The 67,321-nt window shown below is 41.3% G+C and overlaps 1 protein-coding gene and 2 long non-coding RNA genes across 3 annotated transcripts; 2 read left to right on the top strand and 1 right to left on the bottom strand.

Annotated features, from left to right (window-relative positions):
• Positions 1-7,281: 7,281 nt before the first annotated feature.
• Positions 7,282-15,762, top strand: LOC121903577 (noelin-like). Its single transcript, XM_042420736.1, has 5 exons — positions 7,282-7,565; positions 10,781-10,936; positions 11,768-11,987; positions 13,108-13,214; positions 14,195-15,762. Exons 1-5 carry the CDS (start codon positions 7,380-7,382, stop codon positions 14,855-14,857), a joined length of 1,332 nt encoding a protein of 443 aa, XP_042276670.1. The 5' UTR covers positions 7,282-7,379; the 3' UTR covers positions 14,858-15,762.
• Positions 15,763-20,852: 5,090 nt separating this feature from the next.
• LOC121903584 lies at positions 20,853-26,682 on the top strand. Its single transcript, XR_006098070.1, has 5 exons — positions 20,853-21,004; positions 21,170-21,309; positions 21,406-21,494; positions 21,894-21,958; positions 26,607-26,682. It is a non-coding gene; the product is annotated as an uncharacterized LOC121903584 (long non-coding RNA).
• Positions 26,683-38,171: 11,489 nt separating this feature from the next.
• On the bottom strand, positions 38,172-38,902 carry LOC121903586. Its single transcript, XR_006098072.1, has 3 exons — positions 38,877-38,902; positions 38,501-38,782; positions 38,172-38,317 (listed from the first exon to the last, which is right to left on the bottom strand). It is a non-coding gene; the product is annotated as an uncharacterized LOC121903586 (long non-coding RNA).
• Positions 38,903-67,321: the final 28,419 nt, after the last annotated feature.

The following is a 67,321-nucleotide window of genomic DNA, read 5'->3' as shown; positions in this document are numbered from 1 at the left end:
AAATGTTCATTTGAAGATGTTCTAATTGGATCTGATGTCAATAAACCTCCAGATTTGTAATAATCCAGATGATATCAAAGGGATTATAGCAGATTAGGATTAATGACAGAAAAAGGTTTAGTGACACCACGACTGCACAATGACAGACAAACACATCACTATTTATAATAAATAATAATAATAATGATAATATCAACACCTCCTCTTAAACTTGTTTGGAATATTTAAATTTTCTTGACAAGGCTGAAAACATCAGTCTTCATCCTCCGAGCATCCAACCTCAGTCTTCCTCGGCTGTGAAGCTACAGAGAAGGGGGTTATGGGTAACTCACAAACCTCCCATATCTCAACAACGTGTGACTTGTGCATCGCATGTGACATGTGACCATGAAAGAAACAGCCACACCAGGGTCTCAGAATGACCAGCATGAACTTCGACCTCTGAGCGTAATTCGAACCATCTCTCTCCATTATCTGTACCACCATCATGTTCAAACACACCCAGGAACTCCCCGTTCTCATCAACTTGCTGGAAACCTCCAAACTCCTGGAGAACCTCTGTTCGATCTGCAGAGTCCCTCTCAATCTTTAAGAAAAGACTAAAGACCTAGCTCTTTCACGAACACCTCTGCACTTGATAGACTGAAGGTAGAGTAAGAAAAACAAAAAAACCTGCTTCTAAGCAATATATGCATTGCCTTGGTGCACTGCCTGTTGGCATCTACATCCTATTGGACTCTATCTTAAGCTTTATGGCATTTACTCGTGTCTTACTTGTCTGCTGACTAGATCCCTGCTTGTGTTGTATCAGTTTCAGATGTACGTTGCTTTGGATAAAAGCATCTGCTAAATGAAAAATGTAAATGTATAACATTGTTCTCTTTTAACTGATTCCATACTCAAGTATCAACAATTTTTTTGATAAATGTCAGTCTGACTTTGGTGTTTTCGACAGCACAGAGTTAGTCGACTGGACGTAGATGGCCGCATATTCTTCAAGACCTTCTGGACCACTGCAATGTTTGACACAATAGTTTCTTCTGCACTTCAGTCTCCTTCAGGATGGAGTTTGTAGTAACTGTACAGCTCCAGACTGTTTTGCAGGTGTTTCTCTGTCACTTTAGATATGTTCTCCTCATGTACAGCTGGGTTAGCTAACCCTACGGAGTTCCACAGGTATCAAACCTCAATCCCCTTCTCCTTTCACTTCCCTGGTTGACCTGACCTACAGATACAGAGTAGAAATACTTCTGTTAATGACAGCCTTGACTGACTTACTCACACATTATCTGGCTGAGGCTGCTAGTTCTATAAAGAAAAGCTTTGGATGTAATGAAAAGAAATAAACTTATTTAACTACAGCTTATATGCTTTATTTAATAAGTGCAACAACTAACAGCAGTGAACAGTAAAAATTATTAAAGGTTACAATTTCAGTAAAACAGAAATGCTCCACTTCTATCTTATACTCCTTTCCTTGTTCTACTCACAATCTCTGAAGGATTTGAAGAATGGCTGGTAACAGGAACAGTCCAAAATCTGGGAGACTGGGCGTAGTATTGTTCTCAGTTGTTAGATGGTGCAGATAAAAAACAGCAGCAGGTGCTTCAGTCCCACGTTCAAAAGGCCTTCTTATCTTTACTTATCTTATTACCTTGTGCTGAATTCAGCTCAGTCTGCAATTTTTCAAAATAAATTTCTTCTTGGTCTTCAAGATGTGTTGGTTCCATCTAAGTGATGCATTCTCCCCCAGCAACTGAGACTGACTCTTTTAATTCTCTAAAATCTCACATTTTAATACTCTTTTAAAAATCCCTATTGGAACATCCTTTCAGGGATGACTTGCAACCGTTAGGTAAGCTGGATGGAGCAACAGATGGTGTGATTACTGTGTGAAATGATTTAAATGACTACGTGACACAAACAATCCCAATTCTCATAAGTCCTATTACTTAATTTAGCATCATTGTTGTTCCTTCCTCCTTTGGGCCTGGCAGGATCCTCCCAGATCCCTCATCCATTCCTCTGTTTCATTAGCTGGATCCCTTGTTGTAGAATGGGCCTGTAGTGGTTTGTCTGAGCAGCTCTGACCTTGGAGTCGCCTTTGGCCCAGTCTCTGGACCTAACAGGGTGGTGGTCTGGCCTTCTCCCGTTTGGAGGGATTTAACATCCTGGATTTAACATTGACGTCTGTTTTTCTGGCTTCTGTGTCACCTCTTCAACAAATTGTTCAGAAATATCACATCTCCCTTCATTACTATGCAGATGATACTCACATCTATTTACCAATACACTCAACTCACATAATCAGGCTGTTGATTAACTAGATTCCAACAGTCACTACCCTCAGCTGCCTTGCTCAGGAGGTCCTGGGCAGTGTAACTTTAACCTCTTGCACTCCACCCCTATTTTGGAGCCAAAACTCAAATTTGATACCAAAATTAAAATGGCTGTAGCTCCTGGACCACATTGACTAGCTTCCCTTCCAATGTCCCGTCAGATTTCCAAAAAGAGCAATTGGAGACTCCTAATTTTTGTGCAGATTACGAGAAATTGACAAGAAAGGGAGAGAGGGATGACTAACATAGTTATCGAGGTTAAAGCAAACAGTCATTTAAAAAGGTTGATAAAAGTTTGATTTCTATGTCAAATGGAGACTCGCCCTATACGGTCAGCACAGAGGGACAAAACACATGTTCCTCTTCTAGCACGTCTTGTATTTTAATGCATCTGTAACACATTTTCTGATTTTCACAAGTCTGTGAACATATTTGGTAAATTTAACACATTTGTAACACATTTAGTGACTTTATCCCTCCCTCTAGTGCCCCCAGGCCTCATGGGATATATAAATCCCTCCACTTTGTTGTGAGTCTGACTCACTTCCTCTTCACATTACCTAATATCTTACATATATATATATATATATATATATATATATATATATATATATATATATATATATATTCAATTCAATTCAATTTTATTTGTAAAGCACCAAATCATAACAAAAGTTATTTTGGGGCACTTGTCACATAGAGCAGGTCTAGACTAAACTCTTTAATCTACAGAGACCCAACATTCCTCCATGAGCAGCAGCAGCAGGAAAAACTCCCCTTTAACGGGAAGAAACCTCAAGCAGAACTGGACTCTAGGTGGCGCCATCTGCCTTGACCGGTTGGGTTGAGAGAGAAAGAAGGAGGGAGAGACACAGAGAAGCATAATAACAACAATAATAACAATAACAATGATATTCATAATAGCAATAATGGCCAGAGAAGGTATCAAGGCAGGACACACACAGGACACTACACCACCATCCCCTCGGATTCTGAATTTTTCTGTGACACGAGAAAGCATAAAAATGCCACAGAAGAAGCCAAGTTAGTGACATGCATTGATGTTACATGAATGCATACAGATGGAGAGGAGGAGGAGGAGAGAGGAGCTCAGTGCATCATGGGAAGTCCCCCAGCAGTCTAGGCCTATAGCAGCATAACTAAGGGCTGATCCAAGGCGAGCCTGGTCGGCTCTAACTATAAGCTTTATCAAAAAGGAAAGTTTGAAGCCTACTCTTAAACATAGAGAGGGTGTCTGCACCCTGGACTGAATCTGGTAGATGGTTCCACAGGAGAGGAGCCTGATAGCTGAAGGCTCTGCCTCCCATTCTACTTTTAAAGACTGTAGGAACCTCCAGTAAGCTGCATACTGGGAGCGCAGTGTTCTAGTGGGATAATTCGGTACTATGAGCTCTTTAAGATATGATGGTGCCTGACCATTAAGGGCTTTGTAAGTTAGGAGAAGGATTTTAAATTCTATTCTAGATTTTACAGGAAGCCAATGCAGCGAAGCTAAAATGGGAGAAATGTGATCTCTTTTTCTAGTTTTAGTCAGAACACGTGCAGCTGCGTTCTGGACCAGCTGGAGAGTCTTTAGAGACTTGTTAGGGCAGCCTGATAATAAGGAATTGCAATAATCCAGCCTAGAAGTAACAAATGCGTGAACTAGTTTTTCTGCATCTTTTAGGGACAGGATGTGCCTGATTTTTGTGATATTACGTAAGTGAAAAAAGGCAGTCCTTGAGATTTGATTTATGTGGGAGTTAAAGGACATATCCTGATCAAAGATAACTCCCAGATTCCTTACGGTGGTGCTGGAGGCCAGGGTAATGCCATCCAGAGTAGCTTTATCATTAGATAATGTGTTTCTAAGGTGTTTAGGGCCAAGCACAATAACTTCAGTTTATTCTGAGTTTAGTAGCAGAAAATTGCAGGTCATCCAGGTCTTTATGTCGTTAAGGCATGTTTGGAGTTTGTTTAACTGATTGGGTTCATCAGGCTTCATTGATAAATATAATTGGGTGTCATCTGCATAACAATTAACATTTATGGAGTGTTTCCAAATAATATTACCTAAAGGAAGCATATACAAGGTGAATAGAATTGGTCCAAGTACAGAACCTTGTGGAACTCCGTGTCTAACTTTTGCCTTCATGGAGGATTCATCATTAACATGTACAAACTGAAATCGGTCTGATAAATAGGACTTAAACCAGCTTAATGCAGTTCCTTTAATGCCAATTAAATGTTCCAGTCTCTGCAAAAGGATTTGATGGTCAATTGTGTCGAATGCAGCACTAAGATCTAACAGGACAAGTATAGAGACAAATCCTTTGTCCGATGCAGTTAGGAGGTCATTAGTGACTTTCACCAGTGCTGTCTCTGTGCTATGATGCCTCTAAATCCTGACTGAAAATCCTCAAATAAACTATTGTTATGTAGAAAGTCACATAACTGATTAGAGACTGCTTTCTCAAGGATCTTAGAGAGAAATGGAAGGTTAGATATAGGTCTATAATTGGCTAAAACACCTGAATCAAGAGTAGGCTTCTTAAGAAGAGGTTTAATTACAGCTACTTTAAAGGACTGTGGTACATAGCCTGTTACTAAAGACAGATTGATCATATCTAGTAAAGAAGTGCTAACTAAGGGTAAGACTTCCTTAAGCAGCCTAGTTGGGATGGGATCTAAGAGACAGGTTGATGGTTTAAATGAAGAAATCGTTGAAGTTAGTTCAGGAAAGCCAATTGGAGAAGAACAATCTAAATATATATCAGGATTGATTTGATTTGATTTATTGAACAGGACAGTGTGCAGTATTAAGCATAAATGATGCACTGCACCGGAGTTAGCTTGAAGATAATTTGCATCCGTAGTCCATTATAATGAAAACATACAACAGCACAACAACAAACAGTACAAAGCAAAAACAACAACAAAAACAAACAAATAAGCAAACAAACAAAAAACCCCACAAAGAACACACCATACAAAGCCACACACAACAGCACATCACATACACCTACAATGTCAATTAAAAATTAATAATGTAAACTAGGCTCAGTGGTCACACAGTTGATTCGTCTTTAGTTGATTTTTTAAAAATTTGGCCTTGAATGCATTGATAGAACTACAGTTCTTCATATAATCAGGTAGGACGTTTCACTGAGTTGTGGCTTTCACGCAGAAAGCTGACTGCCCAAATGCAGTGTGATGAAATGGTACAATCTTGTATAGAGGATATTCTGGAGGATCTAATAGAACTTACTAAGCAAGTGTACACAAAGTCACATAGAGGAGGAGGGGCCAAACCATTTAAAATTTGATAAACTAGGCACAAATTTGAGAATAATCTAAAATTGTCAAAGCTCAGTAAATTGTATTTCTCCAGAACCCTACAGTGATGGAAATGCATTGGCTTTTTGTCCAGAGTTGTTAGAGTTTGTTTGTATAAAGACTCAAGAGGTTTTATGGCTGTTTCTCCAGCCTGCCCCCAACATGTGATGCAATAAGACATGTGGGAAAGAATCATAGCTGCATAAATATCTGCTGCGTCCAAAGAGAGACAGTTTCTAATATGTCTAAAATTGAATTTTTATAGCTGTTTCTAAGGTTCCTGTGTTTGGGGAGAGAACGGTGCCTGTTGAGGGCAGGAGGTGGTTAATTTTGTCTCTAATAGTTAGAATTTTATCATTAAAGAAGCTCATAAAGTCGTTACTACTGAGAGCTATAGGAATACATGGATCAGTAGAGTTATGACTCTTTGTCAGCCAAAGTGCTGAAAAGGAACCTAGGGCAGTTTTTATTCTCTTCTATTAATGCTGAGTAATAGGCGGCTCTGGCATTACAGAGGGCCTTCCTATATGTTTTAACACTATCTTGCCAGACTAAGCGAGATTCTTCTACTTTGGTGGAACGCCAAATCCTTTCAAGTTTTCGTGGTTTGCCTTAATTTGCCGGTTTGAGAGTTAAACCATGGAGCTAACCTCTTATGTTTTATTAACTTCCTTTTTTAAAGGGGTGATGGAGTCGAGTGTTATTCGTAATGAGCCTGCAGCACTATCAACAAGATTATTTTGGGAGGAACTAAAATTAGCATAAGAGTCCTCTGTAGTATTGAGACATGGCACTGAGTTCAATACTGATGGAACTGGTTGGTGGTGAACCGTTGACTTCTGCTTAGGGCTATGCTTCCTTCAGACAGTCACCCAGCCACCCTGGCTTTCCAGCTGCTTGGGTACTACCAGCAGAGTAGGAGCTATGCTATTTCAGCCCGCACTGGCTACTGAGGGCTGGCTAACTACATTAGCTAATGATTGTTTTTCCATGGTGTGGAGCTGTGCTTCCAATTCACTGAGCCTCGCCTCCAACACTGCAAATAAACTACATTTATTACACGTACCATTGTCACTAAAGGAGGCAGAGGAATAGCTAAACATATGACACACTGAGCAAGAGAGCGAGAGACGCCATTGTTAACTGTTTAGCTGAAGTTAGCTGTTAAGGTAAATGCTGAGCTAAAATAACATAACTGTGGGATTAGCGAGAAAAGGCGCTAAAAGAAGGAGAGAGCTAAGAGTGCTTGAGTAGAACCAGTGTAAGTTTAAATATACAGTGGGTATTTATCCACAGTAATGAAGAATATACATTCATTCAGGAACACATTAGGGTACCATTGGGGTACAAGAAACTCAAAACAAGAGTCAATAGCAACAGCAAAATAAGCTGTTTAGCATTGGCAGAGAGGATTTGGCAAATTTTTCATGGGCGCAACCCACATACTCATCTCTGCTGCTCATCCCACAAATGCATGTTCTTTACAAATGTGGCACCATTTAAAAGGGAAATAAACAGGCTTTCCAACGATTTATTGACAAGAAGCATTGTTACAACAAAGAAATAATCTACCAAACACAAATCTCCTTACTTTTTATAAGGAGATTACAAAAAGTAAAGGACTGACTGTGGGGGGGTTTGATGTATTGATGTATTGATAGATTTTACTGGATGAGTGTAAATACACTATAACCCTGTGGTCTGATGTTTTCTTTCTATCTAATATCCTGTGTGGTACAGGTGGGTCCTTCAGCCCCAGAGGAGGGCTGGCAGGTATACAGCTCAGCTCAGGACACTGATGGTCGATGTGTTTGTACAGTGGTCGCTCCTCAACAGACCGTCTGTTCCAGAGACGCTCGAACCAAACAGCTAAGACAGCTGCTGGAAAAGGTACGAATGTAGCGTGTCTTTTTTCATTTATTTATTTATAAGGACAACACACATTAACTGACATTTCTGTGAATGTGCCAGTGTTAGCCTACTCTTTCGTTTTCAACTGCAGTCCTTTGGCAAGATCTTTTGAAACCTATAAAGTGATCAACTTTACAGAACAAAGACAACAAGACACCATAAAGACAGCAACAGCAACAAAACAAGAATTCTCAAGACAGAACACAAGCCATGCAGGGCAACAGGAAACATCAAAATATCAATACAGTAACAACAAACACCATTTCAGCATAAATAGCTATGAAAACAACACAAAGCAACAAAACACAGCCAAGTAATACTGACCACAGCCGTTAACAGTAAACATAAGTAAACTAGAATAATCATTATGTTAAAAGATACAGTTGCTTGTTAGTGAAATGGTAATATACACCGGAACACAGAATTGTAAGACACAACTATAGAAAAACATACTAGATTTTTAATAAAATACTAGCAGATATTCCATGCATACCCAGGTCATGCAAAGTTGGCTTGGATATGTACGGACATGGGACAAGTTAGCAGCTGGTTAGCCAGTGATAATTATGATAATGATAAAATGAGCAATGTACTATGTAGGTTAGAAATGTTTACATCTGACTTTTCAAAAGCCAGGCCTTTTGTCTTGGTATGAAGATGTGGTAGGTGGTACAGTTTCTTATTTCATTTGGTAGGGTGTTCCATAATTCAGAGGGTCTTACAGAAAAGCATATTTGGCTGAAGGAGCTGGACCTGAAAGCACTGGCGCTGGAAGTAGGGAGGCCAAGGGGCAGAAGTAGGAAGGTGAATTTGAATCCACAGGATCTCTAGTCTTTTCACATATTGATCATCCTGCACATTGAATAGCAGATGCTCTTGAATATATAGGATAACACCTCCTCTTTTGTTCCTGTCCTTCTTTATAATATTGTATCCTTTGAAATCAATTTGTCCATTTGTCATGGTTTGGTCAAGATGAGTCACAGTAATAGCAAGCACATGCAGATTATTCTCCTAGACAACATTTAGTATCTCATCCAACTTATTTACCAAACTGCTCACATTCACATGAGCCATATGTAAACCTTCCTTTGAAGTGTAAATTAATAGTCAGTTTGACTTGGTCATGTTGGGTTAAATTGCTGTTGTATATCATTTCATTCTTAAAGATAAAACAGACAGAAAGGCAGTCAAATGTTAAAAAAGCCACAGAGTGATCTCTGAATCTTTGTTCAATTGCCCATCAATGTATAATTTGTCCACAAAAGGAAACTTTGTTGTTTGTGGTTCCTCAGATCATCAATTTGAGCTTGGCTGAATTCCAAACTTAGCCCCAGGTTGTGGAGATCTTTCTGCAGCTTGACCAGCGTATCTAACTTGTCAATTCTCTATTGATTGCATCAGGGATATCTCCACTTCAATGATTTATTCCCTCGCACTTATGGAAGATGTCAACCGAATGTGAGACTTTTTGGGTCAGGAAGTTCCATGTCTCAAAGACGGCTTCCACTTCACTTTGACTCTGATGAATCTGATGAATCCAGTTTAGTGGATAATCAGAATTTATAATTTGTTGGCCAAGCATGAAGTTAGTAACTGTATCCAGAACAAAAACACCAGAACAACATGGTATGGGTGCAAACACATGCCGGATGTCCTGCCAACATTTGTTTGAACAACATCAGCTTGTATTCTTCTGACTAACTGAATCAAACCTCATTTGGGAACATTTCGTCGATTGCTCGTCTATGGCATCATTTTTGTTGGCAGGTGAGATTCTTCCATCTTCCAGCTGAATGCGCCTGAATCCTTGCTGAATTCTGCGATGAAGTCAGTTACCACCACACCAAATGCCACGATTGGTCCAAATCACAAGTGTCTGTTGATTTGGACATCTCATATGGAAAAGTTGTGGTATATTAGCAAAATTGCAAACTCTTGCAAATATTGAGGACATTTCTTGAATTTGCGTTAAATATTATGATTGCAAAATTGCAATTTCCTGGAGGGACAATAAAAAAACAACCCCTTGGCTTGAGTGGCTTTCTGGGTAATATTAACCCAGTGTGTTGTTGCTATATTGACCCAAACTGGGTAAAATTGTAACCCAGTGAGTACGGGTAATGGCATTACTGAGAGTAATGCTGAAGAGTGTATGAGTTACTACTAGTTTATCATGTATCATGCATGTATCTGTTGTTGTTGTTGTTGTTGTTGCTTCTTCTAGATGCGGCTTCTCAGATGCTGCTCATGGGGGAATTGTTGGTTCTCTCTTTCTGTAAATTAAAGAGTATGGTCTAGACCTGCTCCATGTGAAAAGTGCCCTGAGATTACATTTGTTGTGATTTGACACTATATAAATAAAATTGAATTAAATTGAATTGAAGTGAACATACACACACAAGTAAAGTAAGCATGAAAACAATAAAGTAATGTTAGCATATAATTCCTGCTGTTTGCTGTACAGGACAGATACTTGTAACATTCATAATGTTAGCTTTCTGAACATCTGAAAATTTGCCTGCACACATCTCACTAATGGCCTTGCAAAAACCTGTGTGTCTATAGGCTACCAGTAAAAATGGGCCTGTCTGGGGTGCGGTGAGCTGCATTCTGTGGAAAATCTGAAGCAAGCAATTACAGTGTAACCTCAGGTCACCTGCTTGCCAAAAGTTGAAGGACCTACATACACACTCATTTGGCCGGCAGCCCTTACACAGGAAGTGAACGTATTCACACCAAATCAACCAAATACAATTTGAAAACACAACTGCTGGCAGGACTATGAGACACAGAGTACAAATAAACATTTTCATTTCATAGTTATTTCATAATATATAATGAATTTGTGTTTAACATGATAGTGTTTCCTTTTTGGATAACTGTAATGGGGACAGCACCCCGCATTAACTAGCTGCTACTGATACTACATACAAGTATAAAATAAACAGCAGCGTGAATGTCTGTGAATAAGCTCCAGGCATGTTCACCTTCATGCAGCCTGGAGGAGAATAATTCCTTCTTCACCTGGTAAATGTTGTGATATTGTGTCATTCAGGAGCAGAATGTGAGCCAAAACTAACTGTAACACTGATTCTGGTAAGATATTTAATAGAAACGTACTTTTTGTAGTACAGCTGTAGCAGTACTACTATTGTAATATTAGTTGGTAAATGTGGTGTTCTATCATCCAGGTGCAGAATATGAGTCAGTCTATCGAAGTTCTCGACCAGCGCACTCAGAGAGATTTGCAGTTTGTGGAGAAGATGGAAGTTCAGCTGAAAGGACTGGAGAACAAATTCAAACAGGTGGAGGAAGGACATGAGAGTAACATCGCCAGGCAGTACAAGGTATCGCCCACACCATGACATCATGCCTTAAACTACCAATCAACAAGTCAGCTTACACATGACATCATGTCTCTGATCAACCAATCAACAAGTCAGCTAACAAATCAATGTATGAGCTGTTTTGGGAAATGCATCTTCAGTGCTGACAACTTTTAAAACGTTTCAAGAAACGTGCCAAAGCAATTTAGAAAAACTGTAATATGACTCAGGCAGGTCTGAATCTTACAGTAATGTTGTTCTGGTGTCACCGAATGTAATCCGGGATTTTGTAGAAAAATCAGTTCTGATGTTTGCTGCTCACAGATGCTTTGTGTCAGATTCTTTCCTTTGACTTTATGACACACATAATAGTATATAATATTTCTACAGCTACAAAAACTTTTTACACGTGCAAATTATTTCTGTATGCACAAAACTTTTACACATGCACAAAATTTTTCTACAGCTTCAAAACATTATTACACTTTCACAAACTATTTCACAAGCTCAAAATATTTATGACCTTTATTTGATTCCATAAATGTTCTGTGTTCTGCTACGCATCTACACCTGTCCCCTGTTACACACAGATTCAGGTTTATACGGTGGAATTGTGATAAAGCAGCCATTATGGATAAATACTGAGCTCCAGAGTCCAAGATAAACCTCACAATGCATTAAATTAAATTGCAGTGTTTTAATTGTGTTCTGAGACATCAGTGGTTCTGCAAGTGGATGATGACAGTTGAACAGGAAATGAAGTCACTGTCTGATGTCCCTCCTCCTCAGTGTTTGAACACTTTACAATAAAATCCTTTAGTCTTCTGAGTGTCTCTGATGTCTGTCTTTCAGTCCATCAAGGCAAAGATGGAGGAGTTACGTCCTCTGATCCCGGTGCTGGAGGCCTACAAGGCAGATGCTCTGCTGGTGCGACAGTTTAAAGAGGAGGCAGCAAATGTGACTGAGCTGCTGAGCTCCCTGCAGGAGCAGTTGGGAGGTCTGGACTATCAGGAGCTCCACAGCAGAGTGACAAGCCTGGAGGACCGTCTGAGGGCCTGCATGCAGAGGCTGGGTGAGTCAACAAACAAATACACAACAGTGTCCCACTGAAAACCATCTCTCACTTCACCTCACTTTGCCTTCAATCATTTTCACAGTAACTTTAGTTTCAGTAAAAAGTAGTTCCAGTAAAAAGTGTTACCAGTGGATGATCCAGAGTAACTAGGACCTGGTTTCTCAAACAGATGCTGTGATTAACATTTTAAATGTCATCTTTCAAAACTGGCAGCAGCACAGATTTCACCTCCATCATGTTATGGTGAAGCAACAGCTGTAGTTTGTGTAATGTTTGTGCTGTTTCAATGCAATATATTCTTCCATCCAGGAAATAATTAACTCAAATTCATGAAATTTCCACAATGTTTGCAACAGCTTGCAATTTAACTAAATTACAGCAACTTTTTCCGCATAAAATGTCCAAATCAACAGCCGTTTGTGGTTTGGACCAATCGTGGCGTTTGGTGTGGCGGTAACTGATGTCATTCAGGTGGAAGATGGACAAATCTCACCTGCCGACAAACATGATGCCATAGACGAGCAAAACAATTCCCAGATGTTCCCAAATAAGGTTTGATTCAGTGAGTCAGGAGAATACAAGCTGATGTTGTTCAGATAGCAAAGATGGACATAATCTGCCTCAAACATAAACATCAAACTATATTTTTATGTTGATGGATTTATTTTGGAATAACATTATTGATGATTTTATCTGCTGCTAATGTTGAGCTGAAAGTTTATTTAATAAAGGCTATCAATGGAACTCAAGTACAGTATTTTCTGTTTTATAGAACTTTGAGTCCTCATGGTTCTCATGTTCAGAAAATACATAAACATTAGAGCTGAAATATAGTTTTTTCTGTGATCTGCGGGATGCTTTTTATCCAAGGAAGTCATTACATAGGACTATTCATTGGTAGCAGTTTAAAAAAACAAAAACATTCCTGCAATTTTAACGCAAAAAGAGCACATAAAACATTGCAAACTTATCACAATTCATGAGAAAATCTGCTGCAAAATTAAGCATTTTTGGCTGCATTAATCACAAAAAACTGTAAAATCCTGGGGGGAGTGAATCTATCTGGAAGTATATTTTGTCTACTCTGTACCTTTATGTGTTCCTGTTTGTGTTTCAGCCTGTGGGAAGCTGACAGGAATATCTGAACCAATCACCATCAAGACGTCTGGGTCAAGGTTTGGATCATGGATGACTGACCCGCTCGCTCCAGCCGGAGACAACAGAGTGAGCATCATCAACAACAATAACCACAAAACACAACAATGATACAACAGCAAGACATGACGCCAGCAGTTATATCTTAGCTAGGAAACTACACATTTCTGGAGTTTCAAAGATGTGGCTGTTTAACAGGCAGGGAGACGCCAACCAGTGGCATCATGGGAAGTGTAGGATCCAGTGTTTTTGGTGTCGAGATATCTTGCACAGATTTTGAGCATTATATTTTTGATCTGTTTGTCATATGGCCAACTGTTGTATGAAAGAGGACTGATTTGGCATTTGCAAACATCATAATCAGCTACCCAGATTTTGGAGTAAAAGCTATTTAAGTAAATTTTTACTCAGTACTGAAACAAGATCCAAGTTGAGACTGATGGGATTGCAATGAGTCATGGTTTTCACTCTGTGTAGGATCATGGAGAGATGAACCAGAACCAGAAAGGACATGAAGGAAAATTTGAAATTGCAGTTAGGATGTAGAAAGAGCATATTAGTAGAGTACGTACTCTGGGAAGAGGAAGGTGTTCAAATCATTTTTGAAGACAGGGTGAAGTTTGGTAAGTCAATCCAACACCAAGACAGCACACAGGAGAAGTGACAGTAAGACTAGTAATGATTTATTGGCAGACAGGAAAAAGAAGACTCTTAAACCAGAATGAGGGAGTTCAGGTATGTGGGTGCTGAGCTAGTGGCCACACTGTAAGTGAAAATTAGTGACTTGAACTTAATGTGAGCAGCAAAAGGGAGCCAGTGGAGAGTAATGAAAAGTGAAGTGACATAAGCTCTTTTTGAAGACCAGGTGTGCTGTTGATGACATAATGATCAAACTGTAGGCATCAGGGTCAATAAAATATAACACGTTTTCCTGAACATATTCGTACATCACATTAGTACCAAAAAGAAGAAAAAAAAAACATGATTTATTTCTGGATTCTTTGACATCATTGTAGTCTTTAAATTACTTTTGGTTTCATCCCTTACAGGTGTGGTACATGGATGGTTACCATAACAACCGCTTTGTTAGGGAGTACCAGTCAATGTATGACTTCATGACAACAGATAACTTCACCTCTCACCGCCTGCCTCATCCCTGGTCTGGTACTGGTCAGGTGGTTTATAATGGCTCCATTTACTTCAACAAATTCCAGAGTCACACCATCATCAAGTTTGACTTCAGCACATCGCTCATCAGCCGGTCTCGCCAACTCGACTTTGCTGGCTACAACAACATGTACCACTATTCCTGGGGGGGACATTCAGACATTGACCTCATGGTGGACGAGGGTGGGCTCTGGGCGGTCTACGCTACCAATCAGAATGCTGGAAACATAGTTCTCAGCCAGTTAAATCCAAATAATCTGCAAATAATCCGCAGCTGGACCACCAACCACCCAAAACGCAGTGCAGGTGAGGCATTCATGATCTGTGGAACTCTGTATGTTACAAATGGGTACTCAGGTGGAACTAAAGTGTACTATGCCTACTCCACTAACTCTTCCACCTACGAGTACATCGACATTCCTCTGACCAATAAATACAGCCACCTGTCCATGCTCGACTACAACCCCCGAGAGAGAGCACTGTATGCCTGGAACAATGGCCACCAAGTCCTATACAATGTAACACTTTATCACATCATACAGTAACAATAAAGAACAAACACTAAGAATAAAGAACAAACACAGTAACACTGAGGAACAAACACTAAGAATAAAGAACAAACACAGTAACACTGAGGAACAAACACTAAGAATAAAGAACAAACAGTAACACTAGAGAACAAATACAAGTCCTTGATAACTTAACTGCACTGCATCATATATTAATATTAAGAGTAAATATGCTAAGACACATTGTCATATTCTCAGTGTTCTATAGTCAGAAGACAGGATTGTCAGGTTTCCCTGTGTGTGTCCAGGATAGAAGCTGCATTAGCTTAGCTAGCTTAGCACAAATAAGAGAAACAGGTGGATATTCCAAGTGTGTCTGATTGAAATGTTGTATCTTGTTAGCTAACAAGTCAGCAGCCCATGTTGTTGTGTGCTGACTTTAGTTGTAATTAGAGTTCAGACAGAGGAGGTGAAACCTGACAATTTTGAGATCCTATGTTCAGTTACTGCACCCAGTTGCTCAACAAAAAGCTCCAGTACTGACTGCTGCTAAAACCACAATGTTTGTTTTTTACTTTTGTATTTCTACACCTGTTCAGGTGTAGAAACAGCATAATTTGTGCTAAGCTAGGCCAAACACATCCTGGGGGATCTCTGTACAGGAACATAAATACCCAAATGTTGGACTGTTACCTTATACATTTGAGTTTTTTCATTAAATGAGTATGAAGTTAAATGTTGAGCCCGTTTTTCAGATAATGATCCCATTAACTGACACAAATGCACTTGAAATGTAAACACACTGAAACAATTATTCCAACTAAAGTTTGTCTTTCACAATAAGAAAACACAGAAATGTATGTTTGATGGTTGACACTAAAGAATGCTACACATCTTTTATGAATAGATATTTTTATGGGACACTTTCTGACTTTATGAAATCAGACCCACTGGTGTGAATCTGAACAATGTTATTATTAATAATAAAAATAATAAAATAATAAGTCCTTTCCTTACTGTCATGTATTATACAGCAATACAAAATCTTTTTTACACTCTTTTCCAAGAATTCTCTCAATTTTGAGGGGGCCTCCAGTGTCTGCTGGCAGGTTGGTGTCCGCCAGTAAGTTGGTGTTGCGGGTTCAGGACTACATGAGATGTCCAGCATGAATTCTGTTAGACACATGCAATGTATTCAAAATATGGATGAAACTGCGATGTGTCACATTCGGAGGATTCCATGTTTTCTGGTCCTCCTTTGCCTGGTTTTGTTGTGTTTTTTAATGTTCAGCTGGTCTGTGTGTAAGTTGAATCAGTTTGCGTGTGGGATGAAGTTTAGACAGGAAAAATATTATTTACTACAGTACTGAAGTACATTTTTAACAATTAACAGAGTAATTTTGTTGTTACTTCTTACTGCTTTGTGTTTTGTATTTCAACACACTTGTACTGTATTTGATGTTTTTATGAACCTTAAGACTTTGGCCTCCAGTTTTACAGTGCTGTTATTTGGTGTCATGAACTGGTGGAAATGGCAATGATGGCATAAAACCTGCAGAGGGAAAACGGCTGGTGATATTTAATTACTTAGCAGAACATTGTAAGAGAGAACTCAGTTTTGGTAACCAGTAGCCTTAACAGCTGGTGTGTTCTGGATTGCATTATCTATCCATGATGTAAAGAAGAAAAAAAAATGAAATAAAAAGACTGGACTTGATAAATAGACTTCATGACCTGCTGGTTCTGTTTGTTTGTTTGAGATGAGAGGGATGTTGGTGGGAAAGAGCATTCAATCAATATAAAAAAATATCTTCCCAAGGACAATGTCATGATTTAAAGCCCCCCTCCAGTGGATTTTGGCATTATTAAGATATTTCATATTTTTCTCAGTGCAACACCATTTTTTTTCTACCACACTTTTGACCAAGTACTTTTTGACAAATAACTTAATTTTGCACTTAAAGTTTAAAAAAAGCAAGCTGTTGCTAAAACAGAATGATGACATATGGCTATAGTAGAATATAGCAGCTATATGTCATTGTAAAATCCCTTTGTTTTTGTGAGCATCACTGACACAGTAACAGATGACTGTGTTTCAAACTAAATACTTTCTGCAGACATGCTGCAACAATGGATTAAATGATTTATTTCAATGAAACACTCTCCAAACAAGATTGGCACAGAAAATAATATTTAATGTGATTAAAGCAGGATAGGGTTAGGGTTAGGGTTAGAATGGGGGAACTGAACCCCAACCCCAACTGAATGGGGGAAGGGAGGCTCGCGGTCCTTCCCCCAGAAGGCCCCCCGTCCTCGGTCCCAAGAGGACTGGGCCCAGTCTCCCCCATGCTGGTTGCGTGGTCTTCTGGGCTCTGCATGCCCACGGGAGTGACCAGGATCTCTCCTGCGGCGCACCTCAATCCACCCATAATCAGGAGTGCCGCTCATGACCATGGGTTAGAGTTTATGTTTTTTTGTTTTACTATAAATAAACTAAAGATATGAAAGCAAATATAAAAAACAAAGACAAAAAATATGAAAAATAAAAAATCAACTAAAATTATTTTTATTAACGTGTGCCTTTGCGCAACATTTTGACCCTTCTGGGTCTTCCTCAAGCTAAGGCACAACACAAAGTATATAAAAGTACAAGAAATAGGCTGGCTGGCAGAAAGATGTTGGTCGTATCCAAGTTTAAGCAGAAATGATGGGAGGCTGCTTTTGCCCTCTATTTATACCTTCCCCGTAGTTTTGGTTTCTTTATCAAATTGTGCTTGTGTTTTTAGAAATTGTGTTTGTGATCGTGTGTTTGCCAATTAATGGAATTATTTTAACCCCCTGTATGCCATGTAAATACTTGTGTTTTTTTTTAAATTGTAGGATAAATAAATTGAATTATGTTTTATATTATTTATTTGCATATTGATTGATAAATATAATTGTTTATGAAATTAATGAGGGATGGGGTTAGGGATGGGAGTGGGGTTAGGGTTAGGGCAGGGGGGGTTGGGGCAGGGAGGGGGGTTAGGATTAGGGCAGGGGGTGGGGTTAGGGTTAGGGCAGGGGGGTTAGGGCAGGGAGGGGGGTTGGGGGTTTAGGGTTAGGGCAGGGAGGGGGGTTGGGGGTTTAGGGTTAGGGTTAGGTATGGGGGTAAAACAAGGTTTGTCCCACTGGACAAAACAGGACAAATGTGAATAACTTTTGATAGGGAGGTCATAGAGACTTGGAACCAAGCTCCATCCCCACTAATTCAGGTACGGCCTTTCCAACAGTACCACCCATGAGCATGTGCGAGCTTCCGGTCCTGAGATACGTCACTTCCGCTTTTTGAAATGGCTATATCTCAGGAACGGAAGGTCGTAGAGACATGGGTCCAAGTTCAGAGCCCTCAAATTAGGTCTGACGCCACCCACTCCCGAATCTCTATGACTTTTGGTTCCCGAGTTATAGAGCAAAATGTCCTCCCCATTGGAAATGAATGGGATGAAAATTTCAGTGTGGAGGCCAAAATCGAGCACGCAGAAAGTATTTAGGAGCACGTTTCAGGTCATTTGGAGTCTATTCGTACCACTCATGGAGTGACTTTTTTGAAAAATATTGACACCCATGAGAGATGAGGTAGGCGTTAAGGTATAAGAGGTAGGTAAGTATTTTAAAGGTTAGTCATGGACTGGTTGGTATTAACGCATAAGAGGTAGGTAAGTGTATTTAAAGGTAAGTTGTGGACTGTTTGGTCTGGCCTCAGTGCATCTGTGTGTGTGAGTGTGTGTGTGTGAGTGTGTGTTTGTGTGAGTGTGTGTGTGTTTGTGTGTGTGAGTGTGTGAGTGTGTGTTTGTGTGAGTGAGTGTATGTGTGAGTGTGTGTTTGTGTGTGTGTGAGTGTGTGAGTGTGTGTTTGTGTGAGTGTGTGTGTGTGTGAGTGTGTGTTTGTGTGTGTGCGTGAGTGTGTGTGTGTGTGTGTGTGAGTGTGTGTGTGTGTGTTTGTGTGAGTGTGTGTGTTTGTGTGTATGTGAGTGTGTGTCTGTGTGTTTGTGTGTGTGTGAGGGTGTGTGTATGTGTGTGTGTCAGTGTGTGTTTGTGTGTGTGAGTGTGTGTGTGTGTGAGTGTGTGTGCGCATTTGTGGTTTATGGAGACGTTTTGCATGAATACACGCAACACTGACAATTCAGATTTACGTGAATTTGTGTAAAATCTGTGTATGACACAGCGGCCTCTGTAGGTGGGTCGATGTAACTGCACCCACTAATGAATAATTCACACGTGTAAAGTTCACAGCTTTTGATTGGCTGACAGTCGCCTGTCCTCATAATTACAGTTTTTGTCAAAACTGCTGTGTTACCCTAAACGAGGTGACCTCTCTTCAGCCAGCCACCAAATCATTTCCTGGTCAACATTACGTTATATCCTGCTGAACCAGCACATTTTCACCTGCACCTGTGGAGAAGAGGTAAGACTCAAAACCCAGCACTACATTTCACGTCCAGAAACTAGTCAAGGCAACTTTTTTGATATCGGTAGCTAGTTGAAAGTGCCATTTCATCCAGCAATTGATCATATAAATTTCTGGGAAATTAATGCCAACGCTAGCTTAGTTTGAGGACAGTTTAGTTTAGCTTAGTTTAGCTAACGTTGGCTTTGCTTGGATGTGGTTGATAGAGTGAGAGAAATTATAAGTGAAAATGTGATGCTTCTGCTTTCGTGAGAAACTCCCTTTTCAGGTATAATTCCGTATATATGAACAGTTCATATTCAGTAGTGTGTTAGATGAATGCGTATATGTTCTCAGGAAAGTATTGGTATTACATTATGTCAGTGCATTGTGGAGTAATGACATTAATTACAGGACGACCAATAAGCTAACCATGCTAACCTAATGTTATGCTAACTGACGGCGAATAAGCTAACAATGCTAATGTCATGTTATGCTAATCGCAGTGTCGTCTTTGGACTAAGTAAGTGATGTGGGGAAAGTCACTCGACTGGCGATGTAGTTTGCAGACTATCCTGTAAATTTATGTATGTTGTATGTTTGCTGAAATGTCTTTGTTATTAATTCAGTGTACTGGTAGTGTTGTAGGTTGTACATTATGAGGTAGTGCTATCAGTACTAGACATGAGCGAAGTTATCACACTTTAGTTTGTGAATTATGAATCCATGGTAATAATAATCCATAACAATAATCCATGAATACACACACACACACACATATATATGTATATATATATTATCCTGTTTAATATAAGCATTTCAGTAAAGTTTATTAGTGTTTGTTACACAATACTGCAAACATTTAGGAGAGCTGTCTTGTGACACCTGTACTAGTATGTACAGAACTAGTATACTATGTATGTACAGTATTGATTGTAATGTTATGTAGTTGTGTAGTGCTCAGTCATTATAATACATGACCAGAGGAAAGTTTGTGTCCACACATCTTTGACACATATACTGCCTTTTCAGGGCATTTACACTTTGACCCTTGACTTAATTTAGTCTAGGTTCAAAACTATGTGCTTGTTCACCAGTATGGTGTCACATCTTGCCTGGACTTTGGGTGTTTTTTGGTCTTGTGTTGTGTTCTTTGGGGTCTCCTGGTTTTGCACTTCTGTTTGGTCCTTCGGTTCATGGGGGTTTTCTTGTATGGGTTGGGTGGTGGGTTTTGGAGGACTGAGTCATTGGTTTGTTGGGTTGTGTGCTTGGGTTTGTGTTTGTGGTTGGTTTTGGATGGGTTAGTGTAGATGGCATTGAGTTTGTTTTCTGGGTTTTTGTTCTGTTTCCCTTGTGTGTTCATGTGCTCCTCCACACCTGCCCTGCATTTGGACTCGTTAGTCCTGCCCTGCTCTGTTTTCCCCACACCTGTCCTGTGTTAGCCTCGTCAGCCCTGCCCTGCTCCCTGTGTGTCCTCAGCCAATCAGCTCCCTGTATGTTCATTCCCCTCTCGAGTTCTCCACCCATCTCCCCACCTGCACCTCATCTCCTTGTTAGTTCAGTTTCTTTTTAAGTTCTGGTTTTCTGTTCAGTCCTTGTTGGAATGTTTTCTGTTGTTTCTTCTACTAGTTCTGTTCTGCTCTGACTGTTCATGATCATCCACAATTAAAGGAGAGTTTTTTTCATCATATCTGCATTGCGGCCTCTGCGTTTGGGTCCACTCCTGCTTCCCCGAGTCTGACATATGGCTTACTAGTAAGGCAAGGCAAATTTATTTGTATAGCATATCTATTTGTTTGGCACATTTCCTACACAGACACTTAAAAGACTGAAAGTCAACTGTAAAATAGGTCTGCAGTAAGTTGTTAACAAACTATGATAGGTAAACTGATCAGATTTTTTTCTATATCTTTACTGAAGTCATCATCATCTTTAGCATGAGATGTCAGCAATAAGGCCACAGAGAGTGAAGATTAAACCTAAAGAAGAGGCAGCATATTTTTCATCCTTGGGCAAGGACGAGGATGGATTCAATATAAAATATATTAATTCATTTAAAGGTGAGTTGCCATTTGTTAAAGTCTTTAGCACAGGTATACTTTTAATTATTGCTTTAATCTCTGCATATTTCTGACACATCTTCTGTTCTTCGTTAGGTCGAGGAGTGTTCAGTTGCCGCCACTTTCAGAAGGGAGACTTTCTTATTGAATATTGATTGGAAATCAAACAGGAACATGAAAACAGGGTAAGACTGTACCACGATGCCCTGAAGGTTTTCATGTTTGAATTTCTCTACAATGGGAAAAAACTATGGTACATGTGTTGTCATACTTAATTTACAGTATTTTTTGTAAGTTTAATTTCACCCAGAAAAACAAACTCTGCCATTTTGTACTAACTTGATGTTAGTAGTGGCAGTAGTAGTAGTAGGTGAAAACAGGTGCACTGTGTAGAGTAATAATGAATAGAGCTTTGGTCAGTCACCAAGTATTTTTACATGAACTTGAGTTTCCCTAGTAATAGTTTACTCCTATCATTCTCCTGTAGAGATAATTGTGTTGTTAACTCACTACGTATTAACAGGTACAGTCTTATTGTGTCTTACTGGTTATTTAATGATATTTTTCCCTTTCTGTACACAAAGTTTCAACTGAAGCACGTCCTCACCATGCAGCCTGGGCATCTGACTGCACCAAAGATGTTAAACAGGTGACTTCATTTCCATTGAGTGTTGATAATGACATCAGATTTTTTTTCAGTAGCAAAACAGTTTTGACTGGCCCTGGTTAGGGTTAGGGGGTTAGGGTTAGGGTAGGGTTAGGGTAGGGGTTAGGGTGGGGTTAGGGTTAGAGGTTAGAGGTTAGGGGGTTGGGGTTAGGGTTAGAGGTTAGGGGGTTAGGGTTAGGGTTAGGGGGTTAGGGGGTTAGGGTTAGGGGTTGGGGTTGGTGTTAGGGTTAGGGTTAGGGGGTTAGGGTTAGGGTTAGGGAGTTAGGGGGTTAGGGTTAGGGTTAGGTATGGGGGTAAAACGAGGTTTGTCTCACTGGACAAAACGGGACAAACGTGAATAACTTTTGATAGGGAGGTCATAGAGACTTGGAACCAAGCTCCATCCCCACTAATTCAGGAACGGCCTTTCCAACAGTGCCACCCATGAGCATGTGCGAGCTTCCGGTCCCGAGATATGTCACTTCCGCTTTTTGAAATGGCTGTATCTCAGCAACGGAAGGTCATAGAGACATGGGTCCAAGACTGGTGCGTTCAGAGCCCCCAAATTAGGTCTGACGCCACCCACTCCCGAATCTCTACGACTTTTGGTTCCCGAGTTATAGAGCAAAATGTCCTCCCCATTGGAAATGAATGGGATGAAAATTTCAGTGTGGAGGCCAAAATCGAGCACGCAGAAAGTATTTAGGAGCACGTTTCAGGTCATTTGGAGTCTATTCGTACCACTCATGGAGTGACTTTTTTGAAAAATCCTAACACCCATGAGAGATGAGGTAGGTGTTAAGGTATAAGAGGTAGGTAAGTATATTTAAAGGTAAGTTGTGGACTGTTTGGTCTGGCCTGTGTTTGTGTGTGTGTGTCTGTGTGTGTGTCAGTGTGTGTTTGTGTGCGTGTTTGTGTGTGAGTGTGTTTGTGTGAGTGTGTGTGTGTTTGTGTGTGTGTGTGTGAGTGAGTGTGTGTCTGTGTGAGTGTGTGTCTGTGTGTTTGTGTTTATCACATGATTTACATGTGTTTCCTGTGTATTTTCTTAGTGTACAGAAATATATAAAGTACCAGAAAGCTTATAATGTGATACAGGTTCAGATCAGTGCTGAATACTAGAAATACTGAACACTAAAAACATTCACAGATCTAAAAGTGTAGGTTCACATCAGAAAGTATTAATGCACGTATCAAATACATGATTTACACACTCTTATCTATGTGCACGACATACAAAATATAGTCTACAAAGCTGATATGTTAACACTAGGGGTGCAACAGATCACAAAACTAACGGTTTGCATTGTATCGGATTTGAGTCACGGATCATTTTTTGGATCAGCAAAAAAAAGGGGGAGACAATAAAACTTTTTCTATTTATTCTGTAACACTCTTACAGCACGAAACAGCAATGAACTTTTGCCCATGGTCTTAAATGAAAACATTCAAGACAAACAACATTTAAGATGTCCAATGCTTAAATAAAATAAAATATATGAAATATTCAATGCTCAGTTATTGCAATATGAAGCATGATACCTTCCTCTTTTTAATACGGTAGTGAATGAAACAGCCTCTGTCCACATCATCAAAACTTGATGATAACTTAAAAACTTGAACACACATCTCGTCCTGCAGCTTGTTGAACGAGCCATCAAATAAACATTCACCGCTAACGTCAGTTAGCAGCTAGATGCTAATTAGCTGCTCAGCTGCAGCACATCAAACAGTGTGTAAACACACCTACAGACGTCACTTTGGACTCGTTAGATGCTGGTTGGATCGTTGCTCTTCAAAATTCCTGTTAGTGACACGCTGTCTGCCCATGACTTGTACTTACAGCAGTTTGTTTACTTTGTCTTAAATGAGACATTAAATTTTGCAATTAATCCACAGTTCATATGCCTGCTGAACCGTGGGGGAGCAGCCAGACCTCCTGCACTCATTCACTAATCACACAAAATCAACAGGTGACTGAACAAACACTCCATTAAAAATGAGATCAATTCCACATGAATGTGTGAGTCCAGACAGCTCACTGTAACTTCAACAAGCAAACTACCCACAACACATTATATATATATCTCTGCTGAGTTCTTGTTAAGGAGATAAATTCACACAACAGCCACACAGAAAGACATTTAACCATCAGAGATGAAATTAGCAACCAAAGAGACAGAGAGAGAGAAGCTGTATCTGACTCACATTATCTGATGTCTTCTTCTTTCTATCATGGAGATGAAGTATTCATGTTATAACATCCATTTGTGACTGTTGGTCATCTTATTTGTTAGTTAACAGATCTTAATGGCTGCTGGTTAACCAGTCTGATATCATTAGCAACAATGACAAACAAGCTAACTCTCCTGGTTGTTTCTCCAGTTGCTTCTCTCTCCAGCCTCCCTGGCGGTGTCCTGCTGCTGCTGCGCTGCACAGTCCAGATCATTTCTCCCGTTAGCTTAACAACATTCCTTAACAGTCCTTCCATAGATGTATGAAGAGTCCTTCAGGCTGCTACAACAAGCCAGCTGTTGCATTGGCTATCTGATGGCCTGATGGCGTGGGCCAGGTCGACACACTTCCAGGTTTCCACAGGCAGTCCGTTCAGCTGCAGGACCGAGTCTCCCTGACAGAGACCGGACTGATGGGCTGGACCACCTGCAACAGACAACCAATCACAGCAGGCCGGTCACATAACAGGAAATGGAAATATGTTGGTTAAGATTCACATAAAGAGTTCCAGTTTTACAGAGAAAACACTGGTGACGAGCAACAGTGATACGTGATACGATACAATAACGTACGATACAATACAATACGATACAATACGAAACAATAATATACGATACTATACAATAGGATATGATAAGATAACATGTCACCTTCAACTCAACCTCTCTAAGACAGAGTTTGAGCCTTACCATCCCAGCCAGTCCCTCCATACAACAAAACATCAGCATCCAGCTGGAATCAACCCAACTCATGCCCACAAAGTCTGCCTGTAACTTGGGTGTCATGATCGATGACCAACTAATCTTTAAGGTTCACGTGGCTTCAGTTGCTCAGTCGTGTTGGTTTGTCCTGTACAACATCAGGAAGATCAGACTCTACCTGTCTGAGCAGGCAGCACAACTCCTGCTACAGACTCTCGTAATATCACGCATTGACTACTGCAACTCCTTACTGGCAGGCCTCCCTGCATGTACACTCAAACCTCTGCAGATGATCCAGAATGCAGCGGCACATCTGGTCTTCAATCAGCCCAAAACAGCACATGTCACCCTGCTGTTCATATCCCTCCACTGGCTCCCAGTTGCTGCCCGCATCAAATTCAAAACCCTGACACTCGCTTACAAAACAGCAACTAAAACAGCTCCCGCCTACCTGAACTCCATCATTCAGGTCTACACTCCCTCCTGCTCACTACGCTCTGCCAATGAAAGCTGCCTGGTACCACAACAGGACCCTAAGTCACCAGCTAGACCCTTCTCTAGTTCCCTGGTGGTGGAACAAGTTACCAAACTCTGTTTGATCTGCAGAGTCCCTCTCAGTCTTTAAGAGAAGACTAAAGACCCAGAAAACATCTCTGCACCTGACGAACTGAAGGTAGAGAAAAAACAAAAAGACAAAAATAAAATAAATAAATAAATAAAGCTGCTTCTATGTACTCTATGCGTTGCCTCTGTGCGCCGCCTGTTGGCATCTACGTCCTATCAGACTCAAACTTAAGCTTTACGTCACTTACTTGTGTTGTTGTCTCCTGACTGGATCCCTGTTGGTGTTGAATCAGTCTCAGATGTATGTTGCTTTGAATAAAAGCATCTGCTAAGTGAAATTGTAAATTGTAATTGTAAGCTCAGAATCAAACCTCTTCATGTCCTTCTGTTATAACTCTGACAGTTTGTTAGAGCAGCTGCTGACCTCTAATCTTTAATACACATAATGTTTAATCTCAGTTTAAATTTAAACAATCAGTATGAAGCTTTGGACATGAAGGATCAATGAATAATGATCTCTATCTCTCATGATGTGATTGGTCCACTGATGGAACATCATTCCTATTATATTGGAGATTATATGTAAATATTTCTGAGCGAGCTGTATGGAAGCCTATGGGGGACTTGATCATGTAAACTTGAAAATGAAAATGTAATTCCATAATAGCATTATAATACTGTATGTATGTGTTATTTGAGTAAAAATGAAAATGAAAATGCAATAATACAATTTGCATTGTTATGTTGACATACTGGATGGACATATTAAAATTAAATAAAACTACTAAAATGAAAACGGAAAAGTCGTTTGACATTTAATTTTTCAAAGTCGTACTTGCTGTACTGTGGACAATATTCAAATGTTGTTCAAATTTGAAAATTAAAATGCAATATAAACAATGTAACCTGATTTTCCATTTATGCATCAATATTTACCTCACAATTAAAATTAAAATGCATTTTTCTTCAATTTGAAAATGAAAACAGCATTTGAACTTTCATCTTTAAAGATGTAACCTGCTGTACGGTGGACAGTATTCAAATGCAGTAAGTGAAACAGCGCCCCCTGTCTGTTGCATTTATATTTACATGTCAACACGCTGTTATGGGGTCAAAATAAAAATGAAAATGTAATCTGTCGTCTCATCATGCAGGTCGTCAGTGAGGATGTCAGTCATTCTCTGCAGCGGGACTTCATGCACCTCGCTAAAGGGAAAACTAGCAGGTATTGTGATGATGTTTAAGGCAAAGTACTGTTTAAAAATGACATAATCTTCTTTGTCAGGTTCATCAATGATGATAAATGATCTGAAGTCTATAGTTTTTGGACGAGGCTGCTGTTGACAGATTAGTGGATTTGATATATTAACAGAGGACTTGCGATCATTTTGCAGCCAATTCATGTTGAAGTTGGAAAAGTTTAGAGTTTGACAAATTACACGGGAGGCTGTTAAGTTTAATAAAATAGTTGGGAGAATGCTAAGCATACTGTAGGCAGACCACTGTGTCTATGCTTATTTATAGACACAGCCGACGTATAACTGAACTGTTAATATTGTAGCTGTTGTTAGTAATGTTGAAGGATTAGGGTTTATATTAACCCTACAGGAGACACCTTATCAAGAAAAATGAAACTTGCAAATAAGAATTTCAAGCCTTTTTTTAATAAATTCTATTTCTACATTCTGTATTCTATATAAGCCCTGTGCTTCAGAACAGGAAATCCATTGAGATGAAGGTACAAAGACTGTACATTCTGCTTTATGTGCATCTTTTTCTGAGGTTTGACTTAAACATTTAAAAAAAACACAAAACAAACAAAACCTGAGTGACAAATGTTAAATGTGAGGAGAGAGACCCGGCCGACACTTCTAACAAAATAATACAAATGAACAAAGAGGACACAGAAAGTCAAACTGTCTCAAGTTGCTTTGGATGTTGTTGGCTGCAGAAGGAGAGAACGTCACTGTGTGAGAAGGTTTTGGTTGGTTTTCTCTTCACACTCTGCTGGTTAAGATGTTTCCTTCAGTCTGCTGCTGCAACTAAACACACTTTAAAGTCAAACTAACTGCTTTCAACAGAGCGTTTGGTGGAGGTTTGAAACCCTGATGTGAATCATTATCTGCTGCACGCTGACAGTAAATGAGAAGCCGAGCAGAAAGCTGATGTGATCTGATGTGTTCACTTTGTCTCCTGTGTGTTTCGCTCTGGATTCTCTCATGATGGACTCACCTGACATCAGTGACATCACACAGGTGTCATGTGTTGTATCAGCTGAGCAGGAAGTCAAACTACAGCACCAACAGTCAGACATCAACACATCTGATTGTGTCCTTATAAGTGCAGTTTTAACACTTTGTTTCTGTCTTTTTCTTTTATTGTCACAAATCAAACAATAATTGTATAATTTGATTTTCAGTGTAGAGAGGGAGAGGTGCACTAAACTGACCAGAATATCATGGAAATGCTAATTATATTTGGGGGTCTGACATTCAAAATAAAACAAAATGTAAAAGTGTTATTGATACACTAGAAACTGATTTATTAGCATGAAACTGTCACATACAATAAATGAGTGAACATTCAGCAGAAACACATGTGCTTTAAATTCTGTCAAACATCAGATTTTTTTCATAAAAACAGCAAAACAAAGATAAAACATTTGATTTCACTCAATAACTTTTTCTTTTATTCAGTTACTTTAACTCAAAAAGCAAATATTCTTAAAAGAAGCAATAACACATTTCAGCTGAATAAGTAGTTTATAGTATAAAAGACAGTGAAGAAAAAAGATATAAACTCATCAAACATCTGGATGGATTTTTAAATGATTTGTTGACTCAACATTTGTCCAGATGAGACCATAAAACTCTGGATTCATCAAAATATTTAAGTAAAAAAAGTTACAGCTGTTCACATGAGAGAAGTTAATGATGATAAAATATAACTATATACAGATAATTATGTTACAAATGGTCCAATCAGATCTCCTCTCTGCTCTTTTTCTACTGGTCTTAATAAAGGTCTCGCTACTTCCTGTTGTGGCACTGAGCGTTGCTGCTGGATGTAAATCAGAAGCTGTGGAATCGACCAGTATGGACGTCATTCCTCGCCGTACTGGGCTGCAAAAACCTGGCTGAGACTGAGAGGAGAGATGAACCCAAAGATGATTTTCTTCTTCGGTGGTTTGTGGCTCCTTGGAGGTCCTACTCTGCTCCCTGGGCTCCTTCCTCTTCAGCCGGCTCTCCTTCAGCTCTGGAAACACCGAGGTTATAAGAATCCAGCTCAATGTTCTCCTGTGGGTCTGACTTCTGCCCCCTGCTGGCCTGGAGAGACATGACAACACAGATCTAAGTTACTGCATCACTCCTCTCTTCAGTTCAATATAAACAGGCTGAGTGCTTCATTTCAACCAGTCCTCTAAACAACAAACATGTGTTCAGGACCTTCAGGATGAAAACGACGACAGCGACGACCAACAGCAGAGTCACCGGCAGGACGACCAGTCTGATGATATGAACTGTTGGATCTGACGAGACACATTCAGTCATCACATTAGATCACATGACATCATGAGAACAACAGCTCCCATCAAACAGAAACTTTAGTGACGTTAAATCTCCTAAAATCACTGAAGTGTGAAGCAGCTTGTTGATTATAAGTTCATCTGATCTCCTCTGTATGCTGATGATGTTGGACAAAAACAACTCATGTGTTTACAGCCGGTTTGAAAGAATGAATGAAAGTCTGCTGATTGTCTCCTTAAAGCTCCTGTCTGGTTGAAATGATTCAACTGATTGTTAACAATCAACATCTTGACATGCAGTTAAATCAAATGTGATCCTGGTGAAGCTCTGAGTTCTCCTGATGACATTCAGCTCATCATGTAAAGTCCTGTTTATTATCATTATAGTGCTTATCTGGCTTCACTGACTCGTTTGCTGTCTTTTACTTTTCACTACAACACAGTTGTTATGGTTCAATAACATTAAAGAAGCCGGGAAGGAAACAGTTTACAGTTCCTTCATCAGATTCTGCCTCAGCTCTCTGTAGGTCGCTGGGTCGGTCCTGCTGCCTGATGACTTTTTATCATGTTTTACAAACATGGAAACAAAGTCAGTGTGACGTCTCAGTTCCACTGAGCTTCACACTCTGCTTCAGCTTACCTATGACAGTGAGAGACAGCAGACGGCTCTCAGAGGAGAAGTTATGAGCAAAAACATAGACGCCATAAACACAGCTGTAGCTTCCTTGGTGGGCGGGGTCTGCAGCAGGAAACAGGAAGTCAGCAGAGTGATTGACAGCCGGCTGGGTGTAGTTGTGTGTTGTGTTGGAGGAGGTGAAGGTGAGCTGGAAGGAGCCTCCTGGGTACTGAGGCTGGACGGAGCAGCTGATGGTGAAGTTGGAGCCCTGACGCACCAGAAACCCCTGCTGCTGGGCCTCGGAGACCCCGTCCATGGTAGAAGACACAGAGATGATTGGCTGAACCAGCAGGTCTGTAAACACAGAGAGATGATGAATCCTTCTTCCTCTGTGAGAAGCTGAATGTTATTTTCTCCTCATTAGTTTGTTCAAATTAAGGCCTTTTCTTGCTACACACAGACTACTCATGTGTGTACGACCCCTGTGACCACTAGAGGGCCCCGTTGCACCAACGTATTTCATCTATCCTCAAATATAAATTAACACCAAACGTCCTTTTGTGTCGATCTAAAATACAAACATTGTTTAAGCTCACAATGGCTAAAATAAAATGTGTGTATAGATCAAAAAGCAGTTTTTAATCCGAGAGCTCTTTGTCTTACAAGCAGGGCTGTAGTGGAGGCTAAACGCACGTAAACGCCGTTTACCCACCTCTCAAATTCTGAAACAGTGTTTAAGCAAACTTTCCATCACTTTACAGCTGTTAGCTCAGACTGGCTTCCTACCACAGTTTCTGTTGGAGCTTCTAGGAGCGCTTGTTTTGTTTTCTGTTGGAACATTGTGTCCTTTTATGAGACACGGAGACGTCTGTTACTGTTAACACGGACCAACAAACCACCACCCACTCCTGCTGCGCTGGTGTTAAAACAAACGAACCCTCCGTGCTGAAGCTAGCAGGCAGACTGGAGCCGCTTTCATGAGACAGACGAATGAATCAGAGTTCAGAGGATCATATATGACATTAACTGACATGTGCAGCATCAAATAATAATCTGTCAGACAAAAGACAACAAAGTAAGTAGCTAGAAAAACTCTTCAGTGAAGCAGAAGTTTTATAAATTGACATTAGTGTTGTTTAAGCGTCCAGTTTATCTGCTGCTGCTTTACATTACAGTAATGTTAATGTAGCTGATAGTTTGATAGCTTGACTGCTGATGTATTCACACTGTGTGTCGTTGGTCCACAATTACTGTAATTAACACCGTACAAGTTAAAGTTCTGCTTCATGCTCTGTCAGACTCTTAAGAGGAAGCTTTTTACATTTCCAGACTGAGTGAAGGAATCAGGAGAGACGAGACAGAAGTGAGGAAGAATCACAGGATGTAACGTTAATGGTGTTGAAAGAAAAACAAGGAGAAAGTAAAGAACTGACTGAAGAATTTTGTTTATTGCTGCTCATAAATTTATAGTTAATTCAAAACATTTTGATCAAAATATTTTATTTTGTTTATAGTTTGTTTTGATCTTGATGTTAATGCAGCTAAATTCCTAAAATGAAGTTTTTTCTGAGTAAAAAGTAGAATTTGTTGTCATATATATGCACATGGAATATGATGCAGATTTGGTTTGAGTAGAAACGGCTTTGGTTGAAATAAATGAACGTTGATCAGTGAGAGGTGATCACACAACACAGAGAACTCCTACATTCATGTGTAATACAGAGGAGTCAGAGAGCAGAGGAGGAAACAGATTAACATCCTCAGCTGCCTTCAGATCAGACAGAAAACAGCTGATCAACGTGTTAATAAGACATTCATACAACACTGCACGCACAATAGTTTCCATCAGAAACAAGTAGTGAACACAACACTGACATATCATCAGCTTTTAACTTGATATATTGAACTTGTTAGCAAACAGTTGCTTATTTGTTTAGGCAGCAAGCAACAAGTATATTAATTAGTAATGTAGTTGTTGCTTGTAAGGTGGATGTGACTGAGCTGCTCAGGAGAACTGCAGGGTGTGTGAGTGAACCACAGCAGGTTGCTTAAAGCTGCAGATTGTCTCAGTTTGAAGCAATGAGCCTCCAGGAACAAGCTAACTTCTCTACCCTTTAGGATGCCGTCGTCCTGGATAAGTTTACAGTTCAGTCCAATGGAAACCAGCGACCAGAGGAGGTCCGTCAGGACCTTCAGGACCTTCTCTGCAGGCCCGACCGTTTATGAGAGGTGTCATTATTAGTTAATAAAATATTACACATCAGTAATTATAATGTTATTAAAACAATTTTATTTAATTAGTTATTAAAATAATTGATGTGATTTTTAAAAAATATTTAGTTTGATTTCAGTTACTATCATAACCATAAACCCAGTATCTGGAGCTAGAACTGGATGTGTCTGCCTCACGCAGGACTCACGCAGGACTCACGCAGGACTCACGTAGGACTCACGCAGGACTCACACGGGACTCACGTAGGACTCACGCAGGACTCACACAGGACTCACGCAGGACTCACGCAGGACTCACGCAGGCAGGCATTGCAGAAAGGAACGGAGGATGGATTTTGTTTTCCAGTGACTGGTGAGTCCTGCTGTATTAATTATCTATAGAGGTGATTAAGATTGTTGTTGGTGATGCTCCACTTTGCTGCTGTGAGAAATATGGCCTAATTTCTACCATTCAGAAAATCTTTCCTTTATTGTCTTTTTGTTGAGCAACATGAGTGAACGTTTACCATCGGAAGACCGGGTTGGCAGTTTAGCTAATGCATGTGTGGGAGAAATAACCAGGTTAGCATAGTTTCAGCTTGTTGAGCCGGTGCTTTGAGTACATTTGTTAACAGGTGTCAGAAGGTGATTTTGTAATGGACTTATTCTTAATGACGTAGTTTTATATTGTTTAGATGTTAGTTGTTGGTGATGAGTGCACTTCAGCCTCTTTTACACAGCCCGTTCAAAGCGGGAATACTGCGCCTGTAATCCGCCTCGCTGTTCTGTGTGACAGCCGGCACGGCGGGACCGGGAGCTGACGCTGTTGTTTAGCCCGTATTCAGACCACATCAGGCGGTGCGGCGTACAGCTGCAGGGTTGAGGAGGTGTGCGGGGATGCAGGTGTGTTTGTGCTTTGGAAAGTAACCGTTGTGAAACAATCAGAAAATAACGTTTTAATGATCTGATTCATCAGCTTCCTCACTAACGTTACTAGCGCTCCCTCTCTCCATTCACTCTCTAGCTCACTCGACCACAGCTGCTCTCTCTCCCTCTCTCGTCTTTTTTAAAATGAGTCAGGAAGCCGACAGAAAAGTCTAACTTAACTTTAACGTTGTCAAACAAAGAGAAATGTCCTCCCCTCGTCCTAGTGACGTCTCTTTACTTGCTTATGGCAGAGTTTAAAGCTCTGATCAGTCTGATCTCCGTCACGCCTCTGAATCCAGAACACCGCTACGCTATGAAAAGCTCACACGGAGGCGGCTTTATGCCGACTCACTGTAAAAAAGTAAAGGCAAAGGCGTCTTTATGGCTATAATGCGTTTCTCTGTATAAAAGAGGTGTGTGTGTGTGTGTGTGTGTGTGTGTGTGTGTGTGTGCTCAAGACCCCACAGTCCGCTACTGCCACTGACTATCACTGTGACAGAGGAAGGAAAATATTACTGTCATAGATGATGTCACTGATGGACTTACCTGAGCAGGTGAGCTCCACGATGGAGGAAGAGGAAAATGATGATGCACATTCCCTCAGTGCAGATCCAGAATGAACACAGTCAGATCTGATCCACCATACAGATCTGTCTGAGGCTTCATTTCTGCTTCCTGTTGAAACAGCAGAGCCACAGTCCAGATCTCTGCAGGCTGATGCTGCTTCCTTCAGGGTCCAGTAAGAGTCCCACACTGGTCTCCACTCTGATCGTTTCACCTCCAGTGTACCTGCACAGCGACTGGCTCCTCCCACCAACCTGACAGGCTCTGAACAGAAACAAGAGAGTCATCAGTAAAAGAATAAAGTGAGTTTCATTAGAACAGAAATGAAGCCAAATCAAAGCTGCAGCTCCTCTTCTACCTGAGCAGGTGAGTCCAACAGCTTTGCCAGGTGAGCAGGTGCTTCTAGCTGAGTCTGATCTTCCACAGTCCAGGAGAGCAGACTCATGGCCTCCACACTGGAACTCTTTGGTCCACATCGGAGCCTCCACTTCTCCATAGAGCGTCCCCTGGAGGACTGAAGGAGCCCCACAGCCGAGCTCCCTACAGACCACCTCTGCACCCTGCTGGTCAAAGTCAGCTTCACACACTGAGGACCACGACTGCTCAGACTTCACCTCCAGTCTGCCTGAACACAGACTAGTCCCATTCACCAGCCTGGCAGAGTCTGGAGAGAGAGAACCATCATTAGTTTGGGGAATATTTACCTGCAACATTCATACCAATAAAACTTTTAAGAATATGAAAGTAAGAACTGATAAAGAGAGAGAGCACATTCATACCTGACTCAAGTCTTTATTTACAGAAAATATTTCAAGCTATTTGTAGGATTTGAACTTGTCTTACTCAGGCTCCATCTTGTGGGAGCATTGTGGGAAAGAGAAACACATAGAAGCAGCCCAGACGTCAGGTGATGGAAACACATGAACACATTAAAGCAGGAGGCAGAACAAACTGGTAAAGTCTGACTTCCACCTGTATGTAGATGAATTACTGTTCTGAAAATATCTTTAAAAGCACAAACTGTTATCCAAATGTAAACTAAAGGACATCCTAACAAACAAAAGTCAAAGCACAAGATTAAAACCTGCTATAAAAGGACTAACAGATCTTTGAATACAGGCACTAACACTCTACAACAACTCTATTAACATGATGATTTCTACAGCTGTTAAAAGGTGGGTGACCTCAGTAACTGTTGGAAACACAGCACTAAAACTGACAGATAGTTTCTGTTATAAACACTAAATGCTGATTCATCTAGAAGTCAAACTGTTGTCTTGATTTGGCTTTAAGTTTGAGGAAATGAGTTCCTCTTAAGTCAGTTGAGTTGTTTAGTTATATTACAAACATGGATCTATATTAAGGAGCATATAGACGGTGTGGCTGAGGTAAGGTAGGGTTTACTCAAGCTTTTTTTACCACTACAGCCCTGCTCACAACAAACCAGTTTCACAGTCATCATCAGATTCTCACATGTTGACGTACTGACGTTGATGGCTGAGTCGGTCAAGTCTGACAGTCTGACAGTGACATCACTAGATCAAGGACAACGTTTACACACATATTTGATGCACTGTCACCATGGTTTGCAAAAGGACTTATCCTTCAGTGATGATGATGATGATAACTGAAAGTCCTCTGTTTTAATCTTCATAGTGATAATTGTGTGTAATTTGTTATTTCTTTGTAGTTCATTTGCACCTTTAGTTTCATTAGGCCCTAAAAATAATACTGTAGTTGTCTGATTTGGGATCAGACTTGATCTTGCTGGTGTCACTTTATTACACTCAATTTTATGTTTATTCTTGTTCATCAATTTATAATTTATTCAAAACATTTTGATCAAAATATTTAATTATGTTTACAGTTTGGACGTATGTTTTGATTTTGATGTTAATGCAGCTAAATTCCTTAAATGAAGTTTTTTATGAGTAAAAAGTAGAATTTGTTGTCATATATATGCACATGGAATATGATGCAGATTTGGTTTGAGTAGAAACGGCTTTGGTTGAAATAAATGAACGTTGATCAGTGAGAGGTGATCACACAACACAGAGAACTCCTACATTCATGTGTAATACAGAGGAGTCAGAGAGCAGAGGAGGAAACAGATTAACATCCTCAGCTGCCTTCAGATCAGACAGAAAACAGCTGATCAACGTGTTAATAAGACATTCATACAACACTGCACGCACAATAGTTTCCATCAGAAACAAGTAGTGAACACAACACTGACATATCATCAGCTTTTAACTTGATATATTGAACTTGTTAGCAAACAGTTGCTTATTTGTTTAGGCAGCAAGCAACAAGTATATTAATTAGTAATGTAGTTGTTGCTTGTAAGGTGGATGTGACTGAGCTGCTCAGGAGAACTGCAGGGTGTGTGAGTGAACCACAGCAGGTTGCTTAAAGCTGCAGATTGTCTCAGTTTGAAGCAATGAGCCTCCAGGAACAAGCTAACTTCTCTACCCTTTAGGATGCCGTCGTCCTGGATAAGTTTACAGTTCAGTCCAATGGAAACCAGCGACCAGAGGAGGTCCGTCAGGACCTTCAGGACCTTCTCTGCAGGCCCGACCGTTTATGAGAGGTGTCATTATTAGTTCATAAAATATTACAAATTAGTAATTATAATGTTATTAAAACAATTTTATTTAATAAGTTATTAAAATAATTGATGTGATTTTTAAAAAATATTTAGTTTGATTTCAGTTACTATCATAACCATAAACCCAGTATCTGGAGCTAGAACTGGATGTGTCTGCCTCACGCAGGACTCACCCAGGACTCACGTAGGACTCACACAGGACTGACGTAGGACTCACGTAGGACTCACGCAGGACTCACGCTGGACTCACGTGGGACTCACGCGGGACTCACGTAGGACTCACGCTGGACTCACGCAGGACTCACGTAGGACTCACGCTGGACTCACGTAGGACTCACCTAGGACTCACGCAGGACTCACTTAGGACTCACCTAGGACTCACGTAGGACTCACGCTGGACTCACGCTGGACTCACATAGGACTCACGCAGGACTCACGTAGGACTCACGCAGGACTCACGTAGGACTCACGTAGGACTCACGCTGGACTCACGCAGGACTCACGTAGGACTCACACTGGACTCACGCAGGACTCACGTAGGACTCACACTGGACTCACGCTGGACTCACGTAGGACTCACGCAGGACTCACGTAGGACTCACGTAGGACTCACTTAGGACTCACCTAGGACTCACGTAGGACTCACGCTGGACTCACGCTGGACTCACATAGGACTCACGCAGGACTCACGTAGGACTCACGTAGGACTCACGCAGGACTCACGTAGGACTCACGTAGGACTCACGCTGGACTCACGCAGGACTCACGTAGGACTCACACTGGACTCACGCAGGACTCACGTAGGACTCACACTGGACTCACGCTGGACTCACGTAGGACTCACGCAGGACTCACGTAGGACTCACGTAGGACTCACGCTGGACTCACGTAGGACTCACCTAGGACTCACGCAGGACTCACGTAGGACTCACACTGGACTCACGCAGGACTCACGTAGGACTCACGCTGGACTCACGCTGGACTCACATAGGACTCACGCAGGACTCACGCAGGACTCACGCTGGACTCACGTAGGACTCACCTAGGACTCAAGCAGGACTCACGTAGGACTCACACTGGACTCACGCAGGACTCACGTAGGACTCACGCGGGACTCACGCGGGACTCACGCTGGACTCACATAGGACTCACGCAGGACTCACGCAGGACTCACGTAGGACTCACGCTGGACTCACGCAGGACTCACGTAGGACTCACGCTGGACTCACATAGGACTCACGCGGGACTCACGTAGGACTCACGCAGGACTCACGCAGGACTCACATAGGACTCACGTAGGACTCACGCTGGACTCACGTGGGACTCACGCGGGACTCGCGCAGGACTCACGTAGGACTCACGCTGGACTCACGTAGGACTCACCTAGGACTCGCACAGGACTCACGCTGGACTCACGCAGGACTCACGCAGGACTCACGCAGGCAGGCATTGCAGAAAGGAACGGAGGATGGATTTTGTTTTCCAGTGACTGGTGAGTCCTGCTGTATTAATTATCTATAGAGGTGATTAAGATTGTTGTTGGTGATGCTCCACTTTACTGCTGTGAGAAATATGGCCTAATTTCTACCATTCAGAAAATCTTTCCTTTATTGTCTTTTTGTTGAGCAACATGAGTGAACGTTTACCATCGGAAGACCGGGTTGGCAGTTTAGCTAATGCATGTGTGGGAGAAATAACCAGGTTAGCATAGTTTCAGCTTGTTGAGCCGGTGCTTTGAGTACATTTGTTAACAGGTGTCAGAAGGTGATTTTGTAATGGACTTATTCTTAATGACGTAGTTTTATATTGTTTAGATGTTAGTTGTTGGTGATGAGTGCACTTCAGCCTCTTTTACACAGCCCGTTCAAAGCGGGAATACTGCGCCTGTAATCCGCCTCGCTGTTCTGTGTGACAGCTGGCACGGCGGGACCGGGAGCTGACGCTGTTGTTTAGCCCGTATTCAGACCACATCAGGCGGTGTGGCGTACAGCTGCAGGGTTGAGGAGGTGTGCGGGGATGCAGGTGTGTTTGTGCTTTGGAAAGTAACCGTTGTGAAACAATCAGAAAATAACGTTTTAATGATCTGATTCATCAGCTTCCTCACTAACGTTACTAGCGCTCCCTCTCTCCATTCACTCTCTAGCTCACTCGACCACAGCTGCTCTCTCTCTCTCTCTCTCTCTCTCTCTCTCTCGTCTTTTTTAAAATGAGTCGGGAAGCCGACAGAAAAGTCTAACTTAACTTTCACGTTGTCAAACAAAGAGAAATGTCCTCCCCTCGTCCTAGTAACGTCTCTTTACTTGCTTATGGCAGAGTTTACAGCTCTGATCAGTCTGATCTCCGTCACGCCTCTGAATCCAGAACGCCGCTACGCTATGAAAAGCTCACACGGAGGCGGCTTTATGCCGGCTCACTGTAAAAAAGTAAAGGCAAAGGCGTCTTTATGGCTATAATGCATTTCTCTGTATAAAAGAGGTGTGTGTGTGTGTGTGTGTGTGTGTGTGTAAGACCCCACAGTCCGCTACTGCCACTGACTATCACTGTGACAGAGGAAGGAAAATATTACTGTCATAGATGATGTCACTGATGGACTTACCTGAGCAGGTGAGCTCCACGATGGAGGAAGAGTAATCTGATGATGCACAGTCCCTCAGTGCAGATCCAGAATGAACACAGTCAGAACTGATCCACCATACAGATCTGTCTGAGGCTTCATATCTGCTTCCTGTTGAAACAGCAGAGCCACAGTCCAGATCTCTGCAGGCTGATGCTGCTGCCTTCAGGGTCCAGTAAGAGTCCCCCACTGGTCTCCACTCTCCCTGTTTCACCTCCAGTGTACCTGCACAGCGACTGGCTCCTCCCACCAACCTGACAGGCTCTGAACAGAAACAAGAGAGTCATCAGTAAAAGAATAAAGTGAGTTTCATTAGAACAGAAATGAAGCCAAATCAAAGCTGCAGCTCCTCTTCTACCTGAGCAGGTGAGTCCAACAGCTTTGCCAGGTGAGCAGGTGCTTCTAGCTGAGTCTGATCTTCCACAGTCCAGGAGAGCAGACTCATGGCCTCCACACTGGAACTCTTTGGTCCACATCGGAGCCTCCACTTCTCCATAGAGCGCCCCCTGGAGGACTGAAGGAGCCCCACAGCCGAGCTCCCTACAGACCACCTCTGCATCCTGCTGGTCAAAGTCAGCTTCACACACTGAGGACCACGACTGCTCAGACTTCACCTCCAGTCTGCCTGAACACAGACTATTCCCATTCACCAGCCTGACAGAGTCTGGAGAGAGAGAACCATCATTAGTTTGGGGAATATTTACCTGCAACATTCATACCAATAAAACTTTTAAGAATATGAAAGTAAGAACTGATAAAGAGAGAGAGCACATTCATACCTGACTCAAGTCTTTATTTATAGAAAATATTTCAAGCTATTTGTAGGATTTGAACTTGTCTTACTCAGGCTCCATCTTGTGGTAGCATTGTGGGAAAGAGAAACACATAGAAGCAGCCCAGACGTCAGGTGATGGAAACACATGAACACATTAAAGCAGGAGGCAGAACAAACTGGTAAAGTCTGACTTCCACCTGTATGTAGATGAATTACTGTTCTGAAAATATCTTTAAAAGCACAAACTGTTATCCAAATGTAAACTAAAGGACATCCTAACAAACAAAAGTCAAAGCACAAGATTAAAACCTGCTATAAAAGGACTAACAGATCTTTGAATACAGGCACTAACACTACACAACAACTCTATTAACATGATGATTTCTACAGCTGTTAAAAGGTGGGTGACCTCAGTAACTGTTGGAAACACAGCACTAAAACTGACAGATAGTTTCTGTTATAAACACTAAATGCTGATTCATCTAGAAGTCAAACTGTTGTCTTGATTTGGCTTTAAGTTTGAGGAAATGAGTTCCTCTTAAGTCAGTTGAGTTGTTTAGTTATATTACAAACATGGATCTATATTAAGGAGCATATAGACGGTGTGGCTGAGGTAAGGTAGGGTTTACTCAAGCTTTTTTTACCACTACAGCCCTGCTCACAACAAACCAGTTTCACAGTCATCATCAGATTCTCACATGTTGACGTACTGACGTTGATGGCTGAGTCGGTCAAGTCTGACAGTCTGACAGTGACATCACTAGATCAAGGACAACGTTTACACACATATTTGATGCACTGTCACTATGGTTTGCAAAAGGACTTATCCTTCAGTGATGATGATGATGATAACTGAAAGTCCTCTGTTTTAATCTTCATAGTGATAATTGTGTGTAATTTGTTATTTCTTTGTAGTTCATTTGCACCTTTAGTTTCATTAGGCCCTAAAAATAATACTGTAGTTGTCTGATTTGGGATCAGACTTGATCTTGCTGGTGTCACTTTATTACACTCAATTTTATGTTTATTCTTGTTCATCAATTTATAATTTATTCAAAACATTTTGATCAAAATATTTAATTATGTTTACAGTTTGGACGTATGTTTTGATTTTGATGTTAATGCAGCTAAATTCCTAAAATGAAGTTTTTTATGAGTAAAAAGTAGAATTTGTTGTCATATATATGCAGATGGAATATGATGCAGATTTGGTTTGAGTAGAAACGGCTTTGGTTGAAATAAATGAATGTTGATCAGTGAGAGGTGATCACACAACACAGAGAACTCCTACATTCATGTGTAATACAGAGGAGTCAGAGAGCAGAGGAGGAAACAGATTAACATCCTCAGCTGCCTTCAGATCAGACAGAAAACAGCTGATCAACGTGTTAATAAGACATTCATACAACACTGCACGCACAATAGTTTCCATCAGAAACAAGTAGTGAACACAACACTGACATATCATCAGCTTTTAACTTGATATATTGAACTTGTTAGCAAACAGTTGCTTATTTGTTTAGGCAGCAAGCAACAAGTATATTAATTAGTAATGTAGTTGTTGCTTGTAAGGTGGATGTGACTGAGCTGCTCAGGAGAACTGCAGGGTGTGTGAGTGAACCACAGCAGGTTGCTTACAGCTGCAGATTGTCTCAGTTTGAAGCAATGAGCCTCCAGGAACAAGCTAACTTCTCTACCCTTTAGGATGCCGTCGTCCTGGATAAGTTTACAGTTCAGTCCAATGGAAACCAGCGACCAGAGGAGGTCCGTCAGGACCTTCAGGACCTTCTCTGCAGGCCCGACCATTTATGAGAGGTGTCATTATTAGTTCATAAAATATTACAAATCAGTAATTATAATGTTATTAAAACAATTTTATTTAATTAGTTATTAAAATAATTGATGTGATTTTTAAAAAATATTTAGTTTGATTTCAGTTACTATCATAACCATAAACCCAGTATCTGGAGCTAGAACTGGATGTGTCTGCCTCACGCAGGACTCACGCAGGACTCACATAGGACTCACGTAGGACTCATGCAGGACTCACGTAGGACTCACACAGGACTCACGTAGGACTCACGTAGGACTCACGCTGGACTCACGCAGGACTCACGCAGGCCTCACGCAGGACTTACATAGAACTCACGCAGGACTCACCTAGGAGTCATGCAGGACTTACATAGAACTCACGCAGGACTCACACAGGACTCACGCTGGACTCACGTAGGACTCACGCTGGACTCACGCAGGCCTCACGCAGGCCTCACGCAGGACTTACATAGAACTCACGTAGGACTCACGCAGGACTCACGCGGGACTCACCTAGGACTCGCAGGACTCACACAGGACTCACGTAGGACTCACATAGGACTCACCTAGGACTCATGTAGGACTCATGCAGGACTTACATAGAACTCACACAAGACTCACGTAGGACTCACGTAGGACTCACACAGGACTTACATAGAACTCACGTAGGACTCACGCAGGACTCACGCGGGACTCACCTAGGACTCACGTAGGACTCACGTAGGACTCGCGCAGGACTCACGTAGGACCCACGCAGGACTCACGCAGGACTCACGCAGGACCCACGCAGGACTCACGCAGGACTCACGCAGGACCCACGCAGGTCTCGCGCAGGACTCACGCAGGACTCGCGCAGGACTCACGCAGGACTCACGCAGGCAGGCATTGCAGAAAGGAACGGAGGATGGATTTTGTTTTCCAGTGACTGGTGAGTCCTGCTGTATTAATTATCTATAGAGGTGATTAAGATTGTTGTTGGTAATGCTCCACTTTGCTGCTGTGAGAAATATGGCCTAATTTCTACCTTTCAGAAAATCCTTCCTTTATTGTCTTTTTGTTGAGCAACATGAGTGAACGTTTACCATCGGAAGACCGGGTTGGCAGTTTAGCTAATGCATGTGTGGGAGAAATAACCAGGTTAGCATAGTTTCAGCTTGTTGAGCCGGTGCTTTGAGTACATTTGTTAACAGGTGTCAGAAGGTGATTTTGTAATGGACTTATTCTTAATGACGTAGTTTTTATATTAGTTATTGTTAGTTGTTGGTGATGAGTGCACTTCAGCCTCTTTTACACAGCCCGTTCAAAGCGGGAATACTGCGCCTGTAATCTGCCTCGCTGTTCTGTGTGACAGCCGGCACGGCGGGACCGGGAGCTGACGCTGTTGTTTAGCCCGTATTCAGACCACATCAGGCGGTGCGGCGTACAGCTGCAGGGTTGAGGAGGTGTGCGGGGATGCAGGTGTGTTTGTGCTTTGGAAAGTAACCGTTGTGAAACAATCAGAAAATAACGTTTTAATGATCTGATTCATCAGCTTCCTCACTAACGTTACTAGCGCTCCCTCTCTCCATTCACTCTCTAGCTCACTCGACCACAGCTGCTCTCTCTCTCTCTCTCTCTCTCGTCTTTTTTAAAATGAGTCGGGAAGCCGACAGAAAAGTCTAACTTAACTTTAACGTTGTCAAACAAAGAGAAATGTCCTCCCCTCGTCCTAGTAACGTCTCTTTACTTGCTTATGGCAGAGTTTACAGCTCTGATCAGTCTGATCTCCATCACGCCTCTGAATCCAGAACGCCGCTACGCTATGAAAAGCTCACACGGAGGCGGCTTTATGCCGGCTCACTGTAAAAAAGTAAAGGCAAAGGCGTCTTTATGGCTATAATGCGTTTCTCTGTATAAAAGAGGTGTGTGTGTGTGTGTGTGTGTGTGTGTGTGTGTGTGTAAGACCCCACAGTCCGCTACTGCCACTGACTATCACTGTGACAGAGGAAGGAAAATATTACTGTCATAGATGATGTCACTGATGGACTTACCTGAGCAGGTGAGCTCCACGATGGAGGAAGAGGAATCTGATGATGCACAGTCCCTCAGTCTAGATCCAGACTGACCACAGTCAGGACTGATCCACCATACAGATCTGTCTGAGGCTTCATTTCTGCTTCCTGTTGAAACAGCAGAGCCACAGTCCAGATCTCTGCAGGCTGCTGCTGCTTCCTTCAGGGTCCAGTCAGAGTCACTCACTGGTCTCCACTGTGTTTGTTTCACCTCCAGTGTACCTGCACAGCGACTGGCTCCTCCCACCAACCTGACAGGCTCTGAACAGAAACAAGAGAGTCATCAGTAAAAGAATAAAGTGAGTTTCATTAGAACAGAAATGAAGCCAAATCAAAGCTGCAGCTCCTCTTCTACCTGAGCAGGTGAGTCCAACAGCTTTGCCAGGTGAGCAGGTGCTTCTAGCTGAGTCTGATCTTCCACAGTCCAGGAGAGCAGACTCATGGCCTCCACACTGGAACTCTTTGGTCCACATCGGAGCCTCCACTTCTCCATAGAGCGCCCCCTGGAGGACTGAAGGAGCCCCACAGCCGAGCTCCCTACAGACCACCTCTGCATCCTGCTGGTCAAAGTCAGCTTCACACACTGAGGACCACGACTGCTCAGACTTCACCTCCAGTCTGCCTGAACACAGACTATTCCTATTCACCAGCCTGACAGAGTCTGGAGAGAGAGAACCATCATTAGTTTGGGGAATATTTACCTGCAACATTCATACCAATAAAGCTTTTTAGAATATGAAAGTAAGAACTGATAAAGAGAGAGAGCACATTCATACCTGACTCAAGTCTTTATTTATAGAAAATATTTCAAGCTATTTGTAGGATTTGAACTTGTCTTACTCAGGCTCCATCTTGTGGGAGCATTGTGGGAAAGAGAAACACATAGAAGCAGCCCAGACGTCAGGTGATGGAAACACATGAACACATTAAAGCAGGAGGCAGAACAAACTGGTAAAGTCTGACTTCCACCTGTATGTAGATGAATTACTGTTCTGAAAATATCTTTAAAAGCACAAACTGTTATCCAAATGTAAACTAAAGGACATCCTAACAAACAAAAGTCAAAGCACAAGATTAAAACCTGCTATAAAAGGACTAACAGATCTTTGAATACAGGCACTAACACTACACAACAACTCTATTAACATGATGATTTCTACAGCTGTTAAAAGGTGGGTGACCTCAGTAACTGTTGGAAACACAGCACTAAAACTGACAGATAGTTTCTGTTATAAACACTAAATGCTGATTCATCTAGAAGTCAAACTGTTGTCTTGATTTGGCTTTAAGTTTGAGGAAATGAGTTCCTCTTAAGTCAGTTGAGTTGTTTAGTTATATTACAAACATGGATCTATATTAAGGAGCATATAGACGGTGTGGCTGAGGTAAGGTAGGGTTTACTCAAGCTTTTTTTACCACTACAGCCCTGCTCACAACAAACCAGTTTCACAGTCATCATCAGATTCTCACATGTTGACGTACTGACGTTGATGGCTGAGTCGGTCAAGTCTGACAGTCTGACAGTGACATCACTAGATCAAGGACAACGTTTACACACATATTTGATGCACTGTCACTATGGTTTGCAAAAGGACTTATCCTTCAGTGATGATGATGATGATAACTGAAAGTCTTCTGTTTTAATCTTCATAGTGATAATTGTGTGTAATTTGTTATTTCTTTGTAGTTCATTTGCACCTTTAGTTTCATTAGGCCCTAAAAATAATACTGTAGTTGTCTGATTTGGGATCAGACTTGATCTTGCTGGTGTCACTTTATTACACTCAATTTTATGTTTATTCTTGTTCATCAATTTATAGTTTATTCAAAACATTTGGTTCAAAATATTTTATTTTGTTTATAGTTTGTTTTGATCTTGATGTTAATGCAGCTAAATTCCTAAAATGAAGTTTTTTATGAGTAAAAAGTAGAATTTGTTGTCATATATATGCAGATGGAATATGATGCAGATTTGGTTTGAGTAGAAACGGCTTTGGTTGAAATAAATGAACGTTGATCAGTGAGAGGTGATCACACAACACAGAGAACTCCTACATTCATGTGTAATACAGAGGAGTCAGAGAGCAGAGGAGGAAACAGATTAACATCCTCAGCTGCCTTCAGATCAGACAGAAAACAGCTGATCAACATGTTAATAAGACATTCATACAACACTGCACGCACAATAGTTTCCATCAGAAACAAGTAGTGAACACAACACTGACATATCATCAGCTTTTAACTTGATATATTGAACTTGTTAGCAAACAGTTGCTTATTTGTTTAGGCAGCAAGCAACAAGTATATTAATTAGTAATGTAGTTGTTGCTTGTAAGGTGGATGTGACTGAGCTGCTCAGGAGAACTGCAGGGTGTGTGAGTGAACCACAGCAGGTTGCTTAAAGCTGCAGATTGTCTCAGTTTGAAGCAATGAGCCTCCAGGAACAAGCTAACTTCTCTACCCTTTAGGATGCCGTCGTCCTGGATAAGTTTACAGTTCAGTCCAATGGAAACCAGCGACCAGAGGAGGTCCGTCAGGACCTTCAGGACCTTCTCTGCCGGCCCGACCGTTTATGAGAGGTGTCATTATTAGTTCATAAAATATTACACATCAGTAATTATAAGGTTATTAAAACAATTTTATTTAATTAGTTATTAAAATAATTGATGTGATTTTTAAAAAATATTTAGTTTGATTTCAGTTACTATCATAACCATAAACCCAGTATCTGGAGCTAGAACTGGATGTGTCTGCCTCACGCAGGACTCACCCAGGACTCACGCAGGACTCACGTAGGACTCACGTAGGACTCACACAGGACTCACGCAGGACTCACGCAGGACTCACGCAGGACTCACGCAGGACTCACATAGGACTCACCTGGGACTCACGCGGGACTCACGCGGGACTCACGCGGGACTCACACAGGCCTCACGCAGGACTCACGCTGGACTCGCGCAGGCCTCGCGCAGGACTCACGTAAGACTCACGCAGGACTCACGCAGGACTCACGCAAGACTCACGCAGGACTCACGTAGGACCCACGCAGGACTCACGTAAGACTCACGCAGGACTCACGCAGGACTCACGTAAGACTCACGCAGGACTCACGCAGGACTCACGTAAGACTCACGCAGGACTCACGTAGGACTCACGCAGGACTCACGCAGGACTCACGCAGGACTTACATAGGACTCACGCAGGACTCACGCAGGACTCACATAGGACTCACGCAGGACTCACGCAGGACTCACATAGGACTCACGCAGGACTCACGCTGGACTCACATAGGACTCACGCAGGAGTCACGCAGGACTCACATAGGACTCACGCAGGACTCACGCAGGACTTACATAGAACTCACGCAGGACTCACGTAGGACTCACGCAGGACTTACATAGGACTCACGCAGGACTCACGTAGGACTCACGCAGGACTCACGCAGGACTCACGCAGGACTCACATAGGACTCACCTGGGACTCACGCGGGACTCACGCGGGACTCACACAGGCCTCACGCAGGACTCACGCTGGACTCGCGCAGGCCTCGCGCAGGACTCACGTAAGACTCACGCAGGACTCACGCAGGACTCACGCAAGACTCACGCAGGACTCACGTAGGACCCACGCAGGACTCACGTAAGACTCACGCAGGACTCACGCAGGACTCACGTAAGACTCACGCAGGACTCACGCAGGACTCACGTAAGACTCACGCAGGACTCACGTAGGACTCACGCAGGACTCACGCAGGACTCACGCAGGACTTACATAGGACTCACGCAAGACTCACGCAGGACTCACATAGGACTCACGCAGGACTCACGCAGGACTCACGCAGGACTCACATAGGACTCACGCAGGACTCACGCTGGACTCACATAGGACTCACGCAGGAGTCACGCAGGACTCACATAGGACTCACGCAGGACTCACGCAGGACTTACATAGAACTCACGCAGGACTCACGTAGGACTCACGCAGGACTTACATAGGACTCACGCAGGACTCACGCAGGACTCACGCAGGACTTACATAGGACTCACGCAGGACTCACGCAGGACTCACGCGGGTCTCACGCAGGTCTCACGCAGGACTCACGCTGGACTTACATAGAACTCACGCAGGACTCACGTAGGACTCACGCAGGACTTACATAGGACTCACGCAGGACTCACGCAGGACTCACGCAGGACTTACATAGGACTCACGCAGGACTCACGCAGGACTCACGCAGGTCTCACGCAGGTCTCACGCAGGACTCACGCTGGACTTACATAGGACTCACGCAGGACTCACGCAGGACTCACATAGGACTCACGCAGGACTCACGCAGGACTTACATAGGACTCACGCAGGACTCGCGCAGGACTCGCGCAGGACTCGCGCTGGACTCACGCAGGACTCACGCAGGACTCACGCAGGACTCATGCAGGCAGGTATTGCAGAAAGGAACGGAGGATGGATTTTGTTTTCCAGTGACTGGTGAGTCCTGCTGTATTAATTATCTATAGAGGTGATTAAGATTGTTGTTGGTAATGCTCCACTTTGCTGCTGTGAGAAATATGGCCTAATTTCTATCTTTCAGAAAATCTTTCCTTTATTGTCTTTTTGTTGAGCAACATGAGTGAACGTTTACCATCGGAAGACCGGGTTGGCAGTTTAGCTAATGCATGTGTGGGAGAAATAACCAGGTTAGCATAGTTTCAGCTTGTTGAGCCGGTGCTTTGAGTACATTTGTTAACAGGTGTCAGAAGGTGATTTTGTAATGGACTTATTCTTAATGACGTAGTTTTTATCTTGTTTAGATGTTAGTTGTATTCAGACCACATCAGGTGGTGCGGCGTACAGCTGCAGGGTTGAGGAGGTGTGCGGGGATGCAGGTGTGTTTGTGCTTTGGAAAGTAACCGTTGTGAAACAATCAGAAAATAACGTTTTAATGATCTGATTCATCAGCTTCCTCACTAACATTACTAGCGCTCCCTCTCTCCATTCACTCTCTAGCTCACTTGACCACAGCTGCTCTCTCTCTCTCTCTCTCTCGTCTTTTTTAAAATGAGTCGGGAAGCCGACAGAAAAGTCTAACTTAACTTTAACGTTGTCAAACAAAGAGAAATGTCCTCCCCTCGTCCTAGTAACGTCTCTTTACTTGCTTATGGCAGAGTTTACAGCTCTGATCAGTCTGATCTCCGTCACGCCTCTGAATCCAGAACGCCGCTACGCTATGAAAAGCTCACACGGAGGCGGCTTTATGCCGACTCACTGTAAAAAAGTAAAGGCAAAGGCGTCTTTATGGCTATAATGCATTTCTCTGTATAAAAGAGGTGTGTGTGTGTGTGTGTGTGTGTGTGTGTGTGTGTGTAAGACCCCACAGTCCGCTACTGCCACTGACTATCACTGTGACAGAGGAAGGAAAATATTACTGTCACAGATGATGTCACTGATGGACTTACCTGAGCAGGTGAGCTCCACGATGGAGGAAGAGGAATCTGATGATGCACAGTCCCTCAGTGCAGATCCAGAATGAACACAGTAAGAACTGATCCACCATACAGATCTGTCTGAGGCTTCATTTCTGCTTCCTGTTGAAACAGCAGAGCCACAGTCCAGATCTCTGCAGGCTGCTGCTGCTGCCTTCAGGGTCCAGTAAGAGTCCCACACTGGTCTCCACTCTCCCTGTTTCACCTCCAGTGTACCTGCACAGCGACTGGCTCCTCCCACCAACCTGACGCTCTGTGGCTCTGAACAGAAACAAGAGAGTCATCAGTAAAAGAATAAAGTGAGTTTCATTAGAACAGAAATGAAGCCAAATCAAAGCTGCAGCTCCTCTTCTACCTGAGCAGGTGAGTCCAACAGCTTTGCCAGGTGAGCAGGTGCTTCTAGCTGAGTCTGATCTTCCACAGTCCAGGAGAGCAGACTCATGGCCTCCACACTGGAACTCTTTGGTCCACATCGGAGCCTCCACTTCTCCATAGAGCGCCCCCTGGAGGACTGAAGGAGCCCCACAGCCGAGCTCCCTACAGACCACCTCTGCATCCTGCTGGTCAAAGTCAGCTTCACACACTGAGGACCACGACTGCTCAGACTTCACCTCCAGTCTGCCTGAACACAGACTATTCCCATTCACCAGCCTGACAGAGTCTGGAGAGAGAGAACCATCATTAGTTTGGGGAATATTTACCTGCAACATTCATACCAATAAAACTTTTTAGAATATGAAAGTAAGAACTGATAAAGAGAGAGAGCACATTCATACCTGACTCAAGTCTTTATTTACAGAAAATATTTCAAGCTATTTGTAGGATTTGAACTTGTCTTGCTCAGGCTCCATCTTGTGGTAGCATGAAGAACGACACTGTGGTGGAAAGCAATGCATGATACCAGAAATAAATATGTACAACATTAAAAGAAGGCGTCTCTCTGTTATAAGGTAGTCACGCCCCCTCATAACTCTGTTCACAGGAGAATAATGGATGAAGCTACAGCTAATCTGAATTAGACTCCTCCTGTTTTCCGCTGTCAGATTATTGCTTTCAGCAGTAGCAGCTCATGCTATCAGACCTCAGCTCAGACTACAGTGAACTGTAATTGTTAATGCTGGTCTGAGGTAGGGATGCCCCCTGAAACCTGGTTCTGAATTGGATCCAGTATTAAACAGTTAAAAACCTGAGATATTTTTAAGGTCAGTTCTTTTATCAGTACCTGAAGTAAACAAGGAGTGAGATTATTGGATGGTAAAATCTGGTTTTGGTTCTGCTTGTTTCAAGCAGTATCAATAAAGAACTGGACTGATAGAGAGTATCAATAAGAGTAGTAGTATTGATAAAATCCTAAAGAAACTGATCACTAGTCTGAAGTCAGTACATCTGATCATCATGTTGACACTGAGCTGACAGAGAGCAGCAAACTGGTCTGTTTACACTGTTAATGTGAATGATTAAATATCATATACAAACAGTATATTGTAACTCAAAACTACTACTACTCCTGCTTTCTCTTGTAGTGTGACATGTAGACCCCCTGTGTTTTTTTACACTTCAAGTCTATTTCTGTTGCATTTAGTGAAGCGTAATCTGCACAGACGGCTGTAAACATCCTGCTGTATATGTGTTTTAGGGATGTATGATATTGGATGTTTTGCCAATATCTGATATTATATGTACAAATGTTTTTCCAGCTGGCTGAGGAGACTATTACACATGCAATCATAGGTTCTACTAAGTATCATTAAGAAAGACGATATATGAAGGAAGAACCTCGGAAGACTGGAGTTCAGGAGCTCAGCATTTAAAAAATTAAAGCATTAATGAACCTGCCAAGTGGGAGCAGCATTAGTGTTCTTAGAGTTTATTAGACAGACAGGATTAATGTGCAGGATTTAATCTTTGGTCCACAGTCTGAAGCAGAGGGTGGCAGTAATGCACCTAATACGCTGGTTGCCAACTGCTGTTATAAACCAAAAAGAAGTAGAAGAAAAAATGTTTTCCAACAGAGTGGTACATCCTGTCAGCCGAGGTGTTTCCTATCTGTGCAGCTGAACACAGCAGCTCCTCCTGGACTGTTTCACCCTGACGGTCCCGGTGTTTCCTCTGCAGGCTCCACTTCACTCAGCTGCCCGACAGACCTGCTGCTTCTTCCAACCTGAATAACTAACCGGGGCTCGGTGCTCCGGTTGGATCCAAACGGAGAGTCGGGGCCAGCTGGGAGGCTAGCGTGTTAGATGCAGCATGATTGGAGGGAAGCACAGCCAGCTAGCCTCCGCTAGTAATAAAAAATGATGGAGTTATATGAAAAGGTTGGATGGTCGTCACTGGCATCTAGAAGGCAGCAGCAGACTGTGTCTTCATTTATAAGGCCTTGCTTTCTTTGCCGAGTTATTTAACATCTTTAGTTGAGCTCAGAGCTGAAAACCATGACACCAGATCAGAGAGCAGTTTAGCTTTAAAAGTTCCTAATACAAGCTCTGAACTGGGGAAGACTGGTTTCCAGTTTCCTTACTACTGGAATGAACTTCAACACAGCTTACTGTGCACTCACATCCAAAGATTCATAAGTAACAAAAGCAGCTGGCAGTGGTTCATTTCCAATGAAAGCTGGAGACGAAGGGCTTCAGACGCCTTGGCAGCAGCGAGCAGCACGATGTCAGCACCAAGAGCTACAAGCTGAAGTTCAGCAGAGTTTAACTTTATGCAAATAAGCAGCAACCAACTCAGATCAGGATTTGATTTTCTACTCACAGCAACCGCTGTACTAAAGTTTCTAGCAAACATTTTTTACTACGGTATTAATATTAGGCTATTTCTACAATTATTGTTCTAGATGTATTCTATAACGAGCCTATGTCTGCAGCACTGCTTGAACGACCCCTGCTGATGACCACTAGAGGGCTGCAGTGAGCAGCTGGTGACCAGAGCGCCCCCTGCTGCTGCTCATCAATCTCTTGGTGTGAGCGCCCAGTTAAATTTAGAGAAACTTTTAGTTTTACTAGCTGCTGTTCTTCATCATATTTGTGACTGTTTTAAGTCGTGTTTCTGTCAGTATGTATGATGATTATTTTGTGACTGTGATGTGAATGAACTGTCGTATTGTGATCCTGTGTATATGTAACCTGTTCTCAGGTCTCTCTTGCAAAACAGACTCAGATGTCTGTAAGAGCCATAATTGACTGTAAGTAGAATTGAGTTTTGTTATATTTCATGTTATTGCAAGGAAGAGAATATATTTATTACCTCATGAATTATGTTTGTTTATTGAAATGAGTAATTTGTTTGAATAGTGAGCTCATATTGAGACGTGGCTACTGCACATGGGCAGAAGGTTACAAAGTTCACGCTTGCTTTAAGAAACGACACTTACGTTAGAAGAAAGTCAGAAGAAAGTTAAGAGTTGAACTAATCAGGTTTTTGACCGTGTAAACGTATGAACTGTGTTAATGTAACAGAACAACAGGTTGGATATTACCAAGTTCTCCATTTGAGAGAAGCTCAGTCGGATTTCTTTTGGATGGTCAAAAGATGAATGAACGGATCTCTGCCCTTCTGTGGAGTTGTGGATTATTAACAACTATGTGAATACGTGTCAACAAGTTCTCCCTGGCTGGCTTTCTAAAGGCTTTATAAAAACACTGGATTTCACCCCCATAATCTCAATGAGATTCCTGAATAAAGCTTCATAATAAATATACATTGTTGGTTTTATAGATGAATTTTCTGATCTTTTCTCTGTTATCATACCTGAGTCTGACAATATTCTGATAGATTAAAATAAAGAACTAACCAGCAGTAAGATAACTTTATATCTAACTGTAAGAATCCAAAATGTTTAACAGCTTTTAAAACTTGATATCTAAAGATTAATTCTGACACCAGCAGATCAGTGTGGTGTTAACATGTATCACTGTTTGATGATAACAGACTCTTTGCCTACCTGAGCTGTTGGCACTGTTACAGAGGTTGATGGTGAGGTTGGCAACGATGTCCAGGAGGAACGAGGAGTCGATGACACTGAACATGTGAATTTCATCAGGATCTGAGGCGATGGTCCTCAGCTGAGTCTCGTTTACATTCTTTACACCTGAGAGAAAAATGTTAAAACTGAACCATAAAAACTTAAAATAAGAAAACAATTTGGTTGGAAAAGTAATAAAATTAAGTTTCCTGCTGCTTCCTGCTCCTTAATTAAACCTGAATTGACAGAACATGCTGATGGTTGTGCATTTTTAATCCCATTAAACAGAAATCATATGTCCTTCATTATCACTACCAAAGCACACCACATATTTAGATTTACTTTCTTCCTTGTGAGCAGCAGATTGGTTTAATTCATTTCAGCCCACTATTAAAAGACTTGATTTAATAATGTAAGACATTAACTGATATAAACTATAAATGCAGTCATACACATCATCTTAAGAGTCTTACTAACTAACGTTTTCATTGTAGCAAAATATCATGTTTAATTCATATTAATGTCACGTTATTCTTTCATGGTAAAATAATGTAGTTTCAGAGTTGCAGAGAGAAAGTCAATCACCAATAGTGTAGATCTCAATGCCGGAGTCTCTCAGGGGCTGTGAGTTGAGGGATACGTCGTCCTGAGACTCTTCATCAGTAATCAGGATGAGAATATTTTGGGAGTCTGAACGCATTCCCTTATCGGGTTGAAAGAACTCAGATTGGATGTCCATCAGAGCTGTTCCTGTATGAGAGAAATAAAGAGGCTTTAAAAGATACAGAGACTTTATTTCATGTGTTGCTTGTTCCAGATATAAAGGTCCCGTTACTTTGTTCATAGACTGTTAGGTGACTGACAGCTGCAGCACTTCAACACCTGTGTAACAAAATATCTGGTTCTTTGATAAAAAGTCAAAGCTAGAAGCCTGTAGACATAAAAACTGAAAGAGAGAAGTTAACTACGACTCCCAAGATGCATTTCAGTCAGAAACATCCAATCACAGAGCTTCAAATTCTATTGTGAGACTTTTATTTGTATTATTATAATTATTATAATCACTATCACTATAACAGCATCAGCAGTCTGTGATATATAACATTATACCATGATACTGTACAATAATGTTATATCACAATATTAATAATCATAAGACTATTACAATAACATTATTATTAAAGGAACATTCTGGTTCATTTCAACCTGATGTATTTCCCATAAATGTGGCCATTGTGTCTCTATGTGTCAGGCTAACTTTGTTCTCTCAGCTCTGTTATAGAGATTCAAGGGATTCAGTAAAAGATGTTTATTACACACAATGATGAACATCGGGGCGAGCTGCTGAGACTCCTACAGCTTTCCACATAAATATGATTTTGACACGAGTCTCTTCAAAAGTTTGTTTGTGAGTCTGAATGAAAGTAAACACAGAAACTATCGGCCTGTAGCAGCATTATGGTGAACTGCATAGAGATCTATATCCAGCTCAGCATCTGTTCCTGTAGAGAAGAAGAAACTTAGTATAAAATGGTTCATGTCTGCAAGTTTCCAAGATACACACTGAGCAGTTTAATGACTATGCAGCTGGATGATAGAGACTTACACACTGTTATCACCACGGTTACGTGTTGTCATCACATTTTCTTTCCCACAATCCTCAGTCACACTGTGTGTGTGTGTGTGTGTGTGAGTGTGTGTGTGTGTGTGTGTGTGTGTGAGTGTGTGTGTGTGTGTGTGTGTGGGTGTGTGAGTGTGTGTGTGTGTGTGTGTGTGTGTGAGTGTGTGTGTGTGTGTGTGTGTGTGTGTGTGTGTGAGTGAGTGTGTGTGTGAGTGTGTGTGAGTGAGTGTGTGTGTGAGTGTGTGTGTGTGTGTGTGTGAGTGTGTGTGTGAGTGTGTGTATGTGTGTGTGTGTGTGTGTGTGTGTGTGTGTGAGTGTGTGTGTGATTTGAGCTAATCGAGCAACTTGAATAAAGTTTTGAATATTAGATTAAAATCAAATTGAAACTTGAAAGTGAATCCAGACCTCATATATTCAGAAAGGTGGTTTTCAAAGTCAAACCTTTCAGTGCAATAAATTCAGTGATATTTAACAACATTAAAGCATTCAGTAGTGATAAAATGTCAAAATGTGACATTCAGTTGCTGATATAATTCAAATTATTATTGCAATTATTGGCTTCCATAGTTGTGCATTGTTGTCCTGACAGATCCTGTGAAATGATGTTGGGAATAATTTAAAAGCCTGTGGTGCATCTATGGCTGGTATATCAGCTTCTGAACATCAAAGTTCCCACACTGTGTGTGACCCTGAAGTTACAGACTTTTAGTTGTTAAAGCCAGTGGTCTGGGAAGACAATACTAAAAGTGGGTGGGCTATGGTTTCCCAGGAAAACTGATTCATGTCCCCTGCACATGTTCTTATCGTATGGAGCTGAACGTTGAACTCGCTCTTTTCCTCCAGTTGACTCTGTGGAGGTGAAACAGTCTCCAGCTTGAGGAGCACAGCTCCTCTGTCAGGCTGGTCTTGAGAGCAGAGAGATAATGTCTGACTGGGCAAAGATGTGACGGCAGTCTGAGGAGCTACTGGACTCCTACTAATTACAGAAAGACAAAAGTGGAGCAAGATGCTGTCCTCCAATCCAGGAAACAGCAGCAGATCTGTTGAACACATCTGCTAGTTGTGCATCACTACATAGTAACTTAAGTGATAAACAGTAGTGATGACAGTAATATTGTTACCAGTTGTAACATTAGTAATAATTGTGTTTCCAGGTGTGTCAACTGCAAAGCAAGAAGGAAACAGAGACGAATGACAGAAACGTCAACATCAATATTCCCAAAGAAGTCTCGTTCAGCTCGTCTCACTTCACCATCAACGGAAATGTTCAGTTTAACGTGAATTATAACGTTAAATAGGCTCATCTGAAGAAGGCTACAGAGCTTTCATAGATATTTACGTTGCGTGCAGATCCAACCGTAGAATCTATTGGATTATTTTTTAGCGGAAGCAATAAAATCATTTTTAAATCAATAAATCATGTTTAAATCAATACATTGTATCAGATTATTGATCTCTTTAGTAAACAGCCGTGTAATAAGCAGGATAATGTACAGCGAGCGGGTCATTATTGTGAAATGAACCCTGACGGAGTAAAGCTGCCGTCCTCCTGATAAATCCTGACCTCCATCAGACGTGTCTAAAACATTTACTGTTTAAAGTTTAAGTTTTTAGTTTTGTATAAATGTCCCATGATATTTGCTGCAGTGACATCACTGCGTGCATGAACACGTTAAAGCAAACACTCATACATCCATACAACACACGATAAAGAAATCACCTGGAAAGCTGCTGCACATCATTTAAAAAGCCACACAGCCTACAGGGAGCGCTAGAGGTGGAGTGTAATGTCCACACGGCTCTGTCGGGCATGTCCGCTTCTTCTCCCCACTCTCCTATCTTTACATGCAGGCTCTATTTTTACTGGACTGGCTCGCACACACACACACACACACACACACACACACACACACATACACACACACACACACACACACACATACACACACACACACACACACACTCACACACACACACACACACATACACATACACATACACACACACACACACACACTCACACACACACACACACACACACACACAAATAAATGAATAAATAATTGCAACTACATAAATGGGCCTGTTGGTCGCCAGCCACCTGGAGATTTATTTTATTTTTGCATAAAAACCATTTTTGTATCATTACCTCATATATGCACAACATGGGTCAAAATGACCTGTATGTATTGTCAATGGAATCTGATGGGAACCTTTGATTTGTTCACATATTTGTAACTAGGAACATATTTTATTGCGTACCACTCTCCTCAAGGTCACAGTTCTTATTTACATGGCTGCCTTATCACAACTGTGTGACACATGTAAGTTTTATTGTACTTTTTACCTCAGAATATCCTTTACATCATTCTGTAAATGTGTCAACGGTTAGAAAGATCTTACAGTGGAATAATTATATGTTTAAAATCATTATTGAGATAGCAGAGAGAGTGTTGACCTGTTGTATTCTACCAAGTAAATATAAAGTAAAAATACAACCAAAACAGAACACAGTTTATTGAAAATGTGACTGTGGGTCCGATTGAAAATATTGTATTGTGTTTTGTTCCTTATTGACAGTGTTGACATGGCTGGTTGCAATCATGCCAGATTTAGGTGCGACATGGTTCTGGACATGCTGCTTGCAAGACAAGAACAACATGAGAAGACAATTCAGAGCAGCGATTTAGCGCCTGAAGTCTCTGGGTCTATATTTTCCTGCCGGCGAGGGGGCAAAGCACAGTGGTGCACTAGTGAGCTGCTATCTTTACTGGGGCAGACTGAGGTTACTTCCTGGACTGTGCCGGTTTGGTATCTTGGTGACTCATCGTGTGCCACAGGGGGAGGACAGGCCCAGCTGAGGGTGCAGCGATCTCAGTCCAGTGGTGCACATCAATCTTGGTTCGAAGAGTGAGTGCACCTCCTGAAAAGTGTCTTTACTAGTTTAAGACTGACGCAGTTGTCATTTTCCCGTCCAGCGTCCATGTTGTTTAAATAGCAAATGCACTTGCGTCCATGTGAGCGTCCATGGGCGTGTCGGTCTGAAAATGAGGTGTGGTGAGTTGGTGCATTACTGTCTTGAGGCAGCAGAGAGCGATTAAGCAACATAAACCTGGTCTGAAGTCGGTCGTGCAGTGTTTCACTGTTATTTTAAGGCACATTATCAAGACAGTAATATAACGCCTACACAGGCGGCTGCACAACACACACACACTCAGACATGCAGCAGCACACAGACATGCAAAAGATTACAAATAAAAGGATCACAATGAGAAAGATGATTATTGTGGACATTAACATATTTTAAAAAATACGTGTCATAATGGTTAGTCATAATATTTATCAGAGTGAACTAATCGCAGTAATGATGGATGAAATTATCTGATTATTTGACCAAATTGTGACAAAACATGTATGTATTTAAACAGACCCCTCAGGTTGACGGTGTCTGTCAACACCCAGCAGACACATTTCAACAGCTGATCAGACACTGATTGACTTTCCTGCTTCATCAATACATGAGGAACACATGAGGAAATAAATGAAGTGAAACCAATGATTAAGCTGAAGAAGGAAAGAACTGTGGACAGCTCCTAGCCTCCACCTCCTTCCAGCCATAGAAAGTCAGGGAATTGAACAAATGTACTGATTTAATCTGGAATACCAGGGAATTTCATGTTTTGGTAACCTTTGTGTGTTCTAATGTGCAGTAAAATATTACATGGACTTCTTTGCATTGTTGAGCATAGAAACAGAATATTAGGCTGGCAGCCGCTGCTCTATATTGCACTGCTGAAACTTCTGTAGACTCTACGTAGAGGCTACTAATGTACAAAAATACCTACATCACATGTAGTTATGATTATTTTGCTGTTACTGATAAAACAAATAGCCTAAAAAGCCAGCCTAAAGGTTGTAGAAGAGGCTACATTAACCAACAATAGCTATAAAAAGTGAACAATGGCTTTATCACGTCGTAGACTATGGAGTTATTTATTATTACCATTATTATGTGAAACGGTGAACAATAACTTGGTAACACGTGGGGATGTCTGCTGGTCACTTTAGACAACACTGTTTGGGAAGTAATTAGGCTATTAATTCACGCTACACAGCTAAATAACATATCACACACTTTCTGGATAAAAATATGTCATGTCTACATGAAAAGAACAAAACAAAAAATCTTCTGAACCTTTGATAACAAAAAGGTTTATTTGGTAGTAGCATATTTTAATGGCTGGTATTATGTGAAGAGTTAAATTAGTCAGTAACATGTAATGATAGAGGAATGTAGATTTAACTTAAAATGTAATTTTTACATTGTTGTTGTTGTTGTTTGGAACCATGTCAGTGTTATAACCTTCATGGTGCGTGACTCTGCTGGTGACTTTATTTTGGTAGGGAATATTGAATAGTGGTAACAGTTTCCACAATATTAATAAATGCCACTCAACTGAAAAAATATCACTATATATCACACTAACCAGCTAACTTTAGCTTCATCTGAAGCTACCACTGACTGTATATGAACATGGACGTCACTACAGTTCCCCAAAAGTTCCCCACAAGCAAGATGGCCGCTCCCAAAAAGGAGATATTTTGGTTTCACTTTTCCATAGCAGTGGAGACACGTCGTCCATATTTATACAGTCTGTGACGTGTTGAACTCTCTTCTCGTCCAGCGAGGGGAGAAGCTCCAGAAGAAAAGGGGGAGAAGCACACGTGCACAATTCACCTCTGTTGGTGATCCTGCTGACCGAAAAAGCGAACCTTCTCCCAGCGCAGACAGACTGAAAGGGACGAGACTTGTTTCTGACCAGTACTGAAAGGGGAGTGATGTCACAGCTGCGTTGCCATGGCTCCTCCCACATACTAAATCACAGTTGTGTGTAAGACATGTGATAGATACGTAGCCGAAACGTCCACGTGACCACAGCGTAGGCAAACATTCAGCCCTACGCCGTCCCTACGTCAAAAAGGAGCGGCTATGATGACGTCTGCCAATAGAACGGAAGCCTTAATGGTAAAAACGACTTAACATGTTCAAAATGGACGTGTTAACTGTCGTCTTAAGACGTACAAATTAGACATATTAATGCGAACTTCAAATGAGACATTTTGATCCATATGGCTTGCCGTACTTAGCCTGTTCACTGATGCACGGAGCAGGTTAGGACATCTTAACAGGGAAAAACTAAAACAATCTCATGTTTGCTTGTTTGCATCCTGTCCAGTTAGGAATCATGTAACAGAGCTGAGAGAACAAAGTTAGCATCACACATAGAGCCACAATGGCCACATTTATGGGAAATATATCAGGTTCAAATAAACCAGAAATTTCCTTTAATATTTCTGGAATCACTATAAATGAAAATACTTTTTACTAAGTTTATCTGAAGTCTGTTCTGAAGATGTTATTTGTTAGCAGAGACACAGTTTTCTTGATCAGTCAAGAGACTGAATTTCATTCACAAATTGCTGGATATATTCAATATATTCTTATTACTATAAATACTTCAAGTGAAAATATGGATCACTAACAGCTTCTCTTTCCACCGCTGACAGACCTAAATACAGAAAGTAAATATATTTGGATCTAATCAGAGTCTCTGCCTCAGTCCCTCACAGTGTAAAGCTGGTGTGGATCAGACAGCCTGCTGTTAAATTACCTATGAAGTGGTAGTCTCCTCCTTCCTGTGGCAGGTTGGCTATGGCCTCCAGCAGGGATTGTTTGGTCTGGTGGGCTTTCAGGTCCCACTGGGTCCCTGAGGAGAATCCACGGTTCTGAAGCAGACCTGCAGAAAACACAGAGAAATGTGTGAAACTGACACACTGACCCAGCTTTTGATTTTAAATGATAATGAGAATAACAATGAGAATAATGATAATTGTTGTTTTACAAGCTGAATCATAATTACTATGAGTTATAAATGTGTGTTTCAGTAGATGAAGCACTGAATTTTAAGGTAGGTGTATTTTCATTTTGAACGTTTTGAGAATTCTGCAAGTTATTACAAAGCTAAAATATGTCTGCATGTTTTGGGAAATAACTGGCAGTAATGGAGGCTGTATGCAGACAGCAGTTATTTAGCTTAAACGTAATTCGGGAGCTGCACCTGTATTTGAATATTTTCACATTGTGGTGTAAAGATTTTAGTATTTTGAGTACTTTATACACAAGCAGTAGTAGTAATAGTACCAGGAGCAGTAGTGTGAATAGTTGTAACTGATTGATGAAACCAATCAGTTAACTAAACTCCAAGCATGCCTTAAGGACATAAAGACCTGGATGACCTGCAATTTTCTACTACTAAACTCAGATAAAACTGAAGTTATTGTGTTTGGCCCTAAACACCTTAGAAACACATTATCTAATGATATAGCTACTCTGGATGGCATTACCCCGGCCTCCAGCACCACCGTAAGGAATCTGGGAGTTATCTTTGATCAGGATATGTCCTTTAACTCCCACATAAATCAAATCTCAAGGACTGCCTTTTTTCACTTACGTAATATCACAAAAATCACATCCTGTCCCTAAAAGATGCAGAAAAACTGGTTCACGCATTTGTTACTTCTAGGCTGGATTATTGCAATTCCTTATTATCAGGCTGCTCTAACAAGTCTCTAAAGACTCTCCAGCTGGTCCAGAATGCAGCTGCACGTGTTCTGACTAAAACTAGAAAAAAAGACCACATTTCTCCCATTTTAGCTTCGCTGCATTGGCTTCCTGTAAAATCCAGAATAGAATTTAAAATCCTTCTCCTAACTTACAAAGCCCTTAATGGTCAGGCACCATCATATCTTGAAGAGCTAATAGTACCGTATTATCCCACTAGAACACTGCGCTCCCAGTATGCAGCTTACTGGTGGCTCCTACAGTCTTTAAAAGTAGAATGGGAGGCAGAGCCTTCAGCTATCAGGCTCCTCTCCTGTGGAACCATCTTCCAGATTGGGTCCAGGGTGCAGACACCCTCTCTATGTTTAAGAGTAGGCTTAAAACTTTCCTTTTTGATAAAGCTTATAGTTAGGGCCGACCAGGCTCGCCTTGGATCAGCCCTTAGTTATGCTGCTATAGGCCTAGACTGCTGGGGGACTTCCCATGATGCACTGAGCTCCTCTCTCCTCCTCCTCCTCTCCATCTGTATGCATTCATGTAACATCAATGCATGTCACTAACTTTGCTTCTTCCTTGGAGTTTTTGTGCTTTCTCATCTCGCAGGAAACCCGGGTCCTGGGCCGAGCCTTCACGGTCCTTCACAGTCCTGATGGCATCCTTCCCTGGCTGTTGCTGCTTGTGCTGCTTGTTGTTGTTGTTTGTGATTGTTGTTCTTCTGTCCCCCCTCCTCCTTTCCCTCTCTCTTTCTCTCTCTCAACCCAACCGGTCAAAGCAGATGGCCGATGGTTCTGCTTGAGGTTTCTACCCATTAAAGGGGAGTTTTTCCTTACCGCTGTCGCCAAGTGCTGCTCATGGGGGAATTGTTGGGTCTCTGTAAGTTAAAGAGTTCGGTCTTGACCTGCTCTATGTGAAAAGTGCCCTGAGATGACTTTTGTTGTGATTTTGCACTATATAAATAAAAATTGATTGATTGATTGATTGACTGTAGTAGTAAAATTATTACCGATCTGGACTTTGTCAGGGCCGATGTTGAAGTTGTTGACTACTTGAGTTAGAAAGGACTTAATGTTTTCATGGTCTTCAGAGGTGGTGTTCTTGGATTCACAGACCAACAGCACGATGTCGGCCTTGGCTGTGCTTTCACACTGAGAACCTGGAGGAAAACAGGATTGTGGGATACAATACACAAGAGACCAGATATAGAAGCAAGACTAAGGCCGTGTCTGAAATCACTCACTATTTACTACAAAGTTCACTCTATTTACCCTCCTCCATTTTGTTTCAGTGTCTGAATTCTGTGTGTAAATTCATCCAACATTTAGAGCCTCAAATGATCCACAATGGAACAAAAAAGTCGTGTTCATGTCATGTACACTACTTCCTGCAAACAATCCCACAATGCCATGCGTTGCATTTTATAGATCTGATATAGATTTTATAGAAATTAGCGGTGTGCAGCTCTACAGCGAGCAGTGACGTCCAAAATCTAGATTTTCACTTTTCAATGCTAACATTAGCATATTTTATTAGTTATCAGTTTTGAGGGTATTTGTTCATAAACCAAAGTGGATTCATTGTGCACCACTGATGGAGGTGCGGGTAACATCCTCCAGCTCCTCCTGGGGGATCAGAGGTGTTCCCAGACCAGATGAGATATATTCTCTCTTTTTACCTGTTGGTTGGTGTTTATCTTCAGCCTGGAGTCCTGCAGAGAAAATCAGAAAATTAATATTTATATTGTTGCAGAGCTGTGAACTGAACAAACACTGTGAGGCTTTGCAGCAGCTCAGAGCTCATCTCACTGAAAACACACAGATGTTGAAGTCGATGCTACAAACAATTATAATTTGTGTATGAAAATAATGTTAAATTTACAGTAACTAGAAAATGGAGCTACTGCAGTATGAGGTACTCTCAATTATTCTAGGGTGAAAATAATCCTCATAAAAAGACAAAAAATGAAGGAAAAACAAATGTCTCTCTTTGCCTGGTCAGTCTGAAACTTTAAAACCTTTTTTCTCGACCTCACTGCTTCTACTTTCTGCTTCTACTTTCTGCTTCTTCTCTGAAGAGCAGCAGATGAGATGAACACATGAACACAAGCTCAACAGATGCTTCATACAGAGTTAAAGGAAAACTAACATGTTGGTTTGTTTCCTGTCTGATCGTCTGACTGCTCGTGTTTCTGACCTATCAGACGTCTTTTTAGTTATGTCACCATGTTCACAGATCTCAGATATTAACTTGTTGAGTACGATGTTGTTACTACTGATAGAAATGATGAACAAAACTATGAAAATAAGCCAGAATTATGTTTTAGTGCAACAGACTGGTTCATATAGAGTTAACCAACAGACTGGTTCATATAGAGTTAACCAACAGACTGGTTCATATAGAGTTAACCAACAGACTGGTTCATATATCAATCAATCAATCAATTTTTATTTATATAGCACCATATCACAACAAAAGGCATCTCAAGGCACTTTTCACATAGAGCAGGTCAAGACCGAACTCTTTAATTTACAGAGACCCAACAATTCCCCCATGAGCAGCACTTGGCGACAGCGGTAAGGAAAAACTCCCCTTTAACGGGTAGAAACCTCAAGCAGAACCCGGCTCTTGGTGGGCGGCCATCTGCTTTGACCGGTTGGGTTGAGAGAGAGAAAGAGAGAGGGAAAGGGGGAGGGGGGACAGGAGAGTTAACCGACAGACTGGTTCATATAGAGTTAACCAACAGACTGGTTCATATAGAGTTAACCAACAGACTGGTACATATAGAGTTAACCAACAGACTGGTTCATATAGAGTTAACCAACAGACGGGTTCATATAGAGTTAACCAACAGACTGGTACATATAGAGTTAATGCAAAACAGCAGCTCAGAATGACTTCAATACCCAGAAATCCTGTGTGGTGACATCATATAACCACTGTGCTATTTGAAGACTGTATGTGTGATGAGCAGCTTCTCAGAGCTGAAGCCTCTAACTGCAAGTTAAAGCATCAGTTTACTGGAATTATTTCACCTGATTTTGAGATATCGGCCTTTTCTTCATCATCGTCCTCAGTACGAGCTCATGCTGTGCAGCCAGACTTTGTTTAAACTTGCAGGACTTTATTTTAAATTCTAGATGAGATCCCAATCTTTAAGTGATGAAAAGGGAAAACTGGATTTTAGGGCGTTAAGTGTGAGAAACAGTTTGACAGAGTTACAGGAAACAGCTCAAACACGTATATTTGATAAGAAGAAAAAGTGTTTCGCAACAGTCAGTCCTTTACATGACAGGAAATGCTCTGCTGTTGCCATGGTAACAGATATATAGTCTGTAATCTCACATCAGATGCTCATCAGTTAGTTTGTCCTCAAAAACTTTCCTGTCACAGAAAAACCTCTCAACTTAATTTTGATGACCCCTCCCCAGGAAAATATAAAAAGAAGACAGACGTCCGTCATCAGACTGTTTTCTTAGTCTGACATGTAGACATATACTGTAGCCTGTTTATTTTTATGATGACAGCATGTTGTACTGTTGCATGATGGGGTTATTTTCTATTCAGTATTGAAGTTTGCTGCACATAGAGCTGAATTAAACAGTGACTTGCAAGAATGACATTAAGAGTATTGACATGTCTGGCCGAGTATCCACAGTACTGAAAGGAGCGTCGGGGGATTTAATTCTGACATGTTAAATTAACATTAAACCTTTAGTTTTGTTGTATATGATCACATCTATGTGTCCAGATGAGGAAAGACATGAACATGACATCACATCACTGAGAGTGAAAATATCACATTACTTGATGAATTACTTTTTAAAAAATGGATTTAAATTTTCCTGCAAATGCAGTGGTCAAGTTCAAGTTTCATAATTATTTTATAAATGTTGCTGTAACAGCTGAGAGAAATAACCTCATGTTTCATAATCTATATAGAATCACTGTGGTTCTGATTTATTTTCATGAATAAAAATGTTTCAAAAACACAAATGGCATCCTGTGTATAAGTACACATATAACTCTCCTGTAGCTCCTGATGCTTTCATGTAAATGTTTGCTGGGCTACACTGTTATATGGAAGCTCTTATATCTCACATTAGCAACAAAATAACACATTAAATGATTAAAACACATCAAATAAATGTAAAATCCAAACATCCTAAATAAACAGCTCCAACAATGTCACCCATCTAATAATGAACACAGAGGTAGAATAATAAAAAGTCACTTATTAAATGAGAAAAGTCCAAAAAGAACCTCCTCACAAATGAAGTTAAGCTGCATCTTTTTTTTTTCAGGTCTATGTTTAGCTTTTGTCACCAGATGTCACAATTTCATTATTTAACGAGGGTCTTCCTCATGTGTTGCTCATGTCCTGCACCGGCCTGTCAATCAAACTGCCTTCAAAGTCCCTCCCTGTTCTTCTTAATATACCCACAGTCCCTGCAAGTGATGGTCACGTGACACACGAACAGCCCGAAGACGTCAGCAGGACTTTACATTTATATGCTTTGAATTTTCATTATTAGATGATGAACACATGAATTATTGGTTTATTAGAAGTTAAAGAGATAAAACTCATTACAGCAAGTATCAGAACTTTTACTGAACACACTTCACTACATTTTACTGACCATGTTGACTTTTACTTCAGTTTTCAAAGCTGCTGTTTGACTTGAACTCAGTATTTTTACATTACAGCAGAGTCTTACCTGAGCTCCACAGCAGCAGCAACAGCATCAGCAGGTGATCCATGTCCAGATAGACGTCCGTCTCCGTCTCTGTGTCGTCTCTCTCTGCTTGTCTGTTGGACTCATCGTGTCTTTTTATATTAATCAGATGTGGTGTTTCCTCTGAATCCTTTATCTCCTCATCAGCTTCATGTGGTTTCTGACAGGAAGCTGCTGGCTGAAACGGCTCTGAGCGGCTTCATCATGTGACTGACAGCTAAAGTAAATGAAGGGCGTTTATCCAACACATCTCTCATTCATACACACTCCAGCCTGTTATTTGCACTGGGGATGGGGGGGCATCCATTTAGAAAGGTTGGACAAATCAACTAAAACCTGATGCTCACATGTGGTTTGGATCGCCATGACAACATGCAACCAATCATGACAGCTCATTTGGCTTGTAAGGATCAGAGCTATTGATATGCTGATTGACAGTGAGATGGACCAATCGGTGGGTGTATCAGCCTCACGTGAACAGCTGGCAGTGAAAGGGTTAATGTGAATCTAATGAAGTGACAGGAAAGAGTCTGAGGACAAACTCACTGATGAGCAGCTGAGATTATACTGCTGTTATCGTGGCAACATCACTGCAGTTATTGCGACATACAGCAGTGAAGCTGCATGCTGTTTGTGTGTTTTATTTTTGAATTTTTTTTTTTTTTTTTTTATTGAGTGATAAATTATTAACATGAAAACACATATGACACAAGACAATACAAACAAAACAACAAGAAGAAAAAATAATAAAAATAATGTTTATAGTAGATGTATACAATAAACCCATTAATATGTATTAATTTATGTACCGTACAGTCAGTGAAATCCAGGTTGTCACAAAATGCTCAATAAACAGTAACATCATGTGACAGCAGTGATGGATGAAGTACTCAGATCCTTTACTGCATGAAAAGTTCAACTACAGTAAAAGTACGTTAAAGTATTGCAGTAAAAGTTGTCACATCCTGCCTGGACTTTGTGTGTTTGGACTCTTTGTGTTTTTGTGTTCTTTGGGGTTTCCTGTGTTGCACTTCTGTTGACTCCTGGTCCAGAGCAGGTTATGTTCCGAGTTTCAGCTTAAATCAGCAATAAAAAGTGCCGCCCACTAACTACCTGATTTACTGCCAAGTCCGTTTAACACTGCTGGTACTGCAGCTATTAGAACACCGATTAGAATATTGATTAGTCTTTTATCAGACTTACCATTGATTTGATGTCATATTGCAAATTTGTAATGGTGCAAGAGGTTAGGGTTACTGTGGGATTTTGTTACAATAGATCAAACTGTATTTCAAATAAAAATAAATTAATAAAAAGCAAAAAACTAATTAAGAAGTACTTTGATAAAAAAATAAAATAAAATTGATTAGTCTATCGGTATTTATCAGAAGCCAGTTCAACATATCCAGGCTTTCTTTGTGTGAATGGGCTTGACAAACTCTAAACTCTCAGTCAGAGATAAGTGGTATCACTACGGTGGATATGAACTTTCTTTGTTAACTCAGGCTTTCTGCTTCAGGCTCTGTGCGCGTCCCCATAAAAGGGGGTGTTTGGCGTCACTTGACTCTTTTTCCGTACAAAATGGACCAATCACGTGCCGCCTGCTTCAGTCAGGAGGAACAGGTCATTATAACAGAGTGATATGAATAATATAAACACATTATCACAGCAAGAAGCAACGCTGTTGCTGCAAATAAGGCGAGAGATGAATGCTGGCAGAAAACTGCTGATCGTGTAAATCTGTT

The sequence above is a fragment of the Thunnus maccoyii genome, chromosome 9 (assembly GCF_910596095.1).
Source record: "Thunnus maccoyii chromosome 9, fThuMac1.1, whole genome shotgun sequence".
In the NCBI taxonomy this organism is placed as follows: domain Eukaryota; kingdom Metazoa; phylum Chordata; class Actinopteri; order Scombriformes; family Scombridae; genus Thunnus; species Thunnus maccoyii.
This window is presented reverse-complemented; position numbering and strand designations above follow the sequence as displayed.

What these genes read in the sequence shown, in the direction of transcription:
- LOC121903577 (XM_042420736.1), top strand. Translation starts at nt 7,380, where the DNA reads ATGTTTTCTTTCTATCTAATATCCTGTGTGGTACAGGTGGGTCCTTCA. An exon ending in GGCCTGCATGCAGAGGCTGG is followed by an intron (nt 11,988 to 13,107) that starts GTGAGTCAACAA and finishes TTTGTGTTTCAG; the next exon opens with CCTGTGGGAAGCTGACAGGA. An exon ending in CTCCAGCCGGAGACAACAGA is followed by an intron (nt 13,215 to 14,194) that starts GTGAGCATCATC and finishes CATCCCTTACAG; the next exon opens with GTGTGGTACATGGATGGTTA.